At 51.9% G+C, this 65,440-nt stretch overlaps 16 protein-coding genes across 16 annotated transcripts in view; 8 read left to right on the top strand and 8 right to left on the bottom strand.

Annotated features, from left to right (window-relative positions):
* Positions 1 to 982, bottom strand: part of sod4 (mitochondrial 37S ribosomal protein mS42) — a 1,803-nt gene extending 821 nt beyond the window's left edge. The window contains exons 1-4 of the mRNA XM_071042109.1: positions 726 to 982; positions 476 to 659; positions 265 to 389; positions 1 to 208 (exon numbers count right to left, since the gene is read on the bottom strand). The exon at positions 1 to 208 is cut by the window's left edge and continues 821 nt beyond it. Of these exons, the coding sequence (XP_070892751.1) occupies positions 1 to 208; positions 265 to 389; positions 476 to 659; positions 726 to 785 (577 nt within the window). The 5' untranslated portion in view covers positions 786 to 982. The remainder of the gene's footprint in view (positions 209 to 264; positions 390 to 475; positions 660 to 725) is intronic.
* Positions 983 to 1,012: 30 nt separating this feature from the next.
* BJX68DRAFT_249430 (uncharacterized protein) lies at positions 1,013 to 3,016 on the top strand. The gene has a single exon (XM_071042108.1). The coding sequence runs from the start codon at positions 1,445 to 1,447 to the stop codon at positions 2,783 to 2,785; it is 1,341 nt and encodes a 446-aa protein (XP_070892750.1). The 5' UTR covers positions 1,013 to 1,444; the 3' UTR covers positions 2,786 to 3,016.
* Positions 3,017 to 3,029: 13 nt separating this feature from the next.
* PIG-S (GPI-anchor transamidase GPI17) lies at positions 3,030 to 5,008 on the bottom strand. The gene is made up of 2 exons (XM_071042107.1): positions 4,660 to 5,008; positions 3,030 to 4,594 (listed from the first exon to the last, which is right to left on the bottom strand). The coding sequence occupies exons 1-2, from the start codon at positions 4,891 to 4,893 to the stop codon at positions 3,107 to 3,109; spliced, it is 1,722 nt and encodes a 573-aa protein (XP_070892749.1). The 5' UTR covers positions 4,894 to 5,008; the 3' UTR covers positions 3,030 to 3,106.
* A 1,299-nt stretch (positions 5,009 to 6,307) lies between these two features.
* On the top strand, positions 6,308 to 8,850 carry BJX68DRAFT_249425 (hemolysin III family protein). Its single transcript, XM_071042106.1, has 3 exons — positions 6,308 to 6,428; positions 6,527 to 6,756; positions 6,816 to 8,850. The coding sequence occupies exons 2-3, from the start codon at positions 6,580 to 6,582 to the stop codon at positions 8,139 to 8,141; spliced, it is 1,503 nt and encodes a 500-aa protein (XP_070892748.1). The 5' UTR covers positions 6,308 to 6,428; positions 6,527 to 6,579; the 3' UTR covers positions 8,142 to 8,850.
* A 128-nt stretch (positions 8,851 to 8,978) lies between these two features.
* On the bottom strand, positions 8,979 to 18,452 carry BJX68DRAFT_272862 (uncharacterized protein; the record flags this gene model as incomplete). The annotated part of the gene is made up of 5 exons (XM_071047300.1): positions 8,979 to 10,249; positions 10,307 to 14,879; positions 14,931 to 15,005; positions 15,059 to 18,120; positions 18,173 to 18,452. 5 exons carry the CDS (start codon positions 18,450 to 18,452, stop codon positions 8,979 to 8,981), a joined length of 9,261 nt encoding a protein of 3,086 aa, XP_070892747.1.
* Positions 18,453 to 22,471: 4,019 nt separating this feature from the next.
* BJX68DRAFT_218771 (chitin synthase export chaperone) lies at positions 22,472 to 24,476 on the top strand. Its single transcript, XM_071037866.1, has 7 exons — positions 22,472 to 22,705; positions 22,770 to 22,805; positions 22,887 to 22,983; positions 23,036 to 23,123; positions 23,179 to 23,272; positions 23,322 to 23,652; positions 23,704 to 24,476. Exons 1-7 carry the CDS (start codon positions 22,676 to 22,678, stop codon positions 23,922 to 23,924), a joined length of 897 nt encoding a protein of 298 aa, XP_070892746.1. The 5' UTR covers positions 22,472 to 22,675; the 3' UTR covers positions 23,925 to 24,476.
* A 28-nt stretch (positions 24,477 to 24,504) lies between these two features.
* BJX68DRAFT_249418 (uncharacterized protein) lies at positions 24,505 to 25,830 on the bottom strand. Its single transcript, XM_071042105.1, has 2 exons — positions 25,520 to 25,830; positions 24,505 to 25,457 (listed from the first exon to the last, which is right to left on the bottom strand). Exons 1-2 carry the CDS (start codon positions 25,534 to 25,536, stop codon positions 24,923 to 24,925), a joined length of 552 nt encoding a protein of 183 aa, XP_070892745.1. The 5' UTR covers positions 25,537 to 25,830; the 3' UTR covers positions 24,505 to 24,922.
* A 4-nt stretch (positions 25,831 to 25,834) lies between these two features.
* BJX68DRAFT_218751 (uncharacterized protein) lies at positions 25,835 to 30,713 on the top strand. Its single transcript, XM_071037865.1, has 3 exons — positions 25,835 to 30,176; positions 30,227 to 30,415; positions 30,470 to 30,713. The coding sequence occupies exons 1-3, from the start codon at positions 26,181 to 26,183 to the stop codon at positions 30,623 to 30,625; spliced, it is 4,341 nt and encodes a 1,446-aa protein (XP_070892744.1). The 5' UTR covers positions 25,835 to 26,180; the 3' UTR covers positions 30,626 to 30,713.
* A 546-nt stretch (positions 30,714 to 31,259) lies between these two features.
* BJX68DRAFT_272858 (putative tRNA-specific adenosine-34 deaminase subunit Tad3) lies at positions 31,260 to 32,919 on the bottom strand (the record flags this gene model as incomplete). Its single annotated transcript, XM_071047299.1, has 3 exons — positions 31,260 to 32,664; positions 32,720 to 32,771; positions 32,823 to 32,919. The coding sequence occupies 3 exons, from the start codon at positions 32,917 to 32,919 to the stop codon at positions 31,260 to 31,262; spliced, it is 1,554 nt and encodes a 517-aa protein (XP_070892743.1).
* A 1-nt stretch (position 32,920) lies between these two features.
* phoB (regulatory cyclin phoB) lies at positions 32,921 to 35,037 on the bottom strand. Its single transcript, XM_071042104.1, has one exon. The coding sequence runs from the start codon at positions 34,758 to 34,760 to the stop codon at positions 33,564 to 33,566; it is 1,197 nt and encodes a 398-aa protein (XP_070892742.1). The 5' UTR covers positions 34,761 to 35,037; the 3' UTR covers positions 32,921 to 33,563.
* Positions 35,038 to 35,835: 798 nt separating this feature from the next.
* On the top strand, positions 35,836 to 39,364 carry BJX68DRAFT_218726 (armadillo repeat protein). Its single transcript, XM_071037864.1, has 3 exons — positions 35,836 to 36,335; positions 36,387 to 38,080; positions 38,134 to 39,364. Exons 1-3 carry the CDS (start codon positions 36,041 to 36,043, stop codon positions 39,118 to 39,120), a joined length of 2,976 nt encoding a protein of 991 aa, XP_070892741.1. The 5' UTR covers positions 35,836 to 36,040; the 3' UTR covers positions 39,121 to 39,364.
* A 73-nt stretch (positions 39,365 to 39,437) lies between these two features.
* BJX68DRAFT_259423 (Fructosamine kinase-domain-containing protein) lies at positions 39,438 to 42,222 on the top strand (the record flags this gene model as incomplete). Its single annotated transcript, XM_071043695.1, has 5 exons — positions 39,438 to 40,351; positions 40,761 to 40,992; positions 41,177 to 41,305; positions 41,360 to 41,687; positions 41,741 to 42,222. 5 exons carry the CDS (start codon positions 39,438 to 39,440, stop codon positions 42,220 to 42,222), a joined length of 2,085 nt encoding a protein of 694 aa, XP_070892740.1.
* Positions 42,223 to 44,779: 2,557 nt separating this feature from the next.
* BJX68DRAFT_272853 (kinase-like domain-containing protein) lies at positions 44,780 to 45,670 on the top strand (the record flags this gene model as incomplete). Its single annotated transcript, XM_071047298.1, has 1 exon — positions 44,780 to 45,670. The coding sequence occupies one exon, from the start codon at positions 44,780 to 44,782 to the stop codon at positions 45,668 to 45,670; it is 891 nt and encodes a 296-aa protein (XP_070892739.1).
* A 5,538-nt stretch (positions 45,671 to 51,208) lies between these two features.
* Positions 51,209 to 54,764, top strand: BJX68DRAFT_272852 (DEAD/DEAH box helicase; the record flags this gene model as incomplete). The annotated part of the gene is made up of 12 exons (XM_071047297.1): positions 51,209 to 51,327; positions 51,382 to 51,757; positions 51,832 to 52,472; positions 52,522 to 52,623; positions 52,676 to 52,902; positions 52,948 to 52,985; positions 53,055 to 53,226; positions 53,272 to 53,884; positions 53,930 to 54,106; positions 54,178 to 54,363; positions 54,440 to 54,590; positions 54,654 to 54,764. The coding sequence occupies 12 exons, from the start codon at positions 51,209 to 51,211 to the stop codon at positions 54,762 to 54,764; spliced, it is 2,913 nt and encodes a 970-aa protein (XP_070892738.1).
* A 6,794-nt stretch (positions 54,765 to 61,558) lies between these two features.
* On the bottom strand, positions 61,559 to 62,500 carry BJX68DRAFT_272851 (UbiA prenyltransferase family; the record flags this gene model as incomplete). The annotated part of the gene is made up of 1 exon (XM_071047296.1): positions 61,559 to 62,500. One exon carries the CDS (start codon positions 62,498 to 62,500, stop codon positions 61,559 to 61,561), a length of 942 nt encoding a protein of 313 aa, XP_070892737.1.
* Positions 62,501 to 63,150: 650 nt separating this feature from the next.
* Positions 63,151 to 64,747, bottom strand: BJX68DRAFT_272850 (FAD-binding oxidoreductase; the record flags this gene model as incomplete). The annotated part of the gene is made up of 2 exons (XM_071047295.1): positions 63,151 to 64,343; positions 64,399 to 64,747. The coding sequence occupies 2 exons, from the start codon at positions 64,745 to 64,747 to the stop codon at positions 63,151 to 63,153; spliced, it is 1,542 nt and encodes a 513-aa protein (XP_070892736.1).
* Positions 64,748 to 65,440: the final 693 nt, after the last annotated feature.

Raw genomic sequence — 65,440 nt, 5'->3', positions numbered from 1 at the left:
GTGCAGCCGGGTACGGCGAGCCGGCATTGTAAGTGCAGATAATTTGGATCATTCCCTTCCTATCGAGGTTCTTGGCTAGCCAAACAAACCCAGGACCGAACATCGCGTTGGCGGTAGCGAGGAAGTCGAGCTTGAGGGATTCGACGGAGGAGCAGGTGTCGATAATGGTCTTGGCTAAGTTATCGGGGATCTCGGTCTGGACGGGGGACTATTGCAGACCAATCGTAAGAACTTGCGGCTTGGATATATTCGGATTATAGTTACCAGGCAGTTGAAGAAGAAGTGGTTGTTGTGGGCCATAGAAGCGTGGTTGAACACGGATGCCATCTCCGCGCGACGGGAGTACTTGACCAGCAAGTCTGCGGGCTTCAGGTCGGCATCCACGGTGTCTATTGAGAAAGGGAGTCAGCATTGGCAATTGTTTGAGCGTCTTGCATGTGCTGCGCTCAAATAGAATAGGCCCAGACAGTCTTACCCTGTGTCAACAAGTTGAGTTTATCGAGCATGAGAGACTGATATTGTGTCCAGGCAAAGTCAAACGCCTCTGGCGATAGAAACTCCGAAATGCCATTTTCCTTGAAGTTTGAGCCGTGTATTAATTGGGGCATATGATGTACTCCCCGGAATTGAAAGCGTGGGAGAGCGGCGGAAACGGGTTTCTGGAGCGCAACGCAAGGTTAGCTATTCAAGAGCTCAGCAAGCCATTGGAGGTTGGAGAAGCTCACTTGGAGAAGGGAGGAGGCTGCACGCAGCGGCGCCTGCGGCCGGAGAAGTCGATTGAGCATGGTGATAGGTGGTAGGGGGAGAAAGCCGCGAGAAGTCCGTCAAACGATCCGAATCGCAGCTTTTCTCAACTGCAAATCCGCAGAATTTCCCTGAGCAGGACCCGTTAGGGATTAGCGCGGCTGAGGTAACCCGGCGCCAACAGCAGCCAATGACAAGCCGCAGATCAGCCTTGGGTCTATTTATGTCTCTTCTGTGCTCTTCCTCTGGACAATGTCTCTTCGTTTCTGTTTGTTGCAAGCCAATTCACCCTGTTAAGCGCTTTGGTTTTACCATCAAACCAGGTGGTGCCATGCGGGCCCGAAATGGACCCCGGTACGGCGACGCATCTCCAGGCGCTTCTGCGGCCGCCCCCATTAGACCAGCAACTATGAGCTCCATCGCCTGTCTCTATTCTAGGACCACGGCGCTTGCAGAGACCAGGCCCTGGGTTATTTCTGTAACATGATGGGGAAGGCAACTGTGCTTGGGCATCAAATACCAGACAACCCCCAATTCACGCTTCCCTCATTCTTCTTCCCTTTGTTGTCTGATGCATGCCTCACTCACGTCTTGGCTCATTGTTGCGGTGCTTTGAACTTGACAGCTCCAGTATAATCTTGGTCAAGCTTCGAATCCCTACCCTCCAGATACCCTTGCTTTGACGCCAATATTCCGGATAATGGCTACACCTTACACAGGTCATGTCTCTGTGAGGCATTCCATTTTAATGCTATTGGCCATCATGACTGCGAACGCATCTCCGAACCTACACCTTCAGAGATCCGACACCTGCCCTAGTGGCTCATCGCAATGTACTGGTGATGGCTTGCCAGACAGCTTTTGCTGTGCTTCGTCATCGACCTGCGTTAGCATCGACAGTGGAAGCTCGGTTATCTGCTGCCCAGACGGCCAGGACTGCACGTACATTGAGCCCATCACATGTGATGTGACGAAGCAAGACGCCAGTCTCTACCCTAGCAATGTGATCAAGACCACGAGGCTGGATGACGATCTACCTACATGTGGGGATTCATGCTGCCCGTTTGGGTACACTTGTCAGGGCGACTTCTGCGCCATGGACGACACTTCTTCATCCACATCAACCCAGAGCAAGACAACTGAGACAACAACGTCAACACCAACGCCAACCTCAACTTCCGACACTATTTCAACAGAGACTCCAGAGCCTTCTCCAACCACAACCAATGGAGCTACGGCAGAGTCTACATCTGCCACGGGAGAAATTTCAACTATAACCTCGGAAGCGACACCAACCATAATCACACTGGCAACGCCAACACTCTCTCAATACTCTGCTGCATCAGACAACACCAGCTTGGATACGGCCGAAGCTAAATGTCCCACCTTTCCAACCAACGCTGTTCTAGCCGGCTTCTTCCCCGGCACGGTCTTTGGCGCCGTGGCCGCACTCCTTCTCATCGTCTGCATCCGCAGACACCAACGACACAACCGCCCGCCAGGCGAGAAGGTGGCCCAAAACACATTTCGCAAATCAACCGGCACCCTAATCGGCATCTCCGACCCCATCCCCTCCGACGAAAGCTCCTTCCGCACAGATTTCCTCCTCCGCACGAACCCGAAACGCAACTCCGAAGGTGCCCGCTCCGTCCTCCAGCGCAGCAGATCCCGTGTCAAGAGCTTATTTGGCGGAGGCCCGAAACCAAATCCCACCGCGGCGGAAGACATACCGCCTGTTCCCGCAATGCCCATGACGCCGCCCCGCCAGCGCCAACCGAGCACAGAGAGTATCCATATCTACACACCACCTGGGGTATTCGCAAGCTCGGGTACCCTCAATCCAGCACCGTACCCTGATCAGCGGCCGAATACAACCTTGACTGAGATCCTGGATCGAGCGCAGGCGCAAATGCAAGCAAATTCAACTGCGAACAGCGCTAGCAATAGTAAGACGAACAGCGTTGCTACAACTGCGACGAACCAGCGCTTCTTGCTCCCGCCAGGACAGGGCTCAGCTCGCCGAAAGCCGCTGCCGTATTGATTTCTTGGTTTTCTTACCTTCCTGCAGATTTGGAGGTTCTACCTCAGCTGCCTTTCCTCCTTCTGAACCGTGTCGCGTAGTTTAGCTGGAACCATATCCTACATCTATTGTCTTGTTCTTCAAAGTTTGGCAGTTCAGCGAGCATTTGCATCTTCAAATTCCATCTTTCTCAATGTATTAGTGAGTGATCATATGCAGCAGGCTAGCAATTACGTATATATACATAATGAGACAAACTTTCACATCTGAATATTGGTATCTGAATAAACTGTATACTAACTACCTCGACCGCGAATTTCCCGCTACCAAAAAAAAAAGAAGTTATGCAGACCTCGCCCCCTTCCACCCAACAACAATCCTCCTAACCTCCTTCAATAGCCCCAGCACAAGTGGAACCCCAATGGGACCCAGAAGCGGCAAATACACCGCAACCTTGTGCTCATCGGGGAAATACACCTGGCCAACCATACTCTTCTCAAAGAAGCTGCGCTCGGCCTCTGTCTCTGCGACGCGAGCGCTCGCGAGCGCATCCTGGAACCGGCCATTGCGCAGGCTCTCGCACGAGGCTGAGAGGTGAGAGAGGGTCGTGGAGACCGAGAGCGCGACGGGGGCGGGGATGGGGATTGAAGGGAGGGATTCGGTGAGGCGCGCTAGGGAGCCGAGGGTCGAGGAGGCGGACAGGAGGAGGGTTGCCGCTCGGATGCGGATGAGAGTTTGCAGGCGGAGGGGGAGAGAGGCTGGGGTTGAGGGGGTGCCGAGGAGGCTGAGAAGTTGGTGGGAGAAAGTTAGGAAGGCGGGGCGGAGGGAGGTGCGGGGGAGGTGCGGTGGGTTTGAGAGGGGTTTCGCTGTTGTTCTGTCTGTGTCTGTGTCTGTGTTTGGGTCGGGTCTTGTGGGAAGGGGAGGGTTGAGGATGAAGACGCCGCCCCATTGTGGGATTATCCAGCTTGTTGCTTTGCTTTCCTTCACGAGGAGCGGGAAGTGCTCCGGGCTAGGGACGTAGAGGATGAAGTTTATTGTTGGGCCTGTGCCGATGCTGGGGTTAAGGGGCCATTCAGCGGCGTTGATGAAGGCGCTGAGGTTCTCTTCTTTCAGCGTCCAGATGCCTTGTGTTTCGTCGTACTCGGGAGCGGGTGTTGTTGGGGAGAAGGTTGCGTAGAGCTGGACCTGGGTGTCGATGGTGAAGTTGCTGATAGGAGAAAGCGCTTGAACGATTGGAGATATGTAGTCCTGGACAGCAGATTCAATATCCCAAGAAGAGGGGGCAGATCCGGGTGTGAATAGAGAGAAAGCGAGATGATATGTCTCTGCATACTTCATTGATCGTCGCAGCCGTTTGGTGATGCTCTCCGCAAGTTGGGGGGAGATTTGTTGCGCCTGGCTATTCGACGACGGCGTAATAGCGCCAACTGCATTGTTCGACAAGATATGCGCTATGGTCGCTTTCTCCTCCGCAAATAGACGCTGCAATTCTCCGGCAATGAAGGAGGAAAGAGGCGAATTGGCCGACGCAGGCGGTGGAATCTGGCTCGGGGGATAGAAGACATCGAGCGTAGTAGAGTCCGTCTGAAGCTCGGAACGCGGGCTGGCCAAATCATCTTGCGCGAGGAGGCGAACCGTCAATGCCGTATCGGCCTTCTCTATTGCCTGTTGCGCCTCCTCGTTTGCAAGTTTCAAGCGCAAATGGTGCGCGGAGAACTCGTTCAAATCGTCCAGGGTATGCTGGGTTGTGCGGAGAAGCTGTTGCGCCTCGATTTCCGGCAGCGACGGAATCTCAAATCTGATATCAACCGGAAAGACAGGACGACAACTCTGTGTACAAGATCTAGTTAGTTCTGCGACTTTTCGAGGTGACTCGTGCCGGCCTGGTTGTTTACCTTCCCACCAGCCCAATCGAGCATCTCTTGGAGAGGCAGCTCAGCACGGTAGATAGATGTCGTCTTCCACCATATCGGAAACCCAAGAAATAGAATAACTGCCCAGAATGCAGCCACCACCCTAAACCGAGTCTGTATAGCGCTGGGCTTCTCCGGAGGGGGCAGGCTCGAGGCGGAGGTCTGGGGGGTCATGGAGGCCTGCGAAGACCCCTGGTTTTCGTACTTTTCGCTCATGATAGACGGCACATGCTTTACCCGGACAAGCGATATGCTGGTACCACTAGAGGTCGTGGTGTGGACTGGTGGGTGCGGAGAGTAAAGACAGAAGCCAGCGTGGTTTACGATGCGGGTTGAAGGCGGAGAGCCAGAATTAGTATCCCGCGGAAGAGCTACACTATACAAAGGGGTTCAATGACATTGATTTCGCTGACATAAAAGTCTCATTTGAACTATCTGAGTAAAATTTCTATAGTTCTATATAGTAGTGTACTTTGACTGCAGCATCTGAATAATATTGGGTATCAAACCGTCGCGCCGAGGTCTGCAATGAACCGAACAAACCAACATACCAACGCCATCCATGCATAAATGCTAATATTCCTTTTCAAAAAGCTTCTGGATTGGTTTCGCAGCCTTAGGATATGGTTAGCAGACTCGGAGGACGCAAGGGAAAAAGGTCCGTACATCAATGAATCTCTCGAGATCCTGATCAAGGCTGGCGAGGTCATCCTTCCGCTTGTTATTCTCCGTAATCAAGGCTTGCTTGCGTTTGAGCAGCTCCTGTCGCGCTTGTTCGAGTTTCTCGCGCTCCGCATGTTCGTGGTTTATCCGCGCCACCATTAGTTCGTGCTCGTTCGATTCGCGATGCTCTGGGTGAAGCTCGAGAAACTCCTCTACTGGTATCAAAGGGAGCGATCGGTATTTGTGGCTATAAGCCGAACGATTAGTATTTGATGGCTGAAACATTTTCATATGACTGAAACGTACTCGTAGGACTCGCAAGCGGCGATTTCTCCGGTCAAATGACGCTGCTCATAATACAGGTTCTGAAGCTGCAAATGTAACCGGTCGATCTCCTGTCGGGCTTCTGCCGTCCGTTGTTTGGTATCTCGAACTCGAAAGATGGCATTTCGACTCTGGCCTCGGAGCTGGGCGAGGAGCGCAAAGAGGTGCTTTTGAACCGTCTGTGGCGACTCGGTGATCTGGTCGCGGTCGAGCGAAGGGTCCAACAGCGACAGCAGCTTCTGGCACAGATCCCAAGTCTCGGCAGCAGAGTTCAAGACGGGCAGCAAGGAGGGGTCGGAGACGATGTCACGAATGGCAGTTGCAGCCATGGCGATAGCTACAGGGATGGCGAATGATAGGCGAACAGCGAATAACGATGGCGGAGAGAAGCACCTGGGGGAGAGACCGGTGGAATGGTGGGTTGAACGTGGAGAGTCCGAGCCAACGGATTGGACTCTTTAAGGCAAATAAAAGTCCAGACGCAGGCTTTAGATGACCAGCATTGATTTAAGGCTGTCGAAAAAGTACCGGTTCCTTGCTGGTCGCCGTCGGAGCAGGTCGTTTGGCAAACTTGGGCCGAGCGATTAATTAATTGAAGGCGTTCCCCACCTCTTCTTCCCTGTCGGCTCGTCTCTTCCTCCAACGTCTCTCCCCAACGCTTCTCCTCCTCTCCCCTCCACAGAGATCGTTCATTTTTCTTTATCTCTCCTCGATCATTCTTTTACTTATTACTTAGAATCCGTCGTTCTGTTCGCTCCTTTCATGTAAGTTCAGCTGCTCCGATCGCCGGAATCATCGGCAATTCTCCCATACATAAACACCGGCGCTTGGCTCCAGTCCACAGCTAACGCCGCTTGTGCAGGCTATGTACGATTGAATTCTCCTAGAGCGAGCGTGTGCGATTATACCTATATCATGGCTTGCTCAGCTCAGTCTGTCACTATCGAGTCCCATCTCGACGATGCCTTTTCCTCCGCCTATGCTACTCCCTCCGAGGAGACCTCTCTACTTCGGGATCGCAGACGAAGACACTCGTTTCACACCGCGAGAAAACTCTCCTGTGACTATGATGCGGACGCCATTTTCCTCCGAGTATGCTCCCCTCGACGTCTGCGACATGTGTTCAATTAGCTGCTCTAACACTTACCCAGGTCGAACTCTTCCTCGCGGAACTAGAGAGGCGTCTCCACTGGATCGAACAATACCGCCGATCGCACATGGTCCAGATCGATGCCAGCCTACGCCGAGCATACGCGACTCTGGAAGACGTGAGGGATTCTTGTTGCCATGCCTCAGGCGAGCTGATGGGAGGCGGCAAGAAGAGAGCTAAGATTTTGGTGGAGACACTTGAGGACCGCTACAACGACGCCTTGGTAACGAAGGAAACGTTGGAACAAAAAGCGCAAGCCGGCGTACGGTTGATGGAGTCATTCTTGACCGAACTGGAGTCTCGTGCCCACGCCGTCCGGGACCGCGGTGTTTACGGTGCCCTGGATGATGGGTGGAAAGCGGTCGACTCAACGCTGGTACAGGCAAGAGAGGTTGTGGATGAGGGAATGGAACGAGCACGCATGGTCAAAGATGCTCTTCGTGAGAACATTGACCGAGCTATCCTGCTGGCTCAAGAGAAGCGCCTCATCGGATACTCAGATCTGCCAGCCCCATGGCGGATAAACCCGCATATCCTCTCAGGCTACCGGTTCACCTCATCGAAGGTCGAATGCTTCACCTCCGTGTTTACCTTCTCCAACGAGCTCGTCAACATTTGGTCCCACCTAATAGGCCTCTGCATCGTCCTCTCCATCGCCTTTTACTTCTACCCTTTGAACCCTAACTTCCACCTAAGCACAAAATCTGACATGCTCGTTGCCGCGGTCTTCTTCTTCGCCGCTTGCAAATGCCTGGTCTGCAGCACCCTATGGCACACAATGAACAGCATCGCCAATCAACCCCTAATGGAGCGCTTTGCCTGCGTCGACTACACCGGCATCTCCCTACTTGTCGCCGCATCCATTATCACAACCGAATACACGGCCTTCTACTGCGAACCCACGTCGCGCTGGATTTATATCCTCCTCACCATGTCCCTAGGAATCGGCGGCGTCATCCTTCCCTGGCATCCCACCTTCAACCGCGCCGACTTCGCGTGGATCCGCGTCGCCTTCTACGTCACCCTTGCCCTAACTGGCTTCGCACCTCTCGCGCAGCTAACCTACACCCGCGGCTTTGCCTGGTGTCTCTACTTTTATGCACCTGTCATGAAGAGCATCTTAGTCTACTTCGTCGGAGCCTGTGTCTACGCCTCCCAGGTCCCAGAGCGCTGGAGTCCTGGACTCTTCGACTACTTTGGCGGCAGCCATAACATATGGCACCTTGCCGTCCTCGGCGGGATTTTGTTCCACTATCTCGCGATGCAGGATCTATTTGCAAACGCCTTCCAGCGCGCACAAGGCGAATGCCCCAACCTTACTACATAGTTACCTCACCGCACCTTTTCCTTGTTTTTACATCCCCTTCAATTCTACCACATAACTTTTCCAGTATTACCGGTTCACCTCACCTTGGCTATGAACTTGCACGCCGTGGCACGATGTATATACGACTTAACTTTGGGTTGTCCCCTCCCCACAAAACAAAACACTGCACTCTAAACACCATTCAGGCAGATAGATCTATAGATACACATAGCCGCCTTGGTTTCCTTTCTCTTTTTCTTTCTCCCTCTCTTACATCTTATTCTCTGGATCCCTCTTTCTCTTTTAGTTATAGCGTTAATCTTAGATTCCTTTTCTTGTGCATCAGCTGAGCTTGGATACGGTAGCTCGGCTCTGGCTCGGTTCAAGTCGCGGAGGGGAACGAATGGGAACTAGGCAGATTAGACGGGGGAAGAGCATTTGCATGAATGGAGTTTCTTTTTTTTCGTTTACGTTTCTCTCATCTCTTTCTATTGCTCTTTCTTTACATTACTGCTCCCATCTACGGTCCACCATTCACTAGATACCTACCGTCTATCTGCATTTTCCTAGATTTTGTGTAGTGGTCTATAGAATTCCGTCGGCGCCATTTGCGATTTAGAGTCCTTTTAGGAAGCCTATGAAAAAAGGGAAAGAATAAAGAAGGGTTGTTACTGATATCCTGTATCACTCTTGAATCTTGCTCGGTCTAGATGCCAGAAATGTGCGAAGCGAATCGAGCACTTTCTATACCAAGTAACTACAGAGCAGAAAGAGGCAAAGAAGCGGAAATACATCAAAGAAAAGTCAAAATGTCCAGAACAGATCAGAACAGATGAGATAGATGCCATCAAATAGGACTCAAAAGCCTTCAAACTGCTCCCTCGTCAACGGCTTCGCCTCAATAATCGACCCCATATGGGACTTTGAAAACCCATGCCCTTTCGTCCTGATGCTAAACCACGTATTCAGGAACGCAAGAGGGCACTCCTTGAACGGGGAGGTAACAGGCCATGCGACCTGGTTACGGGCACGTTCGGCGACGAAGCCCTCGCTTGTGACATCGCCCTCGGGAACGATTGGGGTGCTTGCGGTCCGAAAGCCGAAAAACTTTTGAGCGCTTTCGTACTCCTCGTAAGTGTCGAAGTACAGACTTCCGGAGAAGAGCTCGAGAGCTCGAAGGATTTCCGGGGAGAACTCGTGCCCTTCTCTTGGGGCACCGATTGACAAGAAGTCAAGTTTGCTGAAGGACCGCATGTCCTTTGTTATGCGTGGCGCGTAGATATGGAGTGTTGTCTTTTCGGATTCCCGAATTTTTGTTAACAGCTCGTTCGCCTCAAACTGACTGATGATCAAAAGGCTCGAGTTGTGGATATTGGATAGAACCCAATGGACGGGTTTCAAGAATTCATCGTTGGTGTGCATGGTTTGGGTTATAGTCTCGATGAAGTCGGTTGTAACAAAGATGCCGTTGAGAATAGAATCAGGTATCTCGAATTGCTCAGCTGACGTGGTAGCAAAGCACTCGATTGCTATGTGAGAGTCATTGGAAAGATAGCCAGGGAAGCAGGCGTGCTTTACAAAGTACTCGATATCCCCGGACGGTGTATGCTTCATAGGCTGCACAGGTGGAGGAAGGCAGACATGTGGCTCTCGCTGCACCTGATGCATCACTTCACATTCACGTTCTCGTTCTTGTTCTTGCTCCTCGTGGAGCTGATTGTCGCCGGACTCAGAACGCTTCAAAATGTCATGAAGTTCAGCAACCGTTGAATTGGTCTGGGCTAGTTCCTGGATTCCGTTGAGCGCTTCCAGGTCTTCACTCCACGGAGAGTAAAGTTGACGAAGGGACTTGGACTCTCGCTCCTGAATCTCGTCCACTTTGTCTACCAGGTTCCCTTCTTCAAGATCTAGAGATTCCCAAATCTGCATCGCCCGGAAATGGTTCAGCCCCTGCGCGGCCCAGAGTGGCTCAAGTCTCTCCAACTGGTCGCAAGTCTGCTCGAGAACCCATTGAAGGACGTCAAACGAGGTATATGTTGACCTCAAGTCCTTTAGGCTGTGCTTGACTTCCGGAGGCATGAAAAAGGCCACTGATTGGCCATTTCCGAGCTCTCTCATTCGATGACAAGCTAGTGGTTATCAGTATCTATGCTTTTCGGATCCCAACGCTGTGCGATTTCACTTACCTTGAACAAGCCTATCTTTGGTCAACCGAGGACCAAGCGTAATTGCTGCGCGGTACTCATGGGGCAGCTTGAGATCAACTCCTCTCGAATGGTGCTGATCAAGAAATACGAGGCAGCGATGCATCTGCTGGCTGAAAGGTGATGCGAGGAGTCGCTCGATGTGGCCATCCCGGTCAATTACCATAGGCTCATCCTCTTCATCAAAAAACACTGCAGCCGCCAGGTCAGCTGAGGATACGCTGAGCCACTTGATTGCAACTTGTCTGTTGCTTAACTCCAAAATCTGAGCCCCAACATCAATAATGACTCGAATACGGAGATTTTGATCGTTGATAAGAAGCAGGAGGTCATTGTCCGAAAGTTTGTCTCCGCTATCGTCCTGAGCAAGAATGCATTGCTGGTTTTCCCTGAGCAGCAGCCGAGCTAGAACCATGGCATTGGTATGCAAGAGATCAGGAAGGTCCTTCTGGGGCATAGAGCGGGGAAGAAGGTATCGGTTGTCATTGGTTCCACTAAAGCCAGTTGTGCGAGGGTAGTTCGGCCTTGATGGGATGTCCCATGCGGAAGTCGAAAGCTTGAACGGATATTCCTTTGCATCACGGGGAAAGACCACGCGGGAAAGAAAGAAGTCAATAAGACCCTTTTGGTATTGTAGATGCGGATAGAGCTCCTGCTCAAAGCTAGGCGTGTCATCGACATTGACACCAGAAAACGAGTGTAAGCCTCGAGGGAGCTCATCGCGGCACTGCATAATCCAGCGCTCATACTCAGCTTCAGGGTCATCCTCTTCTTTGAGCAGTGAGACGCATTGTCGTACTTGGCTCATCTTGAGTCCCTCATAGTAGTAGCTCAAGCAGGTCAATACCAAGGTGACTTCAGGATGACCAAACATGGCGCTATCGCTTGGAACACCCTTAGCCCTAAACGGTACGGCGAGCAAGGACCGTGTCGGATGAATGCCATAGTCCACGAGCCAGCGCTTCCCAGTTAACGCGAAGTGCAGAATATTATAAGCAAATAGTCCCCTTAGAACAAGAAGCCTTTTTAGGACTAGGCTACCCTCAAACCTTCGGCGAACAGTCTCCCTGTCATGTTCTGTGATCTTTTTGTAACGTATGAAGTTCATGGTGCTGACCTGAATCGGTAATGCAGAGTCTTGAAAGGAAAGACCAGGAACTGCGCCATTCTCTATAGCTTCAAGAACCTTTTCAAGTAGAATATCCGCTGCGTAGGTGGCGAAGAAATGTATAAAGGGATACCGTGCACCCTGCTGATCAACACTCAGGCCGCTTTTTTTCCCGAGGGAATACAAGTGCAATAGCATTGCTTGCTTCTTGACTTCTTCCAGGACATACATAATGACCCCCCAACGATCAGCCTCCCCATCTAGATTTTGCTGATGCCCTCGTGTGTAGACGAGTTGAAATTTGGGATCCAAGACCTCGTCACTTTCATCAATAACAGTGCGACAGCGCTCCTGTAGTAGCAGCTCTAGCTCAACAAGGGAGTGGGCAATTGTAGAATCCTTCTTCGCGTAGTCCAGGCCGACAAGTCGGAAAGAGAGCAGTTGCTCTGGAAGAACAATAAGGATTCCCCGCTTTTCCAGACATTCGTCATATATTTGACGTAGAGCCTCTGTCGTGGTTTCAGAGATTCGTGTATTTCGCGAAAATGGGATATGATACACTGGCCGGTTCAGGAGTCCACCCAATCGCTGTGAAAGAAGATTCATACTTTGCCGGAGAAGGGGCTTCAGCACTATAAGCCGTGATATTTGTGAACCGTTGGATAGGCGTAGAGCTACCATTGGGGTAATCACAGTTGTTTTGCCTTCTCCCATAGTCAACTGTAGGATGGAATTCTCTTGTCCTTCGACCATTCTCCGGGCAACATCCGCTTGACGTGCACGGATTGTCAGGTTGCCCTCGATTTCCAAAAGCATCCATTCAGGAATCTGAGCTGGGTCCCAGCCTTCACACTCCATTGCTTCTGCTTCTTTGTAGAAGCTGCTGGAGTCTTCATTGTCGAAATGCATGATAAGTCGCTCGGATTGGCGTAGGAGAGCTATGAGCTTTGCCAGTATCAGGAGAGGTTTCTTCCACGGTGCCGGCACTAAGCTCCATTTATCAGACGCTAGGAACGAGAGAATGGATAGTATCGTGATAGACGGCCAGAGAGTCTGGCCTACCTCTGCCCATCCCTCCACTGGTGATATCGAGTTGTTTATTTCCGCCCAGAGGCTATCTCGCTGATCTGAAAGACGATTTCGAAGATTCACCAGGGCTGCTCTATCAGCGGAAATTCTGGTGGGTGCGCAAGGTAGATGCACGTTTTTTAGGGAGCGCAGGCTTTCCGAGAGATCGTTCGCGTACTCTTGACGCAGTGGTTTAGAGCCCTTCTGGAGGCTATCAATCAAAGCCTGCAAGCCATCGTTCAGGTCAGCGCTAACATCAGCTGGCCGTTGCGACCTCTTGAATCCCATAAGCCTTTGGTCTGTGTCCATAGGCGAGGGAGCATTGGCCAGAAGCATCAAATCGTGAAGGCCCGGCAAATGCCAAGGAACAGTGCGAGGATATATCAGGTTGCGAGGCGGGAGTGGGGGTGGTTGTTCTAGCACGCGTGGTATAATATTGATTGTATCGAGTCTGTCCTGGACAGCCTGGATAAACAGACGGAATTGAACGTTCTGGCTCCAGCGTCTGAAGAGATCGTCGCAATCATCAAAACAGTCTGACTTCCATGGCTCCAACCCAGGAGGCTTTCTGAGTGCTCCACAAGGCCACTGTATGCTAATCACTCGTTCAAGGTCTTCTACATCCGAGGCCTTTTTCCTCTCGTAGTCTTTGCGCCGCTCACGGGATATCTTCCCTTTCTCATTTCGTGACAGGTGCTTGCCTTTATGGGACATGCGCTCAAGTGGTGGATAATGGGTAGAGATAATGTCTCTAATCTCCTCCGCCTGTGAATCATTGATTGCTTGCCCTGGTTTCAACGTCAAGTCCACCGACTGCCCCTTTAGAGCTTCAGGAATAGGCGGAAACCCTCCCCAAACCGCAATCGCCAGCAATGAATGAAGATAGTCAACCTCCTGGTGTCCAAAGGCAATTGTGCAGAAGATAGACATTAATTTGTGTTTGTCAGTTTCTCCATTGCATGACTGACACTGCCCGTATAAGGTGGCCCATGATGCTTGTATCGGCTTTTCCAAGAGTGACGTATACGTAGACTGGCCTGGCGAACGGTCCTCGAGTTCCATCACGCCCCAAGCTTTGATCATAGCTATCAGGTCGTCTTTGTGGCTCAGAGTGGCAGGCCAACCTTGGGCCAACCTCGCAATTTCGTATACTCGACGACTTCGAGCACTTTCAGTTTCGCTCCTGTCTCGCGCCTTGTACTCCGGAGGTGGCACATACTGGTTAGCAGATGCTCCTCCAAACTCAGATCTATAGAAATGCATGTTTCGATTTCTCGCTTTCTCAAGTAGTCGAATATCTCCGCGGGAAAGCCCTGGGCATGGCTCCATCTTTCGACCGTGGAATGGAGCAAATTTGCCAGCATGACTGTAAATCTCCTGGGCTAACCATCGGAAGTCATCATGTTGTGCGACTGAGCTCAGACTCTGAATCCACTTCACTTTTTGCACCGACGTGACTTTTTGTTCGGCATTTATTGGCGGATAGCATTGCCGGTGAGGCGTTAGAGACGCTATGAGCCCCAGGAGGTTGACACAATCACTGCCCAAAGGAGACGACGTCTTCATCTTCGCTTGCCGTAACATATGCAGAGCTTCTTCGGTGCCTGAACGATTGGTCATAGGGTCTGGGAGCACAAAAGAAGTGACAGCATGCAAGTATGCTAGGTAGAGGGAGCCTGTCGTTCCGGAAGTATCCAGGAGTGCCCCTAGGTTTACGTCCACTGAGTATTGGTAGTATTTGACTCTCGAGGCGTTAGGAGACTCTACCAAAACCTCGGTATGTGAAGTACCTCTGCCGACTCTGATCGTTCCGTAAGGAATCAGCACTGTACGGGAGTGTCCCGTTTTGTCGCGTAGAACAAGTTTGTTGAACAAGCCATAAAGACACCCGATATCCTGGCTGGAGTCAACGATAGAATTATGCTCGCGACATTCCAGTGCGCCGTCCTGATTGACGAAAAAAGTGAGACTCAGGCGGTCCAACTTGGCCTCGATTGTACCGTCTAGACTTTTCGTAACGGTGATGTGTCTGGCAATGTCCAGTTTGCCCAAAACACTTGCAACACGGCCGAAGAATTCGCCATGAACATCGGCCAACTTTCGATGACCCTGTGTGGTACTTGAGAAAGCACTGCCATATTCATGGTATCCCATGCTCCAGTTGCTGTCGCTCTCCTGCCATGGGTTCTCAAGTGGACGAAATTCGAGTTTCCCATCCTTGATATCCAACCAATGTGCATAACAAGTTACCAGCGAGTCTGGGAAGTCTCCCTGCAAGTGCTCGTGTGGTATGTACCGCAGGATGCGACCTGGCCTTTTGGGTTGGCGTTCCTCTCTTGCAAACACAATAACCTCGCCTCCGTAAGAACGGAAATAAATCTTCTCGTGTCAGTAACTGATACCAGATCACGGAAGCCAATGTAAGCTTACCCTGTACTTGCCGAATAGCTGAACTGACTTGAATCTTGAGCCTCTTAGTCTGGACCGAGCTACCGGGAGTGGGTTCTTGAAATGTTAGTGAGAACTCTCAGAAGTATATGCGTCATATATTCTCTTACCTGACCAAATAGTCGCCGATACAATGCGGCTTTTGTTATGTCTTCTGGAAGGCGACCTGGAAGCTCGTTGTTTATGCGTAACTCTCCAGTAAGTATATTGTAGTGAAACTCTTGTTGGTCCTCACTAGAGTCCGGCGATGTGCTCGTCACCCATCTACTATTATTTCCCTCAAGAAAGCGCCAGGGAGTAGATATCTCCAGGCCCTGGCCACTTTGCTTGATTGCACGAGTAAGCCCAGAACAGTCAATCCCAATCAATTGATGTATCTCTTGCTCTGTATGGCAAAGCACTCGAGAAGTACGAAGGACCATAGCTTTTACCTCAATGGGCACAGTTCCTGTCGATATAATGGAATTCTCGAAGACCAATAGTGATGCTTGTATCAGGGACTTCAAGTCCTCTTGTGTATGAAGAACGGCCGGAACATGTTCAGAATCCACGGAAAAGGTCAGGAGGCAGATTCCTCCAACATGCAGCATCAAGTTCAGTTTCCCCTGAGTATTCTCTCCCAAACTGGAGTCAACACTAGTTTTTAGCTTCGCGCACCATTCCATAGCCACTCCCCTACATCTGCGCAAGAAACTCATCGCTTGCTCAACGGCTGACGCAGGGCCGAGGCTCAGACTTCGAAGCCCCAGGACGACGATTGTCTGGAGAGTGTGAAACTCATTCCAGTTATGCTGAATGCCCGACAACCTGTGCTCGAGTGTTTCCCAAAGCCTCGTAACAGAGTTCAAATCTTCAAAGAACACATGGGCTTCTCTGAGCCACTTGCCAGGCATAAATGGACCGAGCTGCCATGCCGCCTGACAGAACAGTTCATGGACGGGCCTTTCGTTTAGTGAGATAGAGGATGATGCAATTTCCCTCAGTATGTTGTACCACTGCAAGCGTTCACCTAATCTGAGTTGACCGAAAGCGACCATATTGTGAAGGTTCAATTGTGACTGATAAGTCCGTTGCTCTGCTATTATTTGATTTTGGTTGTGATGACTCGTTTCGACCGCATACTGGAGACCAGCATATGCGGTGCTATTGAGGTAAAAGGTGCAAAGTTGCTTGAAACTTGGACTTGGAGTGTTCCGTCTGTCCTTGACCCATGCTTCTTTCTTGGTGTCCCAAAGGCAAAAGTGAAGTCCGCTAGATACTACTATCTGCTCGGGACCGACAGGGATCTTCTGAGTGCTGAAATGGGAGTCTACCCACGACTTGGTTGCAGAGGCAAGAGTTAGTCTCCGTGGCCGGCTGTCATGATATTCTCTCAGCGCCGGGTATTCCAAGAGGTTCACTTCCATGCGTGCGGATTCGCTCGTCTGAGATCTGCCATAGTCGTCCAAAATCATCCATGTGACATCCCGCCATTGTGCAAACCACTCGGGGCAGGTGAGCTCAAACACAACATTCTCGACCAAGTCCTCGTCATCAGGAAGGGGCCATTCGTGGATCCCAATGGACAGTCGCGCCGCATCTTGTTGCAGCTGACATTTTCTACAGTAGGGTAGGTGGCTTCCATCCTCGTCCTCATCTGTATCATGCGACAGCTTCGAGGCTTCGTTGAGGAGGTTTTCATGCTTCTGCGATAAATCCTTGCACCTTCTTTGTCGATCATCTCGTTCTTTTTGGAAATTTTCGACAATTTTTGCCCGCTGAGACCGACACTTTCGAGAAGCCTTGAAGAACAAAGCAGCAAAAGTGTGAGACCCTGGGTCCTCAAAGATACTTGCATCAGACGAAGAGCCATCAAGTCTGGAAGCGATGTATTCTTCAACCGCTTGTGCCCGTATCATCTCGCGCCGGCGGGGTAGGAGCAGATGTTGAAGCAGATTCTTGGGGAGCTCCGGTGAGAATTTCGCGAGAGAACCGCAGACTTGGACGCATAATTTGTCCAGGCAAACCCAGCACTCGAGTATGACCAGAAGCATCAAGGACGTCAATTCAGGTATCCCGGCGTACTTCTTGCTTGCATAACGCGAGTAGGTTCCTATCAACTCTGCTAGGCCACAACATGCTTTGTCCAATGGTTGGGCTGTGCTGCACCAGTTTTGTAGCTCGGCGTCTACCCACATTTCGAAATCAACAAGTGACTCCGTTTCATCATCTTTCAACCGGAACAAACCATTGATTTGTTTCTGTCTTCGGCGTGAATGGTTTGGTCTGAAGGGTATCGTAGGGGCAGTGGGTGGCGTGTCGAGCTTCGCATTGCGGAGATATTTGCGTGAGTGCTTTAAGGACGTCTCGAAATCGGTTTCACGCGCTGAGTCAAACCTGCGTGGAATTTTCGGCGAGTAGATACATCGAATGCGTCGAAAATCCGCATGTAGACGCGTCGCGATTGCTTCATTTGTTTCCCTCACTCTCTGCAGCACAAACTCAAAAGTCTTGTCTCGTAACTTATAGACCCGGCGAGCATATTTGGCACTAGTAAGAGTTAGAACATCTGCAATGTCAGGCATCGCTGGATGAGCAGTATTCGACTCGATTTCAGCGAGAGTAACTGAGGCAAACTCCGCAACTAGGTAGAGCATGAGGTTTTTGTACTCGAAACGGCCTTCTTGGTTCGGAAAAGCACGGTATAGAACTGTTTGAAGCGCGACTCTCAGCACAAACCACAGAGGTGAGCGCCGCCAGGGGTGCCTGTCATTTCCAATGTTGATTTCATCACGCACGTGCTTCTCAAAGGACTTCCAGACATTATGTTCGCCGAATGCTAAAAGCTCTACCATAAGCTTCTCGGTTATCAGGCCTGGATGAACAGTATCCCAATCTTCCTGCATAGAGTCCCTATGCTCAGAACCCGTGGGATACATTTCACGTACAACCTCTAGGTCTAGGCTGCAAAGGCTTTGGGCCAAGTAGTCACAGAACCTGGGGTTATCGAGCAGTCCAATCGGTATAGAGATACTCTGGCCGGGAAAGCAGCGGATAATCGGACCGGGCGCTTCCTGCACAGCTGACAGAGTCGCGGAAGCTTCGAATGCATCGAGGATAGCCTTGTTCTTCTGCTCGTCATAGTATGCCAACCATCCACAGTTCTGGGCGCTGATATGAAGCGCTACAGCTCCTAATTACATCATCCGTTAGCACAGTGCTTGAAAAGTAGGAGCAAAACGTACCATGAGTCTTCAGATTCAGAAGTGCGAAGGCTAGTGCTTCCTGATGCCGATTTAGACTACCGGCTGGGTCGACCGCGAGCCAGGTATCTACCATGTTCAACACTGGCTTCCACTTGTTCTGCACATCTTCAGCCCTCTGTGAGACAAAGGCATCCAGAACAGCCTTGACAAATAGTAGAAGCTCCCTGTCCAAAGAGTTCTGTCCGCCTTCGGGTGCAAGTGGTAGCTTTGGTAGAAATACAACATGATGAAAGATGTACTGAAGCGCCTTGGTGCCCATGGTGACCGCACCTTCGGAAAAGAAAGCTGATGCGGTGGCGATAGGTCTTGGTTGACTCCTCCCTCAAAAAGGGTGAGGCGTGGGAAGGGTGAGGAAGGCGACGAGATTTAACGAGATATGAGAGAACAAGAAGATCAGGAAGATAGTGTGGATAGTGGAACCAAGGAGAGAATGGTGGATAAGGCGTTCTCAACGGAAGCAGGATCGATATGAGAGCGTAAAGGGACGATAAGATGACAGGATAGAAGCAGGAGGGGTTGTAATCTGGTAAAGAGAGAAGGTGTGAGGAGTTAAAGAGGCTAAGAGGTAGAGGAGCGGTTGTAATAGATGTACCGCGGAAGATATGTGGCAGGAGACCTAGGGTAGTAGAGAAGATGCTCCAGAAGATGATACAGCTGAAGACGCGAAGTAGAAAGATGGTGTAGATACAGGAGTAGGGAGGGGGCAATGAGTTGGCAGAAGGAGAGAGAAGAGGAAGTAGGGACGGTGGAATAGATATAGAGAAAGGATAATGGATCAAGGTAAGGCTGAGAGAGGTGAGAAAGCAGGAAGCCAGAGGAGGAGATGAAATGAATAGTGAGGATTCGGCACAAGAGAAAGATGAAGAGAGATTGTGGTCAGAAGGAGCCTCACTTAATTTGCCTCGAGAACTGGGGATAGGAGTGAGGTGAGTTGGTTCTGACCTCAATTCGACACCTCGAGCAAGCCGACAAGACACGGTGATTCGGCAGCTCTCAGGATGTACTTGACTGTAAGTGGAAGAGGACAATGACACTGGAGCCAGATAATTTGGCGAGATGTGAGAGTTCCATGTCACGCAGAAATGTAATAGAAGATGCTCATCTATGGGCGGATGTGTGATGCTCACGAGGCCCAGTCTGGACTCACATGAGCTCAGCAAATCGTTGTGTCAGTTTGAGCCAGAGATAATCAGTGCCAGAATGGCAGGACTGTGACCATACGGGAACTCAGATGGAAGACGACGGCGACCAGCCGCTACCAGGATAGAGAACACCAAGTCGCCAGTATTCGGACCGCATTGTCTGTCAAAAGCCTGGAATACTACACATCGCCAATCTAGAAGGGGCCAGACCTCAGGGTATCGCTCGGGACAGTGGAGGCCCGCACAACTGTCCCCGAACTCGTCAATAAGTTCAAGGCGATGATTCCTCTCTTAACAAACGACATTGATTTTCTAGAACCTGCTACCCAGAAACTGAGGCTTCGGCACTACTCAATTACCATACCGTCTAAAGCTGAATCTCTCATTTAGCACGGCCGTCCCTTATTCATTTTTCAGGCGATAGAGGGTACTTCGTGAGACCAATCTTGCTCAGACCAGGCTGGGCCCCAGGCATTGCATTGCAACAGGCGGCCTGCAAGCCGCAGCCTAGATACCCACTCCATCGAGAGGCGATTTCCTGTTCCATTAAACTTCTCAAACCCGACTAGGTTGACCTTGTCGAGAGTAGTGCTAATTAGGCGCGCACCTCGAGTCTTGGAAGTATCAAATAGCGCAAGACCGGGTACCCAGACCTGCCATACCGCCGCTTAGCCGTCAGGAGAGTACCCCCAAGAGCTAGGAAGCTGATCATCACGAACTTTTGTAAACCCAGCTCTAAGGATGCTCGGTTGATGCCGAAGCTCGAAAATCCTGGGATCGAAACCGGGGTATATGAGCACCCGTCGACGACCATTGCTATGGGAAACGGACAAAGCCGAACCCATGGCCGCGTTTCGGGCATTCACTATGAAGTTGGTCTGGTGTTTTCGGTGGCCGGGAATAACATATCCTAGCTGCACATTCGGGGTACGCCGTACCAGCAATTGAAGAGCAATGGACTCAACTTCTCCCATCGCAAGTTTCCGTTGGCACGTCAGATGAGGTTGAACCATTCCTCGACTGCGTCTCGTCTAATTCCTTACTCCACACCCTGATCGGATGGTTTGGGGGAGCATCTGCGACACGCGAGCCCACAGTGTTCTGGGCAAGAGGCGCAAGACGAGATCATAGTATGAAGCCGATTCCGGATATTTCGGTACGTGCAGCCGTCTTCGGCGGGAACAAAGCCAACCTACTTCGACTTTATCGAACTTGATCATCGGGTGGACATGATGAACAGTGGCATTGTCAGAGTAAATAAGTCCCGGCCGGGGAACAGCCAGCAAGCTCATAAACACTGGACTTGTTGTATACGAGAAGAAGGCGGGAAAACCGAATGTCGATGCCAAAGCTCGGTCACCGTGTATATTTATTGAGAAATGGCGTGGGATCTGTACCAATAATTGGAGTACGACGCACAATAGCAGAGAGGGGACTCATCTAACAATCGATACCTCAAGCAGAGCTACGACTTCCAGGAGTAGATATTCACACAAATCAAATCCCACTGCATCCATGAGGCAGCTCTCAGCAGCAGATTCAAAAGTCGTGTATCCAGCAGCCGCGCCTAAATGACAACTGGCAGGAGATCGACAGCCTGCCGGCTGAGTTCCCCGATTTCTTGATGTGCCACTGTCCTTCATCGGAGTCCTTTGAGGCAGCGTATCAATACTGCATCGAGAATGACATATTGCAATGGCTGTTGCTTTTCATCCGTAGCGGTTGCGCCGCCTTTTTCTGAGGGTGACTCATGGAGTTCCCCAACGTCTCAGAAGCGAGAAAATTTCGAATCCCGCCGCTGCAATTGAAGGGGTATACTCCGCACTCAATGCACAGAAACCAAGCGACACTTGGTCGTCATGGAGATAGGTAGAGGAAGCCATCCCGCGAAGCTTAAACAACTTCAAAGTCTTCTCGCCGAAGATCAAAAGATCCGACTAGTTACCCCTCCTAACATCAGTTGCCAGGACAAACCATAGATCGAGAAGCAAGGCAAGTTGGCGAGGCCCTTTCCGCGCGATAATCTGGAGAAGATGCAAGGGGTATTTTCCGACAGCTCCATGAGCAGGACAACCTCTGTGGTATTACGGAATCTCAAGTTCTCAACGAAGCAAACCGAGTACCTGCAGGAGGCCGTAATCTCATACATGGGAGACGCACAAAGGCTGCACCCGAATCAAGGATGGAGTGGTCCGTGCTGGTGGTGCCCTCAACATTCAACACTGGGTTGGGTTGGTGAAGTTGGTGTGGCTGGGCTGATGTCACAGGTTGCCTGGTGGACGAATTTAGGTGCAGGTTTTAGTATTGATTGTTGCCGGAGTTTACTCCGTGTCTTTGACCAGATATCCAGAGCGCTTGGGTCTGATGTGTTGAAGAGAGACCAAGACTCGTGGCATCCGAGTGCTTAGCCACGTTTGCCTCATGTTTTGCAGTGGTGGTCCTGTGGTAGGCACCAGAAATCCAGAATAGAAACTGGGGAAATTTCGGTCGGATCCATGGGCGATGAGCCAGGAACAGAACCAAGGCACCGCCAGAGGGACGAAAGGGGACAATGATCGGCCGCAGCCTCACCGGCGAGTCGGCAGTCTGGATTCAAGGAGCATTATGCTTGATTGAAGGAGGTTATCACAGAGGAGAAGGCGATCGGAAAATCGGAACAGCTTCAGATTCCCTGCGTTCTGCAGGGTTTGTCGTCATTTAAAATTACTTGTGGTTGTTGGTAAATTGCTGCGCCATCCTCGTGTTTTCCCCCTCTTCCAATCCCAGGCCAGTCCCAGCCAGTAACAGTCTCGGCTCTGTGCTAAATCTTGGTCTTGCGCTCTTCTTGGCCTTGGTCCCCGGTATCATCATCGCCTTGTCTCTCTTCTTTCGTCTCCAAGTTCCTGCTTTCTGCGTTTCCCACGGTCTGCAAATACTACAATCTGTAGTCATTATTATATACGTGCCCGTGTCGCTTGTGGCTCCCGTTCGTTCATTGTTCAGATCGGTTTTGTTCCCGGACGACTCCTCCGCCACGATCGGTTTCAGACCCGACTCCTGCTGCACCGTTGCATTGAATCCGACGTGTCTGCCGGCCACCGTCTGCAACGTGTACCCCGTATCTCGCACCTTCACGAGGCAATTCTGCTTTATAAATACAGCAACAGCAGAATTCCTGCAGCATTGTCTTTAATCGAACGGCTCGCTCGCATCCTAGATCTACGACGGCGCGATCTTGACAGGTCCCTGAGCGTGGGTCCACCAGGCGACTTCAACTCGGTTTCACCACCCATCGCTCCAGGCTCGCCTTCTGCTCTCTTTTCCTTTGCATGGTGATTGCTTGACCCAGAGTTCGCAAGCCATGGGTTCGACACAGTTTGGGAACTTCGGCGTGAGTTTGCGACTCGTTCGCGTTTCAAGTTGCTTAACAAACTGACCGCAGTTTCTGTTGGTAGGACTTTTGTCGCGATTCAACGCTGCCAGTCTGCAATGTATGTCGCCTGATCGCTAGTCCCTCCATTCCAGAGCACGCGCAACACTAAAGTCGCCGTATTAACTCCCGGTTTCCGTAGCTTTTCGTTCCCAGCAACCAACCGCCCAATGAAGCCTTCGGCGGTTGTGAACTCCTTGGAATTGGCGTTGGTGGCGGCGACAGACTCGCTAATCTCGGTATGATACGGGATATGACCGGCTGGGATTTCACGTTGCTCATACTTCTCAGGCTCTATACTACTCGCGTTCGTTGGCATCCTCGCGTCCGCGTTCCTGATATGGCGATCGGAACGGAAACAAGCGGCTGTGGGGCGAAGGTATGTGCGATCAGGCAATCCGAGGAATGCCACACATTCTAATGATTGTGCACAGAGAGATGCAGATATTCTTACTTGGCTTCATTGTCATTGAGATTTGCGAAATCTTCTCCGTGGGCGGTATCCCGATAAGAGATGATGTTCGAAAGGTCAGGCTTCCAATATATTGTGTGTGAATCTACCTAACGAGGCTGGCAGGGTTTCTCGGCCATTCACATTTCTGCGATCGCCGCGGTCTCCTGGGTCCTGTTTCTGAATGCGCTTGTTGGCTTCCAATTCCTAGACGACGGAACTCCCGCGTCAGTAGGCCTCTTCCTCGTGTCAGCTGGAGCCATCTTCGTCGGCACTGGATATATTGCCTTGGATACCGGTTTTGACTGGACAGGGGAATTCGAGACGACCGGACCAGACTACCGGAATATTGCGCTCTATGTCCTTTACCAGCTCTTCCCTCTCGTCTGCCTCGTCGCGTTCTTTCTGCTGGAGACTTACCTTGTGATTCGTGTGCTAGGCGAATTCCGACCAATGCGTACGTATTCTCCTATGTCAAGGCTGAGCCCTATCGTCTGACTGGAAACAGTGTATCTCGGCGCTGCAGCTATCCTATTCGCCATCGGACAAGTTTTCAACTACGTGATTAGCACTCATCTATGCAAGGCGACAGACGGAAGCATCAACGGTGCTCTCTTCGAGACTCTCTTCACTGTAGTTTCAGTGGTGATGCTGTGGACTTTCTGGAGCAGCATCACAGAGGACGACTGGCCCATGGCAATGTCACAACCCATACCCGGGTACAACTAATCACATTCACTCCATACAAACAAGCAAAAAACCCGAAAAGCAAAACGCGTCGTCAACCAAATCAGAGGGCGTCCTTATCTCACCCTTCTCTCAACTGCGCCAGCACCGCCAAACCCCCGTCGCCCACCACAATCCTTCGGCGCAAACCACGATCGATATGCCACCCGAAAACGGGTGGAGGGGTCCCACCCAAATTCGATATAACCTCAACCAAATGCTTATTTCTCGCCTTGATACTACTGCTGTTTTACGTTCCCACGACTGCCTTGGATGTGCCTATGCGCCACATGTGCCTACGACATCTCTGCCATTTTGAGTTCTTGCATGCCCCAACCCGGTCCGGGTAACTACGTGCCCTAGGTTTTTGGAATGGAAACCTTTGGAATCAGCCGTGCGCGCCGCGGTGTGGGCATTTGCAGTGCTGTTGACCTTTATATCTGATTTTTTCTTTTCTTCTTTTTTTTTTTTTATCGATGTTAGATACCTATTCGCGATGTATGTAGTAAGCACGTAAGTAGTGAAGTAACTTAGTTAATGGACCTTAAATAATTGCTCTGAGGTGGATTGTCCTAGACAGTCACTTGGATTTGTGCCAGGAAATAACATTGACTCCACTCAGAGTAGGTAAATCAATCGATTGACTAGAGAATTCGGATGGACTGATCTGATTTTACAGCAGCAGGTAACTCAAAGCCAACATGAGGTCCGGTGCAGAATTTATCTCTGTATTCAATAGAAGACATATTTCGAAGAAAGTAATGCAGGTTTAGAACGCTATGTACAGAATACCCAAACCCATCCCATGCGGCAGTTGATATCAAGCATGTCAGAATCGAATCCGACAAAGAAGACGAAAGACGTACGCCATATGCAAAAAAGAAGAAAAGGGCAGAAGGTGGAAAACACTATTTCCGTACTCGTCATCAAGACCCGGTGTAACTTTTCCTGAGCACCAGAGAGAGATGGGGTTGAATATTAGAGGTTTAGAAGAGTAGAGGTTATACTCGAATCTTCACATCCACGCAAGGAAGCGTCCACTCGCGCCGCCCAACCATACTCCTTAACCACTCCAGCCCGAATCCAGTCAACTCATCCGCGGCGGTCGTGCCCGCAGGCGAAGCCGAAGGACATGAGCTCTCGCCGGCGTTGGGGAAAAATCGCCGTTGCGTCTCGTCGACGACAGCACCAGCTAGCGCTTTCGCGGTATTGTTGACGGCCTCAAACACATACCCCGCTAGCGACTCGTTCTCAGGCCCCAATATTGACGACGCATTGTGCGGGTGGGCAAGACAGCTGTTGTTTGCTGCGGAGCCGGCGGCTGCGGCGGCATCGTAGGGTGAGTAGCGGGGAGCGAACCAGTCGGCGCGGAGGTTGAAGAAGCAGCGGTCGGACCAGGTGCAGGTTGAGGCGAAGAGGATGACGAGGAGCGCGGAGCAGTAGATACAGGGTCGGTGGAGGAGGTAAGTGAGAGTTACGAAGGAGATGAGGAAGAGCGGGGATGCGTTGGTTGGGATGAAGAGGAGTGGAAGCCAACTTGAGCGACGGGGTTAGCTTTCGTATGATGTGTGGTGGTGTTGGTATCGGTGTGCGCTTACCTCCTGAGACAAAACATGGTGAAGGAGTGAGTCCTATGCTGGGCGAGGTGACAGCCGACGGCAAGCTGCTGGGATACAACAGGTCCGGTTGTATGTCGTAAGAGTGGTGAGGGAAGAGTGAAGGCGGAGTGATGGAGCGGGTGTGGCGGAGGCGAAAAGGAGGTGAATTGACGTTGTTTCACGACAGGTGAATGATATGATGGGAATGAAACTGGTGTGGTGAATGACTTCTAAGTCAATAGACCATTGTCGAGTAGAGTAAAAGGTGGTTTCGTCTTCCGGATCGTCAGATAAGTCGGATCTTGTCTCCTTCAACCATCTCGGAACCTCAACTCGGCGGCCCTGCGTAGTCAGCGACGGTAGCTCCAGCCACACAACGACGACGAAACTTCCAGTTCGCTCTCAGTGTTCTCGCTCCCTGGACCTCTTTTGTTCTCGCTTCTTCCCTTGCTTCTTCCTCCTTTCGTCCCTGTACAATAATATCCCATTTTTCGTATTCTTGCTTGATTTCTCTTCTTTCGTCGGCTCTAATTGCTTGATTTCGTCCTGCCATTTCCTTTTCTTCGCATTTCTGCACGGTCTCTCGAAAGAGAGCTCTTTGGACACTCCCGAGCTTTGCACGTCACTTGGAGGTCGCCTAACAACACGGCGAGCGACAGAAATGTCCACCCCCAATGATATCCAGGCTCTTTTGGCGAGCATAAGGCCACGCCCATCGCCATCAAACACGCCTGCTCAAGATACCGGAATGGCGCCTCAGTATCCTCAGCATTATCCGCACGGATACCAGCCCCAGCATCCCTACAACGGGCAGAGCTACACTCACCCGCATCTGCATCAGCAGGCATACCGACACCCTTCGGTCTCGTCGGCTTTGCACAGTCCCTCACCCGTCAACACACCTCCGCGCCATGGATCGGACATTCTTAGTCCCAATGTCCTCACTCCAGGTGAAGGGTACCCTCCGCAGCATCACCAGCCGCAGCCTCAGAACCCCGACCGCTCCAACAACCTGTTGAATCTTCTGAGATTCAATCAGCCTCAGACCACCTCTATACCGCAGCAGACTCCACCTGCTGCTGTAGAGCACACCCATCCTTCGGTGTCCGGTGTCGAAGATGCTCCAAGGTCCCATAACCGGAACATCTCAGCATCCGACTTGGTCGCTTCGCTCTTCGGTAAGCAGAACCAGGCGCCTGCAGCTGCTCCGTCTGGCCCTCCTGCTGGAGCACAAGCAGCGGTTCAACCTGCTGCAGAAGGCCCTTCTACCCTTTCGAGCGCGGAGAAGCCACAAGACATGCTGCTTCGGTTGCTTAACCGAGGTCAGGAGCCCTCTTTCCCTGCTGCTCAAACGCCGCCCTCTGTTGCATCTCAAAGGAACCCCTTTGAATCGGAAGTGCCTAGTAGTGTGACTCCGTCCACTCATGGCGTTCCCGAGCCGTCGCAGTCGGCATCACAAACACTGGACGGGCCATCTCCACTGGGTGCAGAGACCATCTTCACTCACGTCAACCCATTCGAACAACTTGCGGCTGTCTCTCGGAACAGAACTCCGCTGTCCAAGTCTCGCGATCAAAGTCCTGATCTTGAGGTTACCGCAACTCAGCAGGTAAATGTGACGACCACTGTTGAACCCCTGCCGACCTCGGAGAATACTCGGCCTAAACGCGCCAAGTCACCTGTTCTGGCCGATGAGCAGAAACAAGCTGTTGCCAACGTGGTTGGTAAACTCGTAGAACAGATTACCCGCGATGTTGACGAGTCTTATGAGAAGATGATGCTCAAGAATGCCTCGTCTGCGCCTGCGGCTCCGGAGGCTTACGAGGAAAGCTCAAAAGTCGCACTCGTATCGGCCACCACAGCTGTGCAAGGTGCCAATGGGGAGACAGAGGTTTTGAAAGAGACCATCGAGGAAATAGCTGCCTCTGCCGAAGTGAAAGAAACTTCCAATGGTAGTGGCGAGCCTTTGGCTGACAGTTGGGAGAGTGCTGAGGATAGCGCTGAGAAGGATGAGGAACGCGTAGTTCCTGTGCACAATTTCCCTTTGAAGCCATTCATTACCATCATTGTCAAGCCTAATGCTGGAAAGCTTCCGACTTTGCGCGATGATGGGATCATGGATATAGCTCGCTTGAAGAAGGACTTTGATCAGCTCGACCGGTCCTTGACCTCTGCTACCCCCGATTACATTGTTTATGCCCTTGCCAAGAACGGGGGCATGAGGATTATTCGCCAGGACGATGGAAGCGACAAGCAGGTCTTCCGCTCTACCCGTGATCGTGTGTTCAGCGTTGCCGTGTGCACTTCGCAGTCAAATGGTGGCTCGTCGGACGACCAGGCCATTCTTGGTATTGGCGTTAGCGGCGCCGTCTACTGGGTTTTGATCTCCCGAGGTGACAAAGACCTCTTTGAGCAGGACGCTTTGGAAAGTGAATCTCTCATTTTCCCACCCTTCCCTGCCTCCGACGAGAATACCTCTGGCGGCCAGCTGAAAACGCGGGCTAAGCGGAGCTCTCGTCACCCTGAATTCTTTGCAATCGGTCGCGGCAAGAACATCTACGTCATTTCTCCTCAGGCTGCTGCAAGCCCTGCCTACGGTGTCTCGGGCGATAATCGAACTGTCAATACTGAAAAGTTCTTTAAGGAGCGTGCTCTGAAGATCTCTACTGGAAAGGCCGGAAAAGATTTCATCTTCAGTGATGATGACACTGTCATTGCTTCCCTTGATAAAACGGGCCGCCTCCGTTTTTGGGACATTCGCGATGCTGTCAACAGTCCAGCTTCTGGACTTACTCCTTCCGAGATTCGCGTTCCGCTCAGCACTTTCGTTACCGGCTCTCCTACTGAAAAGTCATGGCCCACGTCTGTTCTCTTCATGGACAAGTTGCGTCCGTACGTGAAGTCGATGGCGCTCCGGTACGTTCTAGTCGGTCTTAAGCAGAACCACACCTTGCAGCTCTGGGATATTGGGCTAGGCAAGGCTGTGCAGGAGCTCAAGTTCCCCCATGAGAACGAATCGGATGCTATCTGCAGCGTCGTATACCACGCAAGTTCCGGAATCCTCGTTGTGGGACACCCTACACGAAACTCCATCTACTTTGTCCACTTGTCCGCCCCCAGATACAACTTGCAACCCATGTCGCAGGCGACTTTCATTAAGCGCGCTGCCGAAAAGGATCCTAACCTCCCCAAGCCAGAGTCAACCGCATGCCTGAGCGGCATTCGCGAGATCTCCTTTGCGTCAAAGGGCCAGCTCCGAAGCTTGGATCTCCTTCCGATCACCAAGGCAGCTGGCGAGGACAGCGGCCTCTTTGAACTTTATGTCATGCACTCTCGTGGCGTGACGTGCCTCAATATCAAGAGAGAGGATCTTGGAATGGGGCCAGACCAGAAGGCGCTTCGTCCAATCAATGCTCTAGAGCAAGGCTTTATTGAGATTTCTGACCTTCAGACGTTCCCCAGCTATGTCTCTGATGAGCCTTCTGTCAATGGCGACTCCGTATCTACTCCTGTCAAGGCGGTTCCCAAAGAATTTGTCAAGACCACGTCTGAGCCTGCTGCCGAAAGCAGCACGGGAACCGGTCCCACCATTCTGCGGGCGCAGTCGCCTACGAAGCCTGCGCCTAAGAAAAAGGAGGAGCCCATTGACACAGCCGCGTCTGTTGGTACCTCTGAGAAGCCCGAGAAGAAAAAGAAAAAGAAGGGAACAGCCACTGGTGAAAATGCAAAGGCCAAGGAAACCCCTGCGGTTGCCACCAACGTGGTTCAGCCGGTTGTGGGCCAGTCTGAGGGACCTGTCAAACCCGTCTCTGCGGAACGTATCATCGGCGATTCTCCTGAAACCTGGAACAAGCACATCGAGATCTTGCAGAACGGAGTCACCTCTGAGTTCAACAAGAGCCTTGGGCGTGAATTGGAAGGCCTCTACACCCGCTTCGATGAAGAGCGACGCAGCTGGGATGCAGCGTCTGCCGCCAAGCAGGAACAGGTCTTGCGCCTGGTTTCCAGCACTCTCTCTGACAATGTGGAGAAGAACCTCACTCGTGTCATCACAGAGACCATCAAGTCCGAGGTTGTCCCTGCCCTCGGTGGTATCGTTTCTGCCGCTGTTGGCAAAGAACTGAATACCGTTCTGTCTCAGCAATCTGGAGACATCATCTCTCGTGAACTTCGCCAATCTTTGCCTGGGTCAGTCACCCGTGCGTTGCAGCAGCCTGACGTGATGAAGGTCGTGACAAACGCTGTGAGTCAGAAGGTCGAGAGTCAGATCAAGTCCTTGCATGATAGTCTCACCCCTACCCTGAAGAACCTTGCGCTCCAAACGGCTGAGCAGGTTGGAAATGACTTGGAGAAGCGCGTGCAAGCTCAGCGCCAGAGCGATGCGGCCAAGATTGACGAGCTCACCACTCTCGTTCGCGGACTGTCCGACACGGTTTCTGCCATGGCAGCCGCCCAGACTGGGTTCCAGAATGAGGTTCTCCGTCTCAACCAGGTCCTGGCATCGTTCCAAGGCCAGGAAGGTCGACAGGGCGCTGCCCAATCAACGGCATCGGCCTCGCCGGTTCCTCTTACCGACAACAGAAGCCCTGAGCAAATTGAGATAACTGAAATCGCGGAGCTGATGCGTGACGGTAGATACGAGGAGGGATCCGTTAGGGTTTGTGACTGTTCCAGAAAATTGATGGTACCTCGCTAACTATGATTTAGTGGCTCCAATCCGAACAACAGGCCTATCTTTTCGACAGCCTTTTCGTCCGACTTAACCCCTCGTATCTAAACGCCCTCTCCCCTATCGTGGCGCTGTCCGTCGGCGTTGCAGTTACATCGTCCTTGCAGACGAACGTCAAGGAGCGTCTCTCATGGCTGGAAGTTGTTCTTCAGACTGTCAATCCTAATGTAAGCCATCATGATCTGGACTTGAAAGAGTCATTGTTAATCCGCCCAATCTAGGACCCCGACATTCGAGAGGTCGCACCCAAGATTATGGATATCTTGATCCAGCGCCTAGATGGTCTATACATGGCCGTCGCGAAAGAAGCGCCGCACGACCCGATCCTCCGCAGGATTCCTCCGCTCTCGCGACGTGCCAGGGAGCTCCGTGGATAAGCTACTAGGGCAAAAGCGCATTAATGAGTTGCATGTTGAATGCGTTCTGCATTTGGATCTGTAATGATAGTTATGAATCATGCATTGGCGCGATACATTGGCATGATGAGGCGATCTGGTGTCTTTACATCTGCATGCACCCACGGTAATGAGCATGCTGATAGCATCATGAGCATTAGATATGATATTTGCAACGGGGAGTTGGTCTGCCCTCTAATGAGATTCTGGTAACTGTCGCGGCTTTGTACAACATTCTTTCTTCGCTATCAAGTACAACTCTCAATAGGAGCACGCGAGTGTTACATACAAGCGAGGCTTAGAGCTTGACATACTTATTCGTGATAAGCGCCAGCCCTGGCATTCCATGCTCATTGTCTAGCTTGCTCTACTCATAGGCCTCCCTCCACAGGTCGGCAGATTGATTCTCGCCAAGTTGCGTACCTAGGGAGATTTCATGATTGTAGTAGAACAGTCAATTCGTTCGCTGTATACTTTACATACTGACCTTGAAGCTTCAAATATGTAGGGGGTTCATCTTCCCTGTGGTGGTATCATATGCACACAATAGTCCCCGCCATGCAGACCCTGAACAGACAGAGAGAGAAAAAAAAAAAAGGAAAAGGTAATCCCGCCATCAGGCATAAAACGCAACGCCGTATTCAGCTACCTCCTCATCCTCATTTGGACCATCCTGAACAAACTCGAACCCCAGCGCGCGCCAGTTCAGCTCCTTGCGCCAGTGGAGGCCATAGTACTGCCGTGACTGTTTCGAATTTGCTTCGTCGGCTGCTCCCTCCTCCTGCCCCGTCTCACTATCGGGGTCGGAAACAGGAACGGGTTTGATAACTGGTTCAGAAGCTAACCCACCGGAGACCATCCGGCCTGTCTGTGGGTATGTGACGGACCGGAACCGCGAGAGGAGGAGAGCCATGCAGCAGCAGACGCAGGGTTCGTGGGTGAGGTACACGTCGAGATCTGTGCAGAGGTAACCGCCTTGAGCGCGGGGGCGGATGCGGAGGCTTGCGCCTGGTGTTGATGATCCTTGTGGGGCCGACGTTGATGTTGATGTTGATGTGATAGGTACTGCCTGTGACTCGTGTAATCCCGTCTTCTGGTACTTCTCCGGGACGGGCGTGGGCGTGTCTGTGTCCGTATCCTGCTTGGGCTCCGGAGCAGTCGAATCAAGCTGCGCGATAAAGTACTCCTCCATCGGCGAGAGATCCGGCCGATCACTCTCAGCATCCGGATCGCTAACCCGCCGCTTATACGCGATAATCTCCGCCGCGCGCATAAGCGCATGCAAATCCGGTCCGCCCTCCACATCCGCATCATACCCCTCCACCGCAGGATTCGGTCCGGGACCAGAATGCTTCTCCGCAACCGAGGGCTTCCCCGCCTCACGCCGCGAGTACCGGGCGTCCCCCGCAACAGCAACAATGGCATCCGCCCAGCGCTCCTCCATGTCATCGCCTGCATCTAGAATCCGCTGGACGATTTCGGGGTCCACGACGACGGCGCCGACGCCGCGTCCGCGACCGGAGTTGAGTGCTTCGTGGGCGACTTTGCGCGCGAGGGCGAGGTACTTGCCGGCATCAGGCTGGATGAATTCGCGGGTGCGGGCGAGGACTTGCACAGGAGGTGCGACGGTTGCGCGGGCGGCGGCGGGGTTGTAAACGACGGGCCAGAGGCTTTTCGTCCAGGTGTCTGCTTGTTGTGCGCTGAGGGGTGGAAGGATTGGGACTTTGATTGTGTGCAGAGTTACTTTGGGCGGGCTTTTGAATTCGGGTTGGGATTCAAAGGGGGTCTGCGGCTGTGTAGTCGAGGGGGTTGCGGGAGTGACGGCGAAGGGCGCAAGGAGTTCTTGAAGGAGGTCGACTTCGGGTAGAGGTGGTGGGATGAGGACGAAGATCGATTGCGGAGAGGGCTTATCGCCTAGGAGGAGGGGGTGCAAGTGTTCGGGAAGGTTGCTCTGCTTTGCGAAGCGGCGGAGGTGGCTCGTAGTACGGGCGGGGTCGCGGGCGATACTGGCATCAAGGACTCTATTGCGCGATCAGCACCGGATTTCCGAGATATGGAAAAGTCAAAGGAACATACTTGACTACCTTTGCGGCGCTTTTGACGTTCACTTCGGCGACGTACGCGTAGCCTGAAATTGTCAGCGCTTGCTAGGCATTAACTTGTGATAGTGTATACATACCATAATCCTCCACCGGCTGTGTCTCTTGAACGGTTCTAATGGGCCGTACGTCGCCTACCAGCGGCTGCACGCCCCGAATGATTTCTTGGACATCCATGCTTTGGCGGGGGCGGGGTGTTGCGAAGGTTTTAAGATGGCGGAGGAGACTGTGCTAGGTAATTGTGGGAGACGGATAGCGGAGGGACATTAGAGGCGGCAGGACGGCTCTTGTGTCATGTCATGTTGAATTCATACAATGCATACCAATGCTGGCCGTTTGCTGGACTCTTTGATGCCGAGAATAACTTTTGAAGATCATCCCGCATACCCTCTACTTTGTACCCTAAAACCTAAGCCCTGACTATGAGTGCCTGAGGCACGATTACATCATTGAGTCTCCTGGTCTATCCAGATCCAGGGTTCGAGAGGTGGAAAGCATCTTTGCAAGGAAGAGGTATCGTGAGGAAAACAACAATTTCAAAAAGCCTCCCGGAGACTAACCTAACAACGCCGATAAAGTTGTACAGAACCCAGAGGGATATTATAGAACAAAAAGAAAAGATGCTATCGAAGTAAGAGCAAAATGGGAGTACGCCCCAATTGTAAAGACACAGGTAAGGAAAGAGAAAAGAAAAGGCGCTGCACATCGTCGACCTTTCTATGCGGTATAAGCCCAACTCCGTGCCCCTGTATGTGCGCTGGTACATCCACATATATTGCCCGATTCTTCCAACGCCGGCAGCATGACCCAGCCAAAGGAGACTAGCTGGTTTGAATCTCGTACCCATCACACCGTTCGGCCAAACTTTGGTAGTAATCGTTGAGAACTTCTGGCTGAGGAACGATGCGCCACTCAACGCGAAAAAGAAACTCTAGTTCAAGGAGGGCCAGCTCCGTCATGCTGATTCCACCTACCCGGGCGTAGGTCTTGTTGGTCCAGAAGCTGTCACTAAGCCCTTTTGAGGCGACAGTGGCGCTGGTAATCAGGAACCGATGAATGGTGAGACTGGAAACGGTAAAGGCGGGGTACAGCGCACAGAGGCGGTCGATATAATATACCATGCTCAAGAGAATCGGCGGGGACAGGGTGGCGTGAGTCGTTAATCGTTGCAGATAGTCCAGTACAGAAATGCGAGGCGGGGAACGCGAATGGAAGCGCGTTAGCCGACCCTGATGGAGAGGGATCTTGTCGTTGAAGCGAATGAGCTCCATCAGCATGCTCGATATAAGGACAACCAAGTCCTTGGGATCCGCAAACTCATAACGGAGGGGGAGATATTTAGTCGCCGGCTTGTCAGCTCGGAGTCTTTTCGATTGCGAGCCTTCAGGATCTAGCCTTCCTGGCCCTTCTGCCGCCGCAGGATCGTTCGGGCTGTTACGCTTGTTTGATCCTGAGGTAGTACTGGGCGCCGGCATTGGGGGTGCCAGAGAGCTCTGAGCAGGAGCAGGAGCAGGAGCAGGAGCAGCGACAGGAGCAGCGACGGGCGCAGGAGGCACAGGGGGAGCAGCAGAAGGAGGGGTAAGACCGTTGTTGGTAGGACGGTCGGATAATTCGGCGAGGGCGGCGTTAGGACCGGGGGCAGCAATGGAAGCAGCTGCGGCAGACACGGGGGCGCTAATTCCGCCCTCAAGGAAAGTCTGCCCAGCGGACATACGGCCGCGAGCAAGATCCCCTGAGGGCCCGGTGGGGGAGGTGGAAACCGAGTGCTTCTTCAGAGCAGAGCGGAGCTCTTCAATGGCGACACGGGAGGAGCGGGGGGTGTAAGGACTACTGGGCACAGCAGAGCGATCGGCGGCAGAGTCATAATGCTGATTCTGAAAGGCAAAGGCGGCCGACGACGACGACAAGCGGCGCGAAAACTGTGTCGAGCATGGAGAGAGAGGAGGTTGGGGGGCGGCGGTGGAAGGAGAGGAGGGAGAAGGGCGAAGAGCGGAGGGTGAGGGCGACGAAACTAACATCTCTCCGCCCAACAACCTCACCACGTGGGCGCACGACTGAACGAGGGTGCTCGAGACTGGCAGACGCTGTGAAACCCAAGACCGGTACTATTGCTTTTTGGTATTGTGCACAGACTCATTGTGATTGAACCGGGCCCAGCTCACAACGGACACAGTTCTGACAATGGGCGAGGACAACGTCAACGAGGGATGTCGGAAGTAAAAGAGCATCGAGTGTCCAAGCAAAAAAGTAGAGATTTCAAGCAGGGGAGAAAACGAATCGAACTGTCTGTTCCACTGCAAGTCACACTACCTCCAACGCCCTGTTCTGGAGACGATGGTAATGGGACTGTCAACTCCAGGACTGTCAAACCAGAATGAGTAAAGTGTCTATTATTCAGCCAATGGAAAACTCTATCTAGCGAGCGGCAACGGCAGACTCGGAGCGACCGAACGCTGCTGATACCACGATCTGGGATAAATTACGGGCACTCGCCCGGGAGAGTCAGCCACTGTGGGCCATCTTTGATGAGTGTTCTCCCCTCATTGGAGAGGACTCGCTATAATTGGGGGGTGAATAATGACGCTCAGGGCCCCATTGCGATTCGGAAACCAAGGAACTTGGGAGCAAATGTCACACTTTACCCCAGACACAAACAGCCGACCATGTACGGTCTCCGGAAGAGCATCTCTTTGTTAGAAAGCCCATGCAGTCGAATTTACGATCTATCGAGTCCAGACCCCAGGAGTTCTTCTTCGCACTCACATAAGGCTGAATCACATGACTGTCAAGTTCTGCGCAATCGAGGAAGCACGTCAGGTGACCATCACATGATAGGTTTCCTAAAGCGGCAAAGCACAAGTTCGAGTGCCAAGGCCGATGCTTCTTGACTGACAGTGAAAATGATCAGAATGAGCTGCATCTGTGGCACGCCGATGCCTGTCTCTATCCACTTTTCATTGCGGCGCTCATTCAAAGTGGTAGATATGCTTATTCAAATTTAACATCTTGCATCTTTAGCCCCAGCCTTAGTGTCGAGAAGCCTCCGAGTCGTCTGTGAATCGAACTCGAAGCTCCGAATCTTGGATCCCGCAATCGCATCCGGAGAACGGCTCTCGACCTCACTCCGCACTCATCCCGCAACCCGTCATTTTGCTCCATCCTGCATCTTCAAACAGCACAAACCTAGCCTCCGCCCCTGCTGATTCGAGGCTTTTGCGGTTCCATTCACCACCCGATATACGCAAGTAACCTCCGACGCCGCACCGACGAAGCCTCCCGAGGCGGTGATTCTCGGACCATGACTCGCTCTGTGACGCCGCCCATCCTACAGCTACAGAATGCAGAATCCTTGTCCTCACAGGCTGCGGCTCTCCGCGCTCTGAAAAATGAGACAATTGGTCACGATCAGCGCAAAGAGGCTCTGGTGCGGCTAGGGATTCTTCCCATGCTTGCCCACTTTCTCGCTTCACGGAGCCTCAACGGAAGCCCTGGTCGCAAGGGAAGCTCGAAACACCGGGACTTGCCCGGGTCTAGAGCAGAGGCGGACGATGCTCACTTACAGGCAATCATCCTTCTCGGAAGTCTAGCACAAGGTATTCCAGTTCGATGACAGCCACGTCTCAAGCTCGCTGACATCATACCAGGAGGAGCGCATTTTCTATCCCCGATACTGTCAAGCAACATCCTTCCGATCCTCCTTTCCATCCTCTCATCCCGCGAGTGCCCTCCCTCATTCGTCCTTCCCATCCTCCGGATCCTGAACAGTGTGGCAGACCGACTACCACTCCAATCACAGCAGTGGCCCAAGGATACACGCTTGGCGGATCTTCTTTTCTCAACCGAACACATTGGCTGCTTATCACGTATCATTGGGCAAGATTATAGCACTCACAACCGTCTGCTATCGATTGAATTGGCCGCCGGTCTTATTGGGAAACTCTGTACCGAGGAATCACACAAGGCAGTTCTGGCGGATTGCGGAGTATTGGATGCATTGGCCGTGAAAGTTGCGTCCTTTATAGTTGCTCAGGGATTTGTTTTTCCTGGTGCTGAGAACCACCTGGATGATCCCGGTGCTCTGGGATCGCTACCCTCTCCTGCACCGCGTGGGGCCAAACTTGTCCCCATCCTCCGCGCCGTCACGGTTATCATTGAAGATTCCAAGTGGCGGGCGGAGCACTTCCTTTCGTCGCCTGGAATCTTGACTGTCTTCCCTCGACAACGGCCAGAGTTCTCGCCTTCGGATATCAAAAAAGGCCCGTGGGGTTCCACCTACCTTTCAGGGACAGCGGTTCCGCGGCATCTTGGAGGCACCCCGTTAGAATATCTCCTTCCCGCTGTCCCGCTATCTCAACTTAAACCCTCCGCAAGTGCTACCAACTTTCCGCCTCTCGGCCAGCAGGGTCCACATCGGCGACACAGCCACTCATACCCGACTCCGCTCTCCAGCTTCGATCCGCCAACTGCTGAGGAAGATGAGAATCCCGTTGTTCCGTGGCTCTTGTATCTCGTCCGTGCGGAAAATGGCATGACCCGTTTGATGGCCGCCCGCTTTGTAACCGTTTTGTTCCGTTTAGGACTTACTAAAAGACATAGGGTGTCGATGTTGTCCTACTTGCTGATTCCTATTCTTCTTCGCATGCTCGATAAGGACTATGATGCTTCCGGCGATGAAGGTGACCAGTACGGAGGGATGATCTCAGCCTCTCATCGCATTAAAGAAGAAGCCCCGAGTGTTCTCGCGACTTTGGTCGAGGATGATCAGGAACTGCAGAAGCATGCGGTCGATGGCGATGCCATCAAGCGGCTGTCCCAGTTGCTGAAAGAAACATATAACCCTGTACATGACACAACTCGGCCCATGTGGCATGCAGAAGAGGAGGCAAAGGACGATCCAAGCACACAGTCTCCGGAGTGCCAGCTTGGGCCGGCTGGATATACAGCTCTTCATTGCCATATTATGAGGTTTCGCGAAAGCATCTTGAGAGCATTGGCTGCCTTGGTGCCTTTCAAAGACGAATATCGCAAGGCAGTTTGTGAAAATGGAGTGGTCCCATACATCATTGATTCTCTCAAGCCTTGTTCGGCAGATATGCCTACCGAGTCTTCCGGCACGAGGAACGCAACGACTGATGGCAACCCTACACCGACGCTTTTGGCGGCTTGCGGCGCTGCCCGGATGCTCACGCGTTCTGTGAGTATTCTGAGGACAAGCCTGATTGATGCTGGCGTGTCAACTCCTCTTTTCGTCTTGATTCGACATCCCGATATTGAAGTGCAGATTGCGGCTACCAAGGTGATTTGCAATCTTGCTCTAGATTTCAGTCCAATGAAAGAGGTAATTTCGCCGCTACTCCTTCCTCTCCAGTGCCAGCTTCTAACCCTACTCAGGCAATCATCTCTGCGGAAATCCTTCCTATACTCTGCGAGCATGCCCACTCGTCAAACACGAAACTTCAAATTGACTCATTATGGGCGCTGAAACATGTTGCATACAACACAACGAACGATGTCAAGACCAAAATCATCGAGGGGTTGCGGCCAGACTGGATCAAACAGGTCATCACCCAGGATCCGACAAGTGCCCTGGCCAAGCGGGGGTTAGACGAGGAAATGGACAGCGGCACTCCAAGCGGCATGAGTCGGGCCAATTCTGCCGGTGAGCAGGTCAACCTACTGAATCCGGTGGGCGATTTTGAGAGGGATGAAGACCAGAAAATGACCGATCCGATGCCTTCGTCCAAGGTCAGCCTGGAGATGTTCATGCCAGACGCAACTCGACGGCGCAAGCTTGCGCTACACGGTGATATCGAGCTTACTACTCAAGCTCGCCAGGACGATATCGAAGTCCAGGAGCAAACGTTCGATCTCTTGCGCAATGTTATCTGCGGGCCAGGCGCGCCAGAAATGATTGATCACCTCTTCAAAGAGCTTGGGCAGGATTTGTTACTAGACGCCTTGGCGGACAAGCTCCGGCCTCGTTCTATCCAACTCCCCCACCGGCGCGAGTCTCCTAACCACCGTGTCCTGCAAGTTCCCAGTCAAATTCTGGTCGCAGCCACATATGTCATCATTCATCTTGCAGCTGGTCTTCCGTGGCATCGTGAGCTCCTGGTCGGGCACCGGGATCTTCTCCGTTATCTGATGAACTACTTCAACCACAGTCACCGAGACGTCCGAACAAACTGTGTGTGGGTGGTGATCAACCTAACGTATGAGGACGACATTAGCGATCATGAAGGCTGCCGTGAGCGGGCACTGAAACTCCGCTCAGCGGGGGTGCTGGATCGGCTTGCTACCTTGGAGCACGATTCAGATCTCGATGTGCGGGAGCGAACCAAGACCGCACTGCATCTGATAAATAACTTGACTACTTAGCGTGATTTTGTAGAATATGCTTGTCTAGGCTAGAGGGCAGGCCATGTGAAGATACGGCGATGTACAAAATTCAGCATATTAGCGCTCGTTTTGCTACTAGGTATACACTTTGGGGCTTTAACAGCGTATGAAGTCGAAGCTGCGAAGCCTTGAAGGTTGATCTTATCAATCTGTATCTTATCTATGCCAAGATACAATAAAAACGTCATAGGAAGGCAGTCATCAAGTCTCCGATGCTACCAATTCTTCTTCTGCAATTCTTCTAATCCTCAAGTACCATCCTCACCTACTTGCATATCTTAATACTCATTGGAACTATGGCACCCGTCCCGTCTTCCATCCTCCGCGCCCTGTCCATCGCGGACCCATCAAAGGCCACCCTCTCCACCTCCGCCCTGGGCTCCGGCTTCACCACAACAGGCACAATAAACGCAACAATAGACGGCACAGAGCGCAAATACTTCGTCAAAACCTCCTCCAATGGCGCCGCCGCAAAAGAAATGTTCCAAGGCGAGTACGAGTCCCTAAACGCCATCGCCAGCGCAGTCCCAGGGTTCTGTCCCCGCGCCGTCGCATGGGGGCCCCTCGAGGAAGGGAACGAGAAGAGCTACTTCCTCGCTACGGAGTTTCTGGACCTAGGAGCTCGCGGGGAAAAGGGCGAGTCTCTGGCGCAGAGGCTGGGGAAGCTACATTCTACCCCTGCGCCCAAGGACCCGGAGACGGGGAAAAGACGCTTCGGGTTCCCCGTCCCGACATTCTGCGGCGACACGAGGCAGGCGAATCGGTGGACTGAGTCGTGGGCGGATTTCTACGCAAATGAGCGGCTGCTCACGATCTTGGGAACATCCGAACAGCGCAATGGGCCCGATGCCGGGCTGCGGGATCTAGTCGAGCGGACGGCAAGTGTCGTTGTCCCTGCGCTTCTGGGCGATGGACATCTTGGCTTCGATAAGAGTGGGAAGGGCGAGGGAATCACGCCCGTTGTTGTGCATGGGGATCTGTGGAGTGGAAACGCGGATCGGGGGCGGATTGTGGGGAGTGGAACGGAGGATGAGGAGGTTGGAGACGTGGTGTATGATCCGTCGGCTTGCTATGCGCATAACGAGTATGAGTTGGGGATTATGAAAATGTTTGGCGGGTTTGGGTCTGCTTTCTTCAGTGAATATCATCGCATTGTGCCCAAGACAGAGCCGGTGGAGGAGTATGAGGATCGGGTGAAGCTTTATGAACTGTAAGTTGGAAGTTGCCCATCTCCTTAATTGTATGGTTTCGACTGACTTGTATATCAGGTACCATCATCTGAACCATCATGCGATTTTTGGAGCTGGATATAAGTCGGGCGCCATATCTACTATGGAGAAGCTGCTCAAGAAGTATGGTTGAAAACTATATATATTGGCGCCGGAAGCCACGAGGCTTTCAACCAAGGAGGCGCTACTTCACTTAGCACATAATGAATTGTCTTGAATGGCTTTTCATATTCTGCCATGTGATTTATTCACAAATAATTCAGATATCCTTCCTAGAGTTTCAGTGCATAGTCCGGACCGAGATAGTTCCAGTTGAGTCACGTGCCATCTCGCAGCTCATTTCCGTCCTCCGCTCCGCAACGTTCTTGACAGAACGAGCAAGCTCGCGAGAATGGCGCCCGAACAGAAGCAGGACTCGAAGACGCAGTCGGCACCCGATACATCCCTCCCTGAACCGCCCAGCATTCACCCGTCGTTCATTCAGATCGCGAAACCGTACATCTTCGAGCAAACAATCCAAAAATGTATCGCGGCGATGGAGATCAATCCTCTGCGCGAGGAGTCGATGCGACTGCAGGGCGTAACCTGGATCGATAACGTTCGCCGCGCGCTGAATTTGTTTGTCTCTTTACTATGATTCTACCGCGAAGTGCCGAAGCTAACGTCAACGCGCATAGGCCGATTCGGACATTCAACACGGCGGTCGTGTATTATCACAAGTTTCGATTGATTCACCCGGATACCGAGTATAACAACCAGGTGGATATCTCTTTGCAGATTGTATATTAGGGAAGCTAATGGCTTAGGATGCTGCCGCCGCCGCCCTGTTCATGGCCTGCAAAATCGAGGACACTCTGAAGAAGTCTCGCGAGATTATTTGCGCCGCGTACAACCTCAAATTACCCCAGTCGGAACACATCTCGCCCGATAACCAAGTACGACTTTTGCCATCATCATCTTGCTACGTTGGCTAATTGATATATGAATAGGTCCTCGACGAGCCCGCCCGAGGTATCATTGGTCTCGAAAGACTCATGCTCGAGAGCTCCGGCTTCGATTTTCGAACGCGTCACCCGCAGAAAACCCTGATCAAGCTCGCTCGTAAATACGGCCTATCGCCCCAGTCAGAAGTCTCGGACGTTGCCTATCGCATTTCACAGGATCTATACCGCACTTTTGCGCCCATCAAGCAGACGTCGTCCACAATGGCGTTTAGCTGTATTGAGCTGGCGGGTCGTCTTCTAGGTGATCCCATTAAGGATTTTAAGCGTGAAGCGGACTATAAGATGTGGAATACAAGTCGGGAGGAGGTTATGGGTAAGTTTCGCGGGCACTGTCAGATACACAGGACTGGCTAACTTTCGCAACAGAAACACTTTTCGACCTTCTCGAGCTGTATACGCATAACCGTGGCTCGACTTCCGTCGGCCCTCACTTCCCCGCAGATCGATTTCTCACCGTCCGCATTCCACTGAACAAGGAAGCCGAAGAGAAAAGACTACCTCGATACACTCATTGGATCAATGAAGGAAGGCCTAGAAACGACCCGCGAAAGCCCCCAACGGAGCCACGAAAACCTCCAACGGAGCCTCGGAAACCACCAACGGAACCGCGAGGGAGAGCGGCCGCATCCAACGGCTCGGCAAGAATGGAGAAGCCCCCCGCACCTACCGGTCCGCTCCACCATCCTCTCATCCCTGTCACCGCGACGGGAGAACGTCCGAAACCAGGAGAAAAAGGCCGTGATGCAGCCGTGCGTTTCATTGTGGATTCGGAATATGCGCAGGCCGAGAAGGCGCGTGTGGCCCAGTACTTCAAGGTTGAGATGGAGGAATATGAGGTGGAGGAGTGAACACAGCTGCGAACGTTTCTCAACTATGTTCTTTGAAGAGAATTTGTGAACTTGGTGTCCGCGCCTAGAACACGCGCAGGGCACGCCCGCGTGGAGTGCATGCGATGTTCATACCTTTGGACGCAACTCTTGCTTCGGGTTCCATGAGTTCATTGACCGGGGAGCAGCAAGTCAGTCCATAACTTGACCTCGATAACCGCTGGTGCTGATATCTGAAGCGTTCGGACGTACGGGTCCCGATATGGCTCTGAACAGGACAGCTTCATGATACTTGTCGCGATACGACATTACTCCTAGTTGTCGAGTTCCCATGACACAAGCCTCAATTCGGGCCCCGGTCCAGCACCATTCTCAGAAATTCATGTCCAGGGCAGGTATTGCGCATTGTTGTCCTGTTCGGGACCCATAATAATTCGTTATGAATCGTCGATTACCTGCCGCAGGAAGGAAGGCAACCAACTTGGATAGCATTGTGTCGAAAAACTCTATGCATTACCTGGCGCAAGGGTCATCGGGTAGGAAGATGGTTGGACGGAGCTTTGCTTATGATATGATCAATTAAGGTTATCTTTTCAGCAATGTAGCCTCATCCGCTCTATCTGTGCTTCTCATATAGATCCCTCGACCATGATTCTCATAGCACACGTTTAAGGCGAGATTGAACATCTCCATAGACCAGCAAGGGAACCTGGTAGCATCAGGTAAAACAAAAGAAAAACAATCTTATAGCTCCATATCTCGATGTACATTACAGCCACACTTCTCCTACGGGGATCTCCTGGTCAGAGAGTGGTTTTCTCCCTGGGATCTGTGGTGATCTTGGATGTGACAGAAGTCAAGTAAATCTGATGTCAAAATCATTCGAAAAGGAGCTCTCAAATCCTCTCTATATGTTGGAGCAGTCGCATCTGCCAAGACAGCGATGAAATCTGGGCGACACCGGGATCAAGCAATCTGCAAGGATGGATGGGACAAAACCATCACGTGGCATTGTAAACCCCATCATATCATGTCCATAACCAGAATGTGAGAAGTAGTATGAACCAACAAAGTATCGCAGAATAAACGTGGTAATCTGTAAGTGTGCTCCTAATCCTCTAAAGAAGTACTGAATAGTACGAAGTACAATATTTTGCAGTGATTTGCAGACTACTGTTGCTCCTGAAGCTGTCGAGGAAGTTCTGGAGGTTTTTTACTGCAGATTCGCAGACTTGCATATAGAATGCTGCCATGAATACCAGTGGATCCCAGGTCAACCTAGTATGGTTGAAGATCTTTTTTTTATTATTGAGGAAGAGGCTCACCGAATCGGCAACTGTCACTTTCAACCTTGACCAATCCCTGACGGCAGGCCAAAACGGGTACTATAGTAGATATGTACCCTGGAAGGACATGATAAAGGGGGGGCTCCGCCAACTTGATGAGCAGAGCAAAAAAGTAAGCCATGATGTCTTCCCCTATTTACTGCGTGAGTTATAGCTACTTGTCTATCGTAAACAAGGAATAAGACCAGTAGTAGGAGTAAACGCAATCACAATCGCATTAAATGCAAGCTGCATTCCCTTGAGCCCCAAAGCTGGAAAACTGAAAGAAGAGCTATATTCTAGATTTTTCTGTCTGCCTTTCAGTACCTTGTCGCTAAACGGCGCTAAGCTTCTTCATTACCTCTGTAAGAAGATGTCTCTCTTCGCTGGCAAGATCTTCCCTTCTATGTCGATCTCTGTTGGACTTAGATATCTCAATCTATTTTACCTTTTGTTGTTCTTCAAGAACCAGCCTTGAATCCGGCTTTACAAAATCTTCCTGCAGCCCCTCTTGACTTTCTCACCTAACCACCAACAATAACCGCGCTAGTTGTATTACCGTCAAAACCATCCACGAAATGTAGGTTCCGCCACATGCCCATGATGATTTCTCTTTGAGGATTATATTGCTGCTTCCTCGTACTTACTGCTCATTCAGGTGCACCACTAAGCGCGTCATGAGGGAGGAACTCAGGTCCACTGGGACCAAGAAGAGGACAATAGAGGAGGAACACACGGACTGCCGAACTTCAGCATCCTACATGCGCAACTCGTACGGAAACTTTGCCCCCCATGATAGAATACTTCCGGTGGTCTTTTGGCTATGGGACCTGGTGGGCAAGATGCTGAGCCGGCAGCGGGAGCAGTTGCTTGAAGATGCTAAACACTGAGACAGAGCCATTGAGTCATGGAATGTGTGACTTGCGATATTATCTTTCATGTTAGAATGCATCCCCCCCCTTTTTATTTCCGTTGCATTTGCTTTGTAGTTTTCATTGAGCCAAGAGAAACCTACCTCGGGTTTCGTTGGGCGCTACAGGTAGAAAGACTTGAAAGAAAGACAAGCTTCTGAATGGCCAAGCGACTAGTTGGGCTTTGTAGTGTTGGTTGAAAGAATACCTGTTCCATCTCTGTTCCATCTCTCATTCTTTGTGTGGTACGCATATTAGATTGCAGCACCTCCAACTTGAAATCCAAACCCCTCTTACATATCTATGTTCTGGACACTTGGCTCTACGCCGCACTTTCCAGCAATGGACTCGACGAAACCTGCTAGACGCAGTCATGACCGAGGGCCGGCACTTCCACTCAACATAAGGCGGGAAGACCTGAAGATATACGATACCTGGGATGAGGATAAATTCGAACAATGTGATTTCATGTACAAGGCGCCAACCGGCGAGATCTTCATAGGCCACTCCCACAGACAGAGCAACGCCTTGAGGGTTTCGACAATGAAAGCCGCTCTGAAGCGCGCCCCAGACGACGAGGTCTACCCCAGGGTGCCCGGAAAGAACAACAGCACCACCACCACCACCTGCACCACCGGCACACCACCGCAGCCCCTGACACTCGCGCCCGCGGATATCCTCGCCGACCCTTCGCAGATCTTTGAGAAACAGCCAGAGATTGGCTGGTGCTGTGTTAGCGCAGAGGATTTCGCGGCAAGAATGTTCCATGAAGCGCGCATCATGCAGATGATTGCGGAAAAGCCGCATCCGTACATCATCAAGTACTATGGCCTCCGCGTGGAGCGAGAACTTGTCAAATCGCTGGTATTTGAGCGACTCGATAAAGCCCTTGTCAAGTACGCCGCGAGCGGTGAATTCGCTAGGCTGGACAAGGGCTTGTTCTTCAGACGCCTCGAGTCGGCTGTTCGGCATCTGCATTCGCTGGGTCTCGCGCACAATGACATTAATCCAAATAATGTCATGATCCGTGAACGGGAGAATGGGGAGGTTGAACCGGTACTCATTGACTTTGGGTCCTGCGCGCCGGTGGGGGAGAAGCTGCAGTTCACATTGGGGACACCGGGGTGGTATGAGGAGGAGTTTGATACCTCGGAGAAAGAGCATGATCTATACGGTCTTGGGAAGATGAAGAAGTGGTTACATGCTGCTGACAGTCAATGTGTCTGTTCCTAGATTAGGTATCTTCAAATTAAAGAACTCACTTTCCCAAATTCATGGGGCCATCTGGCTCACTCTAGCCCCATTTCTGCCTGCTTCTAGCTATAGATAGCCGGGCAGCCCCTAGTGACAAGGAGTTGAACAAACGAGCAAATCTCAATTGCTACCACTGGTTCCCCGGCCACATGATTGAAGACAAGCGGCACAAAGCTGGATTCACAACCTCCTTCCCCAACAATAGACAGTTCAACGCTCATGAACAAGACCCTAGGCGATGGGAAAAGTCCTTGCATGCCACGCAATCCTTAAGCAGCCAGCCATTCCCATCAAATCATCATCGTCACGATGGATATACTGAGGACACTGAGGTTCGTTGATGCGCTTGGACTAGAGAGCCTACTGAACTTTACAATGGGTTGATTCGAAGCATTGAAGAGATAAGAGTCTAGTCACAAGTGATAGAGAGGTGATCCTGAGCCTGATTGGGAGTATATGCAGGGCTCTCTTGTAGCTCGACATATCCAGATATCGATGGGATTCAATCACTTTCACTCAGATTTTATACTATCTCATCATTGGTGAAAATTCTCCGACCTAAGCCTCGAGCGCAAGGAAAGAAGCAAGGTTATCAAACAGGTACGTCTTCATGCAACAACTGCCATATCGCTTATACTTTTACGGATATTGGGGATCAGGCGATGTATGTAACTTGATCGCTCGCATTTAGGTAGATCGACCTATGCGTAATACTGCCCCCCTCGGTGGATATAGACCGTATCCCGATAAAAGGGAAAGCCTGAACAGTGCGCCAACATATAGAGAGCGAGCCGCTTGGATTGCCTTGAGTCTAGATTTATGTATATCACCCGTGTAGCCCTTTCTCCCAAGGCGGGTATGTTATCAAGATCCGAGCCGGTGCGAGAATATCCATCTGACAGCAATATGATTGTGTCAAACCTAGAATCAGCAATGGTGCCCTATGGAAAGGTTCATGTGCCATATAATTTGGCATATTATTTTCACAGCACTAGTTTGACTGCTCTATAATCTTATATATATCGACTGTATTATATAGAGGGTTTAACTATACATAGCTACTCTTATGTATGTATAGGCTGAATATTTCATTATGTACATTCCTTCTAGTGTTCATGCAACATAGCCAAGGATAGTCTCTTATCACAAGATGCAGTCTGGATACATGGATTAGCCCATGTTGAGATTACTGCTAATCAACTTTTAAGCTAATAGGCACCTAGGTGATAGCCAAGCCCTGAGGAAGGCACCAGACTTTGAGCTCGAGGGGGACAAAAAATCATGCTCCCGGGGCTGTTGCTCTTGCAGCCCCGGCGCCATGAAAGGAAATACCACCGTACTGCAATTTCAAGAAGCACAGAGCCAACGCGGTGGGAAACACTAGTCCAATAGACGAATGAAATGGGCACAGCCGCTCTGTATCGTAGCGATAATATGCCACTGCCTGCATCTCTAGCGGGTGTGACAGGATGGCATGGCTGTGTGGAGGATTTTAATTGGCCACATGCTGCTTGAGACAATTGTCAGCCAGCGCTTGCACTGCATTATCAAGCTCACGGGGGCATGGTAAGTGGCGAGGCGGATTGTGCCGTGCTAAGGGTCTTCAGCCTCGTGGCGACAAGGCAAATTTGCATTATTCCCGGTAAGATTCTCTTAGCGAGGATCATGCCAGTAATAGCACATTGTACTGCATTTTTAGGCTCGCAGAAAGATCGTCCTCTAAGCAGCGAGGCATATTTGTCAGATTTGAACGGGGCTTGTGCCTCTCGGTCTTGTCAGCCTTGAGGTGATAAGGGAACTGAATTTTCAGGACCGCGAATCAATAGCTTTGCGTATGGATGGAACTATCACACTTTTTCTTTGCTTGTGGAGGAGTTTTGTGCCTGATTATTATTATTCAGTGAAGTTCTCCTATAGCGCCGCTCAACTCGATACTGGAGGTTGGGAGTTGAAGAGCAGCTGCAGTGAAGGGAGGGTACCCTTCGACACTGCAGATTTTAGGTCTGGGAGGGAAAGACCGAGTGGTAGCTTCCGCAGAGAATCCTGGAAAGGATGACGTGAGATAGGAAATCGCTTCTGCTACCCGTGTCATGTCCTGCAATCGTAGCCCTGGGGAGGGATTGACAAGTGGCCAACGCTTCACCATAAAAGGCAAAAATGGTAATGGAACCTGCTCCGTGTGTTCATTTTTTTCTGGTTAGATTAGACTCAGGGAGGGGATGATGCGGCTCTTTAACAATTGTCTATAGGCCATTTACCGTGGAGGAAACTTGGTTTTTGCGCTATCCCATGCTGACTGATGCACTAATGCCCTGACTCTCGACGAGGTGGCACGGATCATCTCATCGGTCGGTTGCGCAGGGTCTCTGTTTCTGACAGGATTAGAGCTCTGGCATTGAATAAGCCATGGCGGTACTGCATTACTATTGAGCTCTGGGAAAGGTTGACACGCCTGCCTGGCAAACCCGGCGAGATCCGTACTGTCGGCCTGTAAGCGAGTCGACCCTTGAGAGCCTGAACACTGGATATTGTTGTAGAGGTTGCTCGAATCGTGGCCCTGAACGGTGGACTATATGTATTCCAGTGGTGCTTAGGGTTATGGTTACCTATATCCTGGTTGAGGATAGGATACGGGAGATGCCACTTTGGGTGCCGTGGCCCGAGTCGCTCAATTTGACGAGGAAACAACAGGAACTTGGGCCAGTTCCGCAGGTCCATCATGCAGCTTGTTCGCATATCCATCAGCATAGCAACCCGAAAAACCCTCGTCAATGGTGGCAGTGCTGGCTGCATGGTGCTGCACTTTTAGGGCTCAGGAGGCAATGCCATGCCAACCTGCGTCCAAATATGGAGTGACCCTCTTTTACAAACTATCTGTGCGCGTAGAGCTTCTCGCCAAGGATTAAGCTTTGCGAGCAGACGTTTCGATATGGAAGCAGTTTCCCTGTTCAGATATGCTGTGACTGGATATATACGCCTCCAGAACCATGAGACGGTGTATTACAGGTTCTATCTATGGCCAAGAATCTAGCAAGACAGTGCCTGCCAACTTTGACTGCCGTCACTAGATCACAGACCTGAACTTCATGCACACCAGTGATGTAACGTGGAATAAGACATGGAAGAGTGGGTAGCCTGGTGCGTGCCGAGCTTTTCAGGTTGACTCACTGCAGTCTTGGTCTATGGGAGAGGATGACAGGCCTCGTATATGAGCCAATCAGTGCGCAGAGCTTTCAACGGACTAATCGCTCCTATTGCACTGCAATATTAGGGCAAGGGGGGGAGGGGGGAGATGACGTGGCTGTGCTAACCATGTGCTGGTTCTCTTAGTGGGCACATGCTGCACTGCAGCTCTAGTGCCCTCGAGACGTTAGAACTTGGAATTAATTCATTCTCTTGGTTGTGGAGAGTTACATGCACACTGACGGGGACAATAGTTATAGTAGTGGAAATGCACTAGGTCTAGAATGTCCAGATAGTCCACTTTGGCATTCTTTTCTTAGCCAAGGAGTCATGACCACCCACCTAAGCCGCAGGCTGAAAAGACTGGAATGATAATTTTACACTCGACTCTATAATACTAAAGCCAGGCTGACAGTGACCTACTGGAAGTTGGCGTGAGAGATTGGATATTTCTAGAGTCGACCCGCAAGATAGGTCCATGTACTGCGAACCATGACCTCTTTGCGCCTGTCGAGGATGTATAAAGCCGCGACATTGACTTGGAGGCTTGAGATCAGCATCTCGTTGAAGGCTGGCCAGATATGGTGTGGCAGAGCACATCTTTGGCATGAATAGAGAGAACGTGCCCGCTGAACTATAATTAAGTGAATAAAAGCTTGGCTCTGCTGCGAGCTAGCCCTGCATAGTTACCCAGGGGGAATTAACACTCTTCTTGGAAGCTGGACCAATAATACAACAGTGTGTTGGTCCTTGAGGCTTAGTGTACTGCAATCTTAGGAAGGCCAGGCGACACACCTGGGTCTAGAACGCCAAGGGTCATGACCAATCAGTGTGTCCCTCGTTACACTGCACTCCTGAGGTCCGGAAGGCAAGGGAATGCCCATTCAAACAGGACTATTCAACATCATAGCTATCGGCATGGAAGCCGTGGGAGAAAGGAGACATCATGGGATGTGTGTATCGATTCGTAGGTGCTAGCTAGCGGAAGACGAAGATATCTAGGAAGCAGGCACGTGATCGGTAGCCTCATGCTGTCACGCTCACAATAGCTAAGATGCTACTTGAGCCAGCCCATGGCTAGTCTACTGCAGAGAAAAGTATATCTAATAGTGTACTAATAAGAGCGCCTTTGAAGACGAAGGGGCAAGTACCAACTATATGGTTCGGCTTTACTTTATCGAGAATATGGATTATTACCTGGTAGACTTACGGGCCTCTCATGATGCGCCCAGCTTTATTAGAGCTTGGATTTGAATGAGTAGAAGAGAGTCGGCACATAGCCAGCGAAAGCTGGCTGGAGACTCTATGCAGGCCATGATGTAACCCATGTGCTTACTGCAGTCTCCATGTATCGAGAGTGATGTATCTTGCAGACCCGAGGCAACAGACTGCATTGCACTGCAACTTTAGGAGTCAGGGGAAGCTGACCTTTTTTGGAGTAACCAATCACCTTCTACCACGTCTCGGTGGTAAGGATGAGGATGGCTTGGGATGCAGGCCAAGACCAGGGCCAAAGAAACTACCCAAGTACATAAGCATTGCGGCACGAGGCCTCACACTCTAGTCATGCACTGCATTTTGAGGGCACGGGAGAAGGTGTTCTCCAACTCCTGCTTTAGCGCTTGGCCTGTGATCAGCTCCTTTTGTTCACTGCCGTTCTCGGCGGCTAGCGAAAGATAGCATTCGCTCTGCGGGGTAACCATTCAACGTTCAAGAACACCATAGTGGGAGAAATAGATCCTGCATGGCCTGTGATGTATGATGGACTCCTGTGCACAACTGAGTTTGCTAGCCTACCAGATCAACCAGGCGATGTACTGCATTTTTAGCGCCCAGCAGGAGGCGAAGTGGTGGCGCAGCGTTGGCATTGTGACACGTTGAAATTCTGATCAGTCAATCACCGCCGGGGAAGAGGAACTTTGAACCCCGTATGGACAGAGATTGGTGGTTGGGAAGAAGGCTGCCAGTGGTGGAGGAAGTATTTCCCCGTCGCATACGGAGTAGATACTTTGGTCTGGAATGCTCAAGCCGCTCTGCTCTTCCAGACATGGCTGATGCGGGCCACCTCTTCCTGCCTCAACCAGCACTCACTGCAATTTTAGGCCCTGGGAGGGGTCAGCGTGGCTGGGCTTATCTCACTCGGCACCTGGGCAGGTCTGCCTGGTTCAGCCTCACAGCCTTGTCCGACCGATTCCAGGGTGGCCGGTGTGAGCCTCGCCATGGAAGGGATTTGTGTTTCGATCTCTGATCTTGTAAAATCAATAATCTTGCGAACTCGACTTGTTCGAATTACTCTTCTCTGCCATCGTGAGTCCGCTGGTTAGTCTAATTTCAATGAGCCATTCGCTTAAGCGCCTCTTGAACCCCACGGGGAGCGGCGGGGACGACGACGAAAATCTCTGGCAGGATGATTACGCGCGGACTCGTCCGAGGATCGAGGGGCCTGAGAATTGGTAAGCCCTTCTAGCTCGCGATGCGACAACCAGAATTGTACTGATTAGGGCTAGGTCATTCACCACAACCGCGGATACCAGCCTGGGCTCATACCCGTACCCCGACACAGCAGCAACAACAGTTTCAGGATTCGACCCAAACGCATTCGGGAATGTATTCGATACCCAGAACATGATGTTTGTCGACCACGACCAGTATGCCTCTGGATCGAGCCAGGAAGTCGACATGGACCCGATGATGCTTGACCAGAACTCCTTTTTGCAGGCGCCCTCGGACAACGCGGCGCTTAGCGCGACGTCGTATACCAGTTCGACGCCCATCGAGTTCACCGACGATCCGTACACGAGCGCGGATGTCTCGATGTGGGATGGCGAAGTTGGCGATGCCGGCCAGATGCAGGAAGCTGGTGAGCTTTTATGCTATGGAATGGTATGACCCCCTTCCCTCGTGCTTCCAGCATACATACCATAGCCAGTAAACGACAACAACATTAACCGCATCAGCTCCTCCGCGAACGCGTCCGCCTCGTCGGCCGAGGCACCGAGCTGCAAGAGAAAATAATCAAACTGCGCGACAGCAACACGTGGAACCCGACATTCTCCATCCGCCAGTCGAGCAGCGGCGAGCTGTTCCTGGCCTTCCCCGACGGCACCGACTTCGGGCGCCTCTCCGAGAAAATGGTCAAGGCGCTGCACAAGCTGATGTCCATCCCGCAATTCGAAGTCGAAGCGCACGCGGACCTGAACACGATTATCCACGCGCTGCGCGCGGTCAAGGCTGCGGAGGCGGCGATCCGCGTTGATGTTAATGTTTATGGCGGCGAGGGGAGTAGGGATCGGGTGGGCTGGGAGTTGTCGAAGAAGGGGCTGTTTTTGCAGGAGCCCGATGTTAAGAGGGATGGGACGAGGTATGATAATCCGCATCTTTTGCGGTTGGACGGGATGGAAGATGGGGAGAGTGAGGAGGAGAGGGATGGAGTTGAGGCCGAAGGTGAGGGTGAAGCTGAAGGTGGGGAGGAGGAGGCGCCGCCGGAGCGCGATGCGGACTTTGACGAGACGATCGCGGAGGTCTATCGGAATTTGAGGCGCGGGGATGGGTTGACGAGGCTTGAGGGGGGTAAGAATTTGAGCAAGGCACTGTATCCGTGAGTAAGCTCCAGCCCTTACAGTCAAGGTCTATCTAACAAAGTACAGACACCAAGCAGAAGCATTGGACTTTATGACACAGCGCGAAACGGGGAATATCGCGGACGAGTATCGGCTGTGGAAGCGCCAACTAGTTGGAGGGGAGCAAAAGTACGATCTATCTCGTTGCTGTCTAGAGGTGCTGCTAACAGTGGAACACCAGGTACCGCCACGTTATCACCGACCTCGAAGAGCCCGAAGAGCCTGACGAGAGCGGCGGTGGCATTCTTGCTGATGAGATGGGCATGGGCAAATCATTAACCACGCTTGTGCTGATAGGCAAGACGATGCCAGATGCACATCAGTGGGTTCAGCACCAGAACCATCTGCAGGGCGTCACTCTAGCAGAGAAGCCTTGTCGGGCGACACTGGTTGTTGTTCCTTCAAGAGGTGAGCGTAACACTTCCAAGTACCGAGTTAGGGCTAACTTGGTAGTCCTGATCAACACCTGGATAAAGGAGATTGATAGGCAAGTTTGAACCCACCGCCGTCTATCAAAGCCTCAAGCTCATGGTTACAGCCACCTGAAAGCCAGTCTCAAGGTCTTGATCTACCACGGCCGGTCACGCAAAGAAGCCATCCAAAAGGCCGAAGACTACGATATCGTCATCACCACCTACAACACACTCGCCAAAGAGCATGCTCCAAAACTCATGGGCGGACCCAAAAGCCCTCTGCACGAATACGCCTGGTACAGAGTCGTCCTCGACGAGGGTACGTCCTCCTCCCGCACAGCCCAAGTCTATACTGATAAAGTAGCCCACATGATCCGCCGCCGTGAAACCACCTTCCACCGCGCCGTCATCGAACTCCCCGCCAAAATCCGATGGTGTCTCTCCGGAACGCCCATCCAAAACACCCTCGACGACCTGGGCTCCCTCCTCGCATTCATCCACATCCGCCCCTTCCACGACCCGCGCATCTTCCGCCACTGGATTTCCAGCCCCTTCAGCACACGGGACGTAAAGCCCCGCGCCATAAAGCGCCTCACCACCCTCCTCGAAGCAATCTGTCTCCGCCGCACAATCTCCAAAATTGCCCTCCCCTCCCCCGTCGAGATCATCCGCACCGTCCGCCTCACGCCCCTCGAGCGCGAGCAGTACACCCTCACCTACGCGGACATGCACCGCCTCCTCGCACAGCAAGCCGGCGAATACAAGGAGAAGGCCTCGACCTTTGGCACGTTCCAAATCTGGCTGCAGCTGCGCAGCTTCTGTAACCACGGGACCTTCCAGCCGCGGTTCTCGTGGGCGAAGCGGAATCTCGTTGCGGACGAGATGGACAGTGTGCGGTCGCTGACGCGGGATAGCTGGGACCGATGTCTGACCTGTCGCGAGCCGTTGCCGATTACCGCGCGGGATCGGCGGAGCAAGTATGTGGAGAACTGTAAGCACGTTCTCTGTGAGAACTGTTCCAGGGGCGTTATTCGGGGGCCGAGGGAGGATGGGCGCGTGCATTGTCCTGTGTGTGAGTCGCTGGGGAGGTCGAGTGAGGGCGAGGATACGCGGGATAATTATCTGCTTCGTGAGGGGTTTTCGTCCAAGATGCAGGCGCTTGTGGAGGATGTGAGGAGGGATCTAGATACTAAGAAGAGGTACGTATATCCCTATCCGCCCGCCGTGAGGTTTCTAGAGGGACTACTTATATGTGGCATGATTTGTATAGCATCATCTTTTCCTGCTGGACACGAACTCTCGACCTCATTTCCCAGCACCTGAAGAACGCAAACATCAAGTTCGAACGCATCGACGGCAAGACCCTCTCCACGCAGCGCCAGAGGATCCTCGATAGATTCGACGACTCCGGAGCAGTTCCTGTGCTGATTATGACGACGGGGACTGGAGCTTTTGGGTGAGCTACCCCTCTCTTGCTGTCACCTCAGGTGGTTATAGACTTGGACCGAGCTATGTCGCTAACGGTAGAACAGGCTAAACCTCCAATCGGTAAACCGCGTCTTCATCGTCGAGCCGCAGTGGAACCCCAGCGTCGAAAGCCAGGCAATTGCACGCGCGATTCGACTCGGTCAGGAGCAGCAGGTTCTTGTTACGAGGTATCGGGTTGAGGATAGTATTGAGGAGGTAAGCCTACGATATCTTCTACAGTCTTGGTTAGGTACCGAACCCACAGCTAACTGCTGGCAGGATATGTGTTCGCAGCAGATGCAGAAGCTGGAAATTAGTAAGATGAATTTTGCAAATGATGTACAGGAACGTCAGAGTGTGGTGAGTGAGGGGTTGGTTCAGGATAATTGAATCTCTGGGAGAACCATGGAACTGGATAAATCAAGCAGTATGCGGTGCCTTTATAAGCTCAGCGGTTTAGCCAAATTCCAGGCTCGACCCAGTCACTGATGCGACTTGCAAAGAGTCACACCTGGAGACAGACAGCGTGGAACCGCAATCAGCCGTACTCCGTAGTAGGCTGAGCCACCCTTCCCTAGTTACTGGGTTCACTCTTACTGCGATTCTGGATTCTGTAGACTAGGGCCCTGTTCAATAAGTTTCATTAAAGGCATTTGATGAGGGGCTGCATCTAGTGTTGGGCTATGGATTGCGACGCGATTTGTAGATAATGCTGGATAAACGGGGAAGCTTCAGAGTCCATATCGCTTCTGCTTTTGGGCCCGGTTGCAGGCTGATCTAGATTTTGCTGTCAATCAGGATATATATGCTAGCATATCGAGGTATCAGACCCCGGGTAATCGTCAAGATAAAGCAGATACCTGAAGCTTGGCGATGCATAAATCTTCTATGCGGTTAGTAGGACTGGCTCTATTGAGCCGCAAACACCTGGCCAGTTAGTTGAAACCGTTACTCAATATTCTTGCACTGCAACTCTACCTAGGGACTCGCTAACTTGTCAGGTTCCATTCAACTATGCCAACCATCAGACGAGTACGAGGCCCGATCAAAGGAGAAGGAGTAAAAGCCACTAGTTGCACTGTATTCGACTCTGAAGAGATGCTGGATTCCACAAGAGTTAGGAACTGGAGACTCCCATTTAAAAGATGGACCAGCCTCGCCAACGAAATGGCACTGCAATAATAGGCCTAGGAGGCACTCGAATCGCCATCGTCTGCATCGTGGTCTCCCCCAGTGTGCTTTTATTCAAGCTTCTTTCTAAATCCTTGCGACTACACTACTGAAAGTGACAGGTCTGGAACCCCCGTGAATGGCCTGGCGAGATCTAAGAAGGCGTACTCTGTTCAGCATCAATTAATACTATAGTCATTACAACCCTAGCCCCCGGAAGTGTTAGAAGGAGGCATGTTGAATCGTTGGGTTAGAGTTACGGGCCGTTATGCGAGACATAAGCTAAATTGCACTGCAAATTTAACCCCCAGGGGCGGTGCGGTTGATGTCGGTCTAACCAATGGCGGGCAAGTCATGCATTGCTACTAATTCTATAAGAGATCAAGTAAAATGCCCACTCTGAAATTGTCATCCAAGTAGACTGCAATCATAACCACCAGGATGGCTTGGAAGCATGCGGGTTTAGTTACTTATAGGACTTCCCGTCCAAACAGCATCCAAGTCTCCATTGAAAATGCCAACTGGCGACTTCCATGTTGATTCAGCTTGGATACTGCAGGACTGTAGCGCCCAATAACAACGATAGTACTGCAAAACTTTAGGCTCCGGGAGGCGTTGGACTGCGCTAGCGTGGAAGTTTAGGCTCACTACACTGCAATCTTAGTCTCCAGAGGAAGTTGTCTGAGGCGCAGCATCATTGGCTACTTCTGCCAAGGCCGCGCTGTGTATCAAGAGAGTTGTTCATCGGGCGGCATTCATACACTCTATATGTATTGCAACTTTAGGCTAATATCGGACGAGGACAAAGACTTGCATCATGCCATAGGGTAGGATCATGAACAGTCGGTGGGGGGACGTAGCGTGGTGCTTCATTCCTACATGTGTGCCATTAGACATTCACTGGGACCTACAAGTTTGAGATACTAGTCTTGTCTACACTGCAATGGGGTTACATCAGGTATGCTCCCCGGCGGCGGTATTACTACGTCCAGATCGTGCACAATCTAGCTTTCTCCGATGTTGCCCGATTACCTCGGGAGCTCAAAGCAAGTCAGGACGAAGCCTACAATCTGGAGACCAAACAGGTATAATCTTTTGGTTTTTCATAGTTGATATTATGGAAATACCCTCCGCAACCGCACATACGGTGTCTACTTCCTCTGGGAGAACCGGCGCATGCGGACGCGGTGCCTACGATACAACTGTACTGCAATTTCAGTCTCTGTGGCGAGGTGGAGCTCATGTGATGGTAGGCCTAGCGAATGGGTGGGATGGGTATGGGCAATCCATGTTAGGCGTAACTGTACTGCAATTTTAGCTTGCGGGAGCGGGTGCTGGGAGTGCGAATGACCCGTGCCGCAGAGCCTCGCCTGACGCTGAGATGGACGAGCGTAGTTTGAATGTACATGATATGTTGACAGCTAGCATATGGGTTGATTTGATCATATATGAAGTCGCGATTGAGGTAGATGGGAACCAAGTCGATTGGGTTGAGGATGGTATAGGGTTCCCTTACCAACTCACTCAGTCTGTGTGCCCTAAAGGCATCAATCCAGGCAAAGTGCCCAACAAAAAGGTATCCGGGCACACTAAATGACGCCGCTGACGCTGCGATGATTCTTTGCACTGCAATTTTAGGCCCGCGGAGAGGATAAGACTAGGTACTCTGTAGCCTGACCCGAGCCTCGGCGCAGATGGAATGAGGCAGCCTGTTACCGCCACCTGCAAGAAAGAACAGCAGCACTAATGCAGTGTGCGACCACAACCTCATCACACTGCAATTTTAAGCCCCGAGAGAGGGTAGAAAGAGTCCACCGCTCTAGCTTACAGTCCGTGCGATGCTTCTTTCTAAGTAAAGGCGGTTGATACGGTTACCCTGCAAATGCTCGGCCCTGGGATGGAATATAAAGCGAATGGCCTACATTATTGCACTCGCTTTGCCAGGTATCTAGGGGGAGGCGGACCCAACTTGGCCATCAAGAATAAGCCCGGGCTACACTGGGAGGGGATGACATGAGTCAGCTTGCGGCTCGCCCCTGCATACGAGGCTCTGCTGAGAGACAGATCATGCAGGCAAGATTTCAGGCGCTCTAAAATAGGCCAATCATTCTACTTTGCCTGCACTGCCTTTTTAGACCCTGGGAGGGAGTAAAAGGCACAAGCTCATAGTGAGCCTTGTCTGGTTAGCGAATTAATACAGGCTAAAGAAGCAAGGCTACATGAGGACGAGGGCGTGGGGAAGAATAATAGAAAATAATTGATTGGCTCGTTCCTGTCTGACTCTGATTCCTGTTCCTGTGTATATTGTAGTGCAATCATAGCCCCAGGTGCTAACGGAGAGTCAGTTCCGGTATTTGACAGGCTCTTAGAGAACTTGTCTGACTGTGTCAATGCCGAACCAAAGAGTTCAGCTTCAAAGTACAGTGCGTACAGAGATTGCTTGGTTAGCTCTTTCCTTTCTTGCACCGGATCTCACGGTCGAGGAGCGGTTGAGCGAGATTGTTAGTCTCATGGCGCTTGAGGGCTTTTCAAGAAACCTATGGTGCACATGAGAGCACAGTCTAAGTAATGATAACAGAGTGGCTCCTCTGGGCTACAGGATCCTGGGGATTATGTGTGATGCAACCTCAGGTAGTCAAGGTAAAGGAGGAGATGTGAACGCGGTTGGCAGGGCCCACATTCGAGTCCTGTGATAGGCTGACGCTGTGTATACGAAAAAGTCTCTGGCCATCATGAGGGCTCAACCAAGGGGATTAGCCACAGCGGAAAGGTAAGATTGGTTGGCTGGGGGATTCTCCTGAACTACACCCTTGAATCCTGAAAGGGAATGGAGGATAAATTATGTACTGGAAGACTTTTACCAGACCAGCGGATCCTAGAGTCGAACAAGAATTATTAGTTCCTAGACGTGAATCATAATTCTAAGGCCCGGGGTTGCTACGGAGAATGGGGTCTTCAACTCTCAACCTGGGCGGCTCTGGGGGACTGGGTGGGGACCGAGGTTGCGATGAGAAGGCTCAGCTCTAGCGGGAGGAAAATGGCGGCAAGTCTACACTGCATTCTTAAAGCCCAGGAGGGGATGAGAGGCAGGGTAATAGCCAGGCTCTGCCACTCCAGACGAGGCTTCCTTGAGTTCCCAAGTATCACATTCTGCAACCAATGAAGAACGAGTGGCTATGAGCCGTTGCATCTCAAACATGTAATGCAATTTTGTGCCCTGGAGGTGCTGGTGAGGTGGGTTATATCAAACCCCGAAAGGCTATACCTGGAGATGAGAAATTGCCTAGGAGGGTTTATTAGCCACAGCAGCGAAGATTGTTGATTGAATCGCGACCGGGGCTCTTTTCCTGCACTGAATCTTCGACACCAATGAGGGACTGGAAGAGTCAATTCCATAGACTACCTAGGCATGAGACACCGCGCCTGACATGATGGGCGCAACCCGAATAATCGCCGCCACTGGGGCTGAGATGTTGGGAGCTCCACACTGCATCCTTAGACTCAACGGGGGTTTGTAGCTTGCAAGGGCTCCGTTACACAGGATGAGGCAGTGTGCTCAAGAGTAAGCCCTCAGAGGCTCTGCCAGGAGGCTAGGCAACAGCGCAGCCAGAACGTTTGGTTCCAGCGACGGGGAATTTTACAAAGCATCCAGTTTAAGGTCTTACACTGCATTTTTAATGCCTGGGAGGGGATGGAGAGGGAACTCTGGATGGGCTCCGGTTGAAGGTCCGCGACCGGATGAGGCTGTGCTGAGACACCCTCCAATGAGGGAGCGCAAGCGTCTAAGCCCCTCTATGGCTAACGACGAGCTTCAACAAAGGAAACTCGCGATGGGCCTTGCTCTTTTTAAGGAAGCAAGTAACAATAGGCGAAGTATCCTACCTTTCAAGAAGCTTCGCATGAATACTATAAACATGGATATCTAGGTGAGAAAGTGCTTGGCCATGCTAACTATATTATTAAGAACAGCAACTATTATTGCGGGTAATAAAAGAGTTTTATAGTCTTATCTAGTTCTATTAATCTCGCCCCTGGTCTAGTCCCTCGCTGTACTTGGAAATATTCGACAAGCATAACAGGGTTGGTACAGTAGGTACCTTATGCTAGAGAAAAGTCCATAGCAGGATTACTTTCCATCGGGGACCCTCATACTTGGGCATTAATCCCCAAGAAGTCTATAGGGCATGTGTGTACATGCTGCATTGAACGTAGGACCACCTTCTTTAATCGCATTGACATTCCTTAACCCTGTTTTTTAGCGCTACAAGACCCAGAGACTAGGTGAAGGCAATTGTTGGGGCAGAGCAGTAACGGTTTTCAGTCTCTATACAGACCTTTCTTCAACCTCATGTGAATGAAGTCTAGTAGGCAGATCGCTCTCTACAATACTGACCGTATCATAGATATTCGAGCTCAGCAAAGTGATATATCGCGCAAACCAATAAACCCATTAATCTAGAGTAGGAAATACAAAGTGTCTCAAACACCGAGCTTGCGTCAAAACAAGCTTACTGGCTCTAGTTTATTTTGACTAAGTCATGGGTTGTTCTAAAGCATAGTGGTGATGATGCACTGCAATTTTAGGGCACGGGAGGGGTTATGCTGACGCTCCACGCTACAATTCTGCACCCTGCCGCACCCCTGAGGCTGTGGCGGGGTTTCTCTTTGCCCGTTTCCTGTTACTCCTTCTTTGGGCTAATGAGACTACGTGGCTTGAATTGGTGGAGTCCACTTTTGGACACTGCATTTCTAGAGTCTGGGAGAAGTTGAACTGTGCCTGCCAAACAATCACCTTATAGCAGAGAGCGGGCCATGGCTACGAGCCTGGAGCGATGTTCTTGCTTAGCTGTGGCTGCTCCTGGTACATTATACATATGCATTCTGCAATGGGCATCTTCCGTGGCCCATCTGCGGCGTATCGGGAATCGCGGACTATGTTGAAAGTATCTTAGGGCAAAAGAATCAGCCACCAGCACCTATAGATTGTGTCTGTAAGAGTAAGTGGCTCTTCTCGCCAGAGTGCCCCAAGTAAACATCTGCCCTCCTCTTAACATCCTCCATGATCACCGTCTATGACATCAAGGAAATGGGAATGATATGAGGTCAGATAGGGGGGAGGTGTGGTGGTGAAGGATCCTTCTGTTGTCGAGAGTATGGGAGGAGGTTCTCGAGGCGGTTGGATATTAATATTCAGGAGAGGGACGGGGTGGTCCATCCTGCTCATGTCTGACTTTAGCTTGACTCAGAGCTTCCTACTTCTTCAAGCTGCGAAGAGTAATGGGTACGCTCCATGTTCAGAGGACCGGGTCGGTGTTGGCCTGCTATCATATATCTCGAGAAATCTCCAATGCAGTCCAATCAACCTCCCTATAGCCTTACATCGAGGATATACAATCGCTCGCTCCAAGCTACCTGCAGTGCTCTAGAATACCGTATGAATATCCTGTGCCGCCAAAGCCTGGAAATTCACCGACCCTGCCATCGATGCCTTGGGATGCCTGCCTTTGCCTTGCAATATCCCCGAACCGCACCCGTGCCATGGACAATCTAAATGTCCGCCGGGATCCCGATTTCTCCTCATCTATTCGTCCGGTTACTGTGACCGGCGGAGTTGAAGGAAAAATACAAATCTTATCTCCGCCTCACCTTTACGGAGTATCTCTCATGGGCATAGTGATTGGTTGACTTTGGCTGCTTATGTCGGTCTATTTTGCGTATATATGTATGTGTTTTGTTATCTCCGTCAAGATTGTATATAAAGCGTCGCGTCGTTCAGGTCAGAATCCTACCCTGGATAGTTCCAACCCTGTCCTCTTTTAACTCCCACCCCCTGCTCGTTGCATCTCTCGTTGCTATCATCATTTGGATGGTGATTCTTCACTCACAACCATACCTAATCACACCCCCGACTCCAATGGATCCATTGCTCGAGCGTTTCATTCCTTCCTCCTTCCCTCTCCCCTTTCTTTCCCACCACACCTTCCCAGAACCCCTCAAGCAAGCAAACAAACCCCTCACACCGCAAACCGAAACTCGGCAAACAGCGCCCCGGCCAACAAGGTCATCACCCCAATATTCCCAATAAAGAAATAAACCTCACACATCCTCGGCACGGCCAGATCCACCCTGGCAACGAGCGTAAACAGCAACGCAGCCGAACACGCCGCGCCCGAGAAGTAGTACTTCCCAAACTCCGCCGTAACGCCCGTCGCGACCAGGAGGACCGGGTAGAGCAGGGCAAGCGTGTACAGCACGGGTTTCGCGAACCCGCGGATCCGCACGGCGACGGTCTTGATCCCCGCCTTGAGATCGTCGGCCAGGTCCGCGTGGTGGTAGATTGTCTCGACGGTGAGGTTTGCGACGAAGACGGCGGCGTTGAGGGCGAGGGCGGAGAGGCGGACGGCGTGTGCGTTGGGCGCGGCGTTGGTCCAGATGTCGAAGCCGACGGTGCGCGAGGCGTTGAATGCAGTGACCGTGTAGAGCAGGGCGAGATACAGGAGCGCGTAGTGTGTGAATCGCTTGAGGAAGGGGTAGATGACCGGGCAGATGATCGTAATCGGGACATGGATTGCAGGCTGGGATGGGAAGAAGGAAAGCGTGACGTTTGTGTTAAACGCCATGATCGTCGCTGCAAAGATGCACGCGGCTGTCATGGAGATCGCGCCGCGGACTAGCGGCCGGTTCTGGCACCGCTCGACTTTACTGTCGAGGTCTTTGTCTGCAATGTCGTCGACTACGCATCCGTACGCGCTGTAGAGGCTGGAGAGGACGAGCCATTTGAGGCAGCAGGTTAGGATGTGGGATGGGTCGAGGTGTGCGATTGCCGCGACGTGGAGGATCGCGATGAGGACGGGAAAGTATGGAATCACCGTGCCGACGGGGAGATGGACCATGCGAGTCAGTTCCGCATACGGGACGATAAACGCCGGAAGCGACGAGAGCACGCGAGAGTCCATGGTGGGTGACACAGAGGCTCAGTGGCTGCCGACGAAAAGCAAAAATAAAAGTATGCTTGATGTTGTGCTACCAGAAGACGATCTCCGGGGCTTTCGATTCTTATACTCCGGACCGACTACGACTCTAACAGCCTGAACGGGGCCACGAGGAAACTTGTCGGGCGCTCCTGTATAGCGTCGGCAAAGAGACATGGCCAAGCACGAAGAGGCCTCTACTCCAAGATGCGCTTTTCCAGCTGTATCTCGCCAAGTACACGATCGAGCATGAGGAACAACTCGATATGGGATCCTGTTAGGTAAGAGCCACAAGGCAGAAGATCGCCAAAGCTCTTGGCGTGGAGCAGATCAGGGCCCACTTGCTGCATGGCGTCCTACTATTGCTGTCCAGTCTACTTCCTTCGGCGTCAAGAAACTCCGGATCATTCTCGAGGATATACTGCTTGCGGATAATGGACATGTAACAGAAAGAAGAAAGGGCGCGTAGGGTGCTCACTGTGGAGCAGATTGATAGAACGTGCAGCGTCAAATATCGCCAGATACGTGGCAAAGATGTACAGAGGAAACAGAACCCAAGGGAAACATGAAAACATCAATTCTAGCACTAGCCCAAATCTATACTATTGTACAAGACAGACCCAGTAAAAGCCAGTTCAGACAGCAGGCCGCACACCTTGCGGGTTATGAAAAACATCCTCGGGATCCACCTGGCCCTTGATGCGCTCCAACCGCGGCAGATTCGCACCCCAATACGCTTCCTGCGCATTCTCCAATAGCGGATCCACATGGCCAGGATACGTTCGATCTTCGAGCCCCGGGACGGACTCCCGCAGGGTCTGCCTCAGCCCGTCCAGAAACTCGTAGCCCTGCTCGGATACGGGCTGCCTGGCCGTATTCACCACATACATCTCCATCCAGAGGAGGACGTCGCGGTGTGCGAATGCCGTTGCGTCGGGGGCAACGTCCTGCGCCGCGCCGCCCTGGTGGTCGAATCGGATGAACCACGTATGTTTGTTCGCATCCTTGCCGTGGGCGTCCAGGTACGCGAAAAGCGCATCGACACCGTCGGCTGGAATCTTGGAGGACGCGGTGAGGGGGACGCTGTGCTCGTAAAAGGCGAGGCGGACGTTGCCCCCCACGGCGTCAAGGAGTTCCTCGTTCGCCCAGTTGGCCAGCGCGCCCAGCCAGTCCGTGACCACTGCAGTGGTGGTACCGTTCGAGGCTGCTCCTGCGGCGGGGATGCGCTGCAAGATCCCAGACGCGGCGAACTCCTCCTCGCTCCCGAAGAACGTCCCCGAGAGCTGCACGCCCGAGGGGAGGATCGTGCACGAGCAGGAGAATTTCCGCGTGAGCTCCGGGTCCGTCATGACCGCCTGCCACTGCCTGAAGAGCTCGGCGCGCGAGGCCACATCTCCCGCTGCGTAGGTGTAGGCGTATGTCATGACCGCGTCCGGCGCAGCCTCCGTGCGCATCTCAAACGAGGTGACAATGCCGAAGCTAGCGCCTGCCCCGCGGATGGCGAAGAAGAGATCGGGATCCTCCGTCTCAGACGTATGCACAATACTCCCGTTTGCGAGGACGACCTCTGCGCCAACGACGTGGTCCGTGGTCAGTCCCCAGATCCGCGTCGCGGGGCCGATGCCGCCGACTGTGGCGTGGCCGCCGAATCCGACGGTCGGGCAGAGGCCGTGGGCGATCGCGCGGTTGCCGGTGTCGTGGAGGGCCTGGTCGACGTCGCGGAGGAGCAGGCCGGGACCGGCCGTTGCGTGGTTTGTCGTGGGATCCAGGGAAAAGTGCGTTAGGGAGCTCAGGTCGGCGACAATGGCGCCGTTGCTTCCGCCGTAGCCTGGTCATGTCAGACTCCAATTCACTGACCAGGGAAAATGGGCGAGGGGACGTACAGTAGTTTCCGTAGCTATGCCCGCCACTTCGGGCTTGGACTTTGTAGCCACCTTGGGCCGCACATTGTACAATCGCGGCGACTTGCTCCGCCGTTTGGGGGTAGGTCACGGCCACGGGGGTGACGGGCCAGTTGATATTGTATGGATGCACGTTGGCCGCCTGGTAGCCCGGCTGGCTGTCGAATGCTACCTGGCTTGCGTCGCCGTCCACTGCGGCTAGCAAGCACTCTTGAATTGCATCTTGGGTGCCCTGACGAGCCTCGACGTCAGCAGGATGGCCTCGGGTTAGGGCTACCTTGAGCCCTAGGCACAGAAGAAGAGAACGAGAAAGACCGCCGAGGGAGTGCATTTCGGCTCGACAACTTTGCGACAAAGTTGATTGTCTGCGAGTCTGTTGTATCTTGCATCGTAGACATATAGATACAAGAGCTGATTTATCAGTCGCTTCGGAGTCCTCGGAGTTTGGACGAGGCCGGTCGCGTCAGAGGGACTAGGGGTTGCAATGTTTGCTCTACGCCTGCTGGGCCCACAAAGGCCAATAGGGATTCCACTCTCAACCCTCCACTGCCTGGTGCGGACGGTAGCCGCTAGCCATCAGATGGCGGTTGGGTAATGGAATATTGGAATACAGTGGATGCTGGATATGGTGGATCTCTCGAGCAGATCACTTGTGGCGCGGCCCCTGAGGGACTGGAGCTCACCTCCAAGCGTGATCTGTGGCGATCGAGCCTCATCGCCGTGTGTGGCTGGTCTCGATGGCGTGAACATGGTACTAGTGATGCTTGGCTTCAAGTATTGTGGGTTCTCAATGGGATCGAAGGTGCCCAAGGCCCATGATATCCACCTGGAGCTATTTGTGACATTATTATTAGGTCAATCAATTTAGGTCAACATGACTTCTCACTCTGGTGGCTTGCATGGGTTTGTATGACATTTCTATTCTCATACTCAGCATTCCATCCATTTACGTAAACAGTGTTTCCGAATATACTTGCGTACAAAATACAGTCTGGTGCCCTCCCTACACGCGCCTCTTGACAGT

Source organism: Aspergillus pseudodeflectus (genome assembly GCF_044049435.1).
Source record: "Aspergillus pseudodeflectus strain CBS 756.74 chromosome Unknown BJX68scaffold_91, whole genome shotgun sequence".
NCBI classification, from domain to species: domain Eukaryota; kingdom Fungi; phylum Ascomycota; class Eurotiomycetes; order Eurotiales; family Aspergillaceae; genus Aspergillus; species Aspergillus pseudodeflectus.
This window is presented reverse-complemented; position numbering and strand designations above follow the sequence as displayed.

What these genes read in the sequence shown, in the direction of transcription:
- BJX68DRAFT_249430 (XM_071042108.1), top strand. Translation starts at nt 1,445, where the DNA reads ATGGCTACACCTTACACAGGTCATGTCTCTGTGAGGCATTCCATTTTA.
- PIG-S (XM_071042107.1), bottom strand. Translation starts at nt 4,893, where the DNA reads ATGAGCGAAAAGTACGAAAACCAGGGGTCTTCGCAGGCCTCCATGACC. An exon ending in TCGATTGGGCTGGTGGGAAG is followed by an intron (nt 4,595 to 4,659) that starts GTAAACAACCAG and finishes TCTTGTACACAG; the next exon opens with AGTTGTCGTCCTGTCTTTCC.
- BJX68DRAFT_249425 (XM_071042106.1), top strand. Translation starts at nt 6,580, where the DNA reads ATGGCTTGCTCAGCTCAGTCTGTCACTATCGAGTCCCATCTCGACGAT. An exon ending in CGGACGCCATTTTCCTCCGA is followed by an intron (nt 6,757 to 6,815) that starts GTATGCTCCCCT and finishes ACACTTACCCAG; the next exon opens with GTCGAACTCTTCCTCGCGGA.
- BJX68DRAFT_218771 (XM_071037866.1), top strand. Translation starts at nt 22,676, where the DNA reads ATGGGTTCGACACAGTTTGGGAACTTCGGC. An exon ending in CACAGTTTGGGAACTTCGGC is followed by an intron (nt 22,706 to 22,769) that starts GTGAGTTTGCGA and finishes TTCTGTTGGTAG; the next exon opens with GACTTTTGTCGCGATTCAAC. An exon ending in CGACAGACTCGCTAATCTCG is followed by an intron (nt 22,984 to 23,035) that starts GTATGATACGGG and finishes CATACTTCTCAG; the next exon opens with GCTCTATACTACTCGCGTTC.
- BJX68DRAFT_218751 (XM_071037865.1), top strand. Translation starts at nt 26,181, where the DNA reads ATGTCCACCCCCAATGATATCCAGGCTCTTTTGGCGAGCATAAGGCCA. An exon ending in ACGAGGAGGGATCCGTTAGG is followed by an intron (nt 30,177 to 30,226) that starts GTTTGTGACTGT and finishes ACTATGATTTAG; the next exon opens with TGGCTCCAATCCGAACAACA. An exon ending in TTCAGACTGTCAATCCTAAT is followed by an intron (nt 30,416 to 30,469) that starts GTAAGCCATCAT and finishes CGCCCAATCTAG; the next exon opens with GACCCCGACATTCGAGAGGT.
- phoB (XM_071042104.1), bottom strand. Translation starts at nt 34,760, where the DNA reads ATGTTAGTTTCGTCGCCCTCACCCTCCGCTCTTCGCCCTTCTCCCTCC.
- BJX68DRAFT_218726 (XM_071037864.1), top strand. Translation starts at nt 36,041, where the DNA reads ATGACTCGCTCTGTGACGCCGCCCATCCTACAGCTACAGAATGCAGAA. An exon ending in TCTCGGAAGTCTAGCACAAG is followed by an intron (nt 36,336 to 36,386) that starts GTATTCCAGTTC and finishes ACATCATACCAG; the next exon opens with GAGGAGCGCATTTTCTATCC. An exon ending in ATTTCAGTCCAATGAAAGAG is followed by an intron (nt 38,081 to 38,133) that starts GTAATTTCGCCG and finishes AACCCTACTCAG; the next exon opens with GCAATCATCTCTGCGGAAAT.